Here is a 64,487-nt window from a genome sequence, read left to right on the forward strand (position 1 = left end):
AGCCTACTGTAATATTACACAGAATGCCATTTAGCCACATTTTCATCAGCCTGTCTTTAGGAGTGTTTGGGAATTCTTTCTTTGGGTTGAGTCCAAGATGAATCCGATAATCTAAAAGAGCTATTCAGTTCTCACCAGTTGCAAGATTTCTCCCTTAAGTTCAAAGGGCGATTTATGGAAAACAAATTGCAGTACAGTCTTTTATTGTGAAATCTTGACATTTTCTACGGAGAAAGAGATTCCATTTCTCAAACATGTACAGCCGTCAGCGTCGCAGTTACTCTTCAATGCCAAATTTTAATGAAGCTGTTCAGCGACTGGTCAAAACTAAGGAATTGAGGCATAGATGCTATGAAGTCTTAGGTCATCCACAAATGAACAACAAGCAGGTACATTGCCTTATATTCAAATATTATCAAACCTACTGTCAAGAGATGTGCCGGCAGGCCGACGTCTACCATGCTGAGACCAGGTGCCAGCTCTCAGACACCTCCTCATATCTACCACTTGACCATGACCCCACAGACGAACATCAGGCCACCATCTCCCAGACGGTTACTAATCTATTCATCTCTACCCATCGCTCCTTCACAGCCTCCAAACTTATACGGTAGTTTCCCAGCTCTGTCCTGCCCGCTTTAATCTCCTTCCCAAAATCCACAAATGAGGCTGTTCTGGCAGACCCAATGTTTCTGTAGGCACCTGCGTCACTGAACTCATCTCCAAATACCTTAACTCTACCTTATCTCCCATTATCCAGCCACTTCTGACCTACATCCGAGCCACCTCACATGCCCTTCAACCGTTCAATAATTTTCAATTTCTAGGCCCCCATTGCCTCATCTTTACCATGGACATCCAGTCAAGTCACATCAACTTTATTTGTCACATACACATACAAGATGTGCAGTGAAATGAAAGTGGCAATGCCTGCGGATTGTGCAAAAACAACAGAACAGAATAGAACAGAACCAGTATTTACATTTTAGAAAAAAAAATTAAATGACAGAACACAACAGTAAATTAGTCCCTGGTGAAATAAGAGTTTACAGTCCTGATGGCCTGTGGGAAGAAACTCCGTCTCATCCTCTCTGTTTTCACAGCATGACAGCGGAGGCGTTTGCCTGACCATAGCAGCTGGAACAGTCCGTTGCTGGGGTGGTAGGGGTCCTTCATTATGTTGCTGGCTCTGGATCTGCACCTCCTGGTGTATAGGTCCTGCAGGGGGGTGAGTGTAGTTCCCATAGTGCGTTCGGCCGAACGCACTATTCTCTGCAGAGCCTTCCAGTTCTGGGCAGAGCTGTTCCCAAACCAGATTGAGATGTTGCCGGACAAGATGCTTTCTACAGCCCCAGAGTAGAAGCACTGAAGGATCCTCAGAGAGACTCCGAATTTCCTCAACTGTCTGTGTTGTGTTGTCCATATCTGATCCTCTGGGATGTGGACTCCCAGGTATTTAAAGCTGCTCACCCTATCCACAGTAGTCCCATTTATCCCCAGTGGCGTGTACGTCCTCAGATATTGAGCCCTTCTAAAGTCCACAATCAGCTCCTTAGTTTTTGTGACATTCAAGAGGAGGCTGTTGTCCTGACACCAGAGTGCCAGATCAGCCACCTCCTCCCGGTAGGCCTTCTCATCGTTATCGGAGATCCAGCCCACCACCACAGTGTCATCAGCAAACTTGATGATGGAGTTGGAGCTGAACCTGACCACACAGTCATGTGTGTACAGGGAGTGCAGTAGGGGGCTGAGGACGCAACCCTGGGGGGATCCTGTGTTCATGGTGAGGGGGTTGTAGGTATGTCTCCCCATCTTGACCACCTGGGACCTGGCGGTGAGAAAGTCCAGGACCCAGGCACACAGGGGGGTGTTCAGTCCCAGTTCCAGCAGCGATATTTAAGAGGGAGTTGGATGTGGCCCTTGTGGCTAAAGGTATCAGGGGGTATCTGGAGGCAGGAACGGTCCCAGTGGATTGGAAAATGGCCAATGTAACACCTATATTTAAAAAAGGAAGTAAACAGAAAGCGGGTAACTATAGACCGGTTAGTCTAACATCGGTGGTGGGTAAAATGTTAGAGACAATTATTAAAGAAACACTAACGGGGCACTTGGATAAACATGACTTCATCGGACAGAACCAGCATGGTTTTGTGAAGGGGAAGTCCTGTTTAACGAATTTGCTCGAATTCTTTGAGGAAGTAACAACCCGGGTGGATAAAGGGGAACCGGTGGATGTGGTATACTTGGACTTCCAAAAGGCTTTTGACAAGGTGCCACATAAGAGACTATTGCTAAAAATAAAAAATTATGGAATTGGGGGTAATATATTAGCATGGGTAGAGGATTGGCTAACAAATAGGAAGCAGAGAGTGGGGATAAATGGTTCATACTCGGGATGGCAACCGGTAACTAGCGGGGTTCCGCAAGGGTCGGTGCTGGGACCCCAGTTGTTCACAATTTATATAAATGATTTGGAGGAGGGAACCAAGTGTAATATATCAAAATTTGCGGACGATACAAAAATGGGAGGAAAAGTAGGGGATGAGGAGGATAGGAAGAGTCTGCAAAAGGATATAGATAAGCTAGGTGAGTGGGCAACAACTTGGCAGATGAAGTTTAATACTAATAAATGTGAAGTCATTCACTTTGGGAAAAAAAATGATAGGGCAAGTTATTTTCTAAATGAGGAGGAGCTGCGTTGTAATGCAACGCAAAGGGATCTAGGGGTATTAGTACATGAATCACTAAAAGTTAGTATGCAGGTGCAGCAAGCAATCAGGAAGGCCAATGGAGTTTTGGCCTTTATTGCTAGGGGGATTGAGTATAAAAACACGGAGGTCTTGCTGCAGCTGTACACAGTATTAGTGAGACCACATTTGGAATACTGTGTACAGTTCTGGGGTCCATACTTAAGAAAGGATGTACTAGCCCTGGAGGCAGTGCAGCGAAGGTTTACAAGATTAATTCCTGCAATGAGGGGATTGACATATGAGGAAAGGTTAAGTAGGCTGGAACTCTACTCTTTGGAGTTTAGAAGAATGAGAGGCGATCTCATTGAAACATATAAGATCGTGAGGGGCCTTGATCGGGTGGATGCACCGAGGATGTTCCCAATGATCGGGGAAACTAGAACTAGGGGACATAGTTGCAGAATAAGGGGGGGCTCTTTTAAAACTGAGATGAGGAAGAACTTCTTCACCCAGAGGGTGGTTAATTTATGGAATTCACTGCCCCAGGGAGCAGTGGAAGCAGAAACTTTAAATATATTTAAGACTAAAATAGATGGTTTTTTAGCTGCCAAGGGGATAAGGGGCTACGGGGAGAGGGCAGGGATATGGACCTAGGTATGGTTAGTATAGTAAGACCTGAGTGATCTCCTGGACAAGTGTCGATCGCCTAGATTGGGGTCGGAGAGGAATTTCCCGGATTTGTTTCCCGAATTGGACCTGGGTTTTTATCCGTTTTTTTGCCTCCCCCAGGAGATCACGAGGTTTTTGGGGTGGAGAGGGGTGATAGCGGTATAAAGGGGAGGGTAGTGTCTTGTGTTCTGTGTCTTGTGTCTACTGTTTGTGGGTAAGTGTGTCTGTTTAGTGTTCAGCCATGAGCGAATGGCGGTGCGGGCTCGACGGACCTGGTGGTCTACTCTCGCACCTACTTTCTATGTTTCTATGTTTCTATGAGAAGGCAGGTACAGGATACTGAGTTGGATGGTCAGCCATGATCATATTGAATGGCGGTGCAGGCTCGAAGGGCCGAATGGCCTACTCCTGCACCTATTTTCTATGTTTCTATGTCTATGTTTCTCAGCAAGTCTGGTGGGAACTATGGTATTGAAAGCTAAACTGAAATCAATGAACAGCATCCTCACATAGCCCCCTTCTGGCTGTCAAGGTGAGAGAGAGTGGTGCGCAGAACGTGGGAGACCGCATCATCCGTGGATCAGTTCGGACAGTATGCAAACTGCAGCAGGTCCATGGTACGAGGGAGAAAGGCGCAGATGTGGTTTTGATCAGCCTCTCGAAGCATTTCATGACCACCGAGGTGAGGGCCACCAGTCGGTAGTCATGCAAGCAAGCTGGAGAGGCATTCTTTGGCACTGGTACTCTTTACACCTCCATTCCCCACCAGGAAGGTCTTAAGGCTCTCCAGATCTTCCTTGAACAGAAACCCAATCGGTTTCCTTTTATTTACGCTCCCTTGCGGAATTTCTCCGATCACTCAACAATTTCTCTTTTGAATCCTCCCACTTCAAGTTAAAGGTGTATCCATGGGCACTCACATGGGCCCTAGCTATGCCTGCCTTTTTTTCATTACACCAAACAGTCCTTGTTCCAAACGTACACGGGTATTATCCCGCAAATCTTTCTCTGCTACATCGATAACTGCTTTGGAGCTGTCTCCTGCACCCATGCAGAAACTCGTTGATTTTATTAACTTTACCATTAACTTCTACTCTCACCTCAATTTCACTTGGATATTCTCTGACACCTCTCTCCCCTTGATCTCTTTCTTTCCATCACATGGGATAGACTATCAACTGTCGACTACTTCCCACAGTCTGGACTCCCACAGTCTGGACTAAACCCCCTCTCATCCTGCCTCTTGCAAAGATGCCATCCCTTCTCTTAATTTCTCTGTCTCTGCCTCATCTGCTCCCAAGATGAAACGTTCTATTTCAGGACATCTGAGATATCCTCTTTTTTTAATTAAATGTAATTTGCCCCCTTCTTTTAGATAGATCCCTCACCCACATCTGCTCTGTGTCCTGTAGATCTGCTCTCGCTCTCCCTCCCCCCAGACATAACAAGGATTATCCCCCCAATACTTAACTTTCACCCCACCAGCCTCGCATCAAAACATAATTCTCTGACATTTCTTCCACATTCAACATAATCTCACCACCAATCCCATCCTCCCATCCTCACCCCTTTCTAGTTACTGCAGAGATGGTTTCCTCTGCAACTCTTTGGTTCACTCATCCCTTCCCACCCAAACCCTTATCTCTCCCTACATACTTGACTTTGCAACAGCAGGAGATGTAACACCAGATGTAATATCGCCTCCTTCATATCAATCTGTTCTAGATGAAACAAAGGTTCAAGTACACCTCATCTAATGTATTTGGTGCTCCTGATCTGGCTTCCTTTACATCAGCAAGACCAAGTATGGACTAGGCGACCAATTTGTTGAACATTTGCACTCGATCTGCCAAGGCCTTCAGAATCTCCAAATTGCTGACCATTTTAACCCCTTTTCATTCCTATATTGATCTTTCTGCCCTCGGCCAGCTCCATTGCCAGTGAGGTTACATGCAAAATATAGGAACAGCATCTCATATTCTGCATGGGTAGCTTAAAACTAATGGTATGAAGATTGAATTCTCCAATATTGGGTAACAAACCTACAAACACCCACACTTTTGCACCCCACACCCCATTTTCCCCCTTCACCATGTTGATATGAAACACTCCAATACCTTGAGTCCCACCTTGCATAAAGGAAAATGTTTTTGGGGGGTTAATCATTCCTGTGGCATTGTGCTGGACCCACTCATGTGGAGATGTTTGCTGCTGACTCCACTGTGTTCAATTCCATTTGGAATTCAAAGCAAGACCTGAGAGCCATGGAACTTTGTGAGTTGACATGGTAAAAGTGTAAGGCAACTACAACCTCCAAAACGGCCCAACCAGCTACCTCTGACATTCAACGGGATTACTATTGTAGAATCCCCCCACCATCAATATCCATCAACACTAACCAACATTCAACTTGACATGAATATTTTGGCAACAAAATCCTGCTGGATATCTTGCAGTGAGCAATTCACCTTCTGAACCCAAAACATTTCCACTATCTACCAGTCAGGAAAGTGATTGAATACTTGCCATGTAACTGATTAGGTGGAGCTCTAGCAATGCCTAATAAGCAGGTACTATCCAAGGCATAGCATCCACTTTAATGGTATTGCTAAACAATTATTCCCCATTTGTAAAAGCAGAATAGAATAATATAGAGAAAATGTCTGACTGATTTTCAGTCTGAAGAAGGGACTCGACCCGAAACGTCCCCCACCCCTTCTATCCAGAGATGCTGCCTGTCCCGCTGAGTTACCCCAGAAATGTTGTATCTATCTTCGGAGTAAACCAGCATTGCAGTTCCTTCCTACACAAATTAAAACATGTCAGGAAATGCGAATTAAAAGAAAGATAATAAATAATTGCAGAATCCTGTAATCTGAAATACAGATAGAAAAAGCCATGCAAAGAAAAACGTTAGTTTCATGTCAAAGGGTCTGATTCTGATGAAAGGTTTTCAAACTGAAACGTTAACTCGTTCCACAGAGATTTTGCTGAGTTGTTCCAGCATTAAAAAAAAGATGTAATCTCAAGTATCTGGGTTTTATTAATGCCTAAGATCCCAATTCTAAAATGTAATGAGTTCGCGTTACTTCCAGTGGAATCAGTTGTTCTGGGAATGCGGAAAGAAGCCAAACAGCATACTATGCTATTTCATACAAATTGCTTAGAATATTTCATTCCATGGATATAAATATATTTACTCAAGAAACCGCACATTTCCGTGCCCTGCGCGTTTTAAACCAAAACGACATTCTGAATTTTATTTTTGTATTGGCTGAATATAGATAATTAAATACAAAATGGACAGACATTAATTCAATACAAACTGATGCCTGTTAACTTGAAAAGCTTTGAAAACATTTCCCTCCCACCACCTTGCGGTCACTAGTAATATACATGACAAGATTCAATTCACCACAAACGCTTCGGGCGGGTTAGTTCTCACAATTGTCGAATGCTCCGGGATGGAGTTTTGCGCCTAAAGAAGGGGGCTCCAACTTCTCTCCCGATTTCAGACTGAGTAAGATTCGGACTGAACTTTGTTTCATTTACATTATTAGTATATCCTTTCGTGTAAACTTTGTTGGTTCATTTTCTTGAGAGAAGACGTATATTTTAACTTTAAACGTCCTTATTTAATTTGTTATTCAGGGAAGAAAACAGCGAATTAATTGCTATTTTAAGTTTCATATGTTCTTTTTCTTTAGTAGACACAGAATTGTGCATAACTTGTTTACAAGACCGTCTTTTAAAGCCTAGTAATATTTGGAGAATGGCAATGCCAATCGATCAATGGAACATATTAATTGTGCTTGTAGATACGAGGGTCTGCAATTGCTGGTTTAAAAAAAAAAGGGCTCAACGTGTCGGAATAACTCATCAGGTCAGGTAGCGAAACGTCACCCATCCATGTTCTCCAGAGATGCTGCCTGACCCACTGATTCACTCCAGCACTTTGTGTCTTTTTTTTGTAATCCAGCATCTGCAGTTCCTATTGGGGAAGGGTCCCGAACCCGAAACGTCACCTATCCATGTAATTGTGTCTAATCCATTTTATTACTTTTTTTTCATGGGCATAGGTGCCGAGGCTGAGAATATGGCAACTAAATTGACGAGAATGATTGCTTTTCTTCTTGTGTTTGTGTCTTTGGCACCAACTGAAATTGGCAGCCGTAACGTCGGGAGAAAGAAGGGGAGAAAACTACCCGCGTCAATTGTCCAACAACTCGACCAAGCACCAGGTACTGTAACATTGCCCACATTTACACATCTATTCGCTTGACTATTATTATCTTTCTTTTCTAAAGCGAAGATGTGATTGGAGATAGTCTCACTGGGCAGCGGTGTAGCATAGATTTATTTTAGAACAGTGATGAAACCGCATTTCACAACTCACTTCATCAGTAGTGATGAATATTGTGAACTTCTGGGTACCCGAGAGGCGTCCAGGTACAAATGATTCCTTGCATGCAAATAAAGTTTCGTAATTCAACGAAATGTACCAGTTTAAAATGAAAAATCTAATTGAATGTGTGGATAGTTTGCACATATGTTAAACTAATCATACATTTAAAAAAAAGTTATCACATGAATCGACATGGACTGTGTCCGCCATAGAAGCAAAAACGTTTGAAAAGGCTACACAAAATACGAGACTTTGTGAACATGGAATGGAAAATTCACCTCCAGTTTCCGTTCAAAGATATTCCCTAAAATATAATAATAATAATAATAATTTAACAATGCATAAAATGAGGCAAGAGTAAAACTAAGAACTGCACATGTTGGTTTAACCAAAGATACACACAAAGCGCTGGAGTAACTCAGTGGGTGAGGTATTATCTCTGGAGCCAAACGAGAGGTGGTCGGGACCCTTCACGTCACCTATCCGTTCTCTCCAGGGATGTTGCCTGACTCGCTGAGGTACTCCAGCACGTTGTGTCTATCAAGGGTCAAGAGTGTTTAATTGTCATATGAATTGCAACAGAACAACGAAATTCTTAATTGCAGCAGCATAGCAGGGATGTAAACACAATACTCTTTGATAACATATTAAACAAAAAAAAAATCAATAATTTAATAACCCCAATACTAATGCAAAAAACCCAAAGCCCTTTGTGCATGGTTTATAGTTCAGTTTGTGTTTTGTAGTGTTCAGAATCACAGTTTGTTAGGAAGAAGCTGTTTTTCATCCTGGGGTCATGGTTTCCAGACTCCCATACCTTCTTCACATGGTAGGAGTGAAATGAGAGGGTGGCCAGGCTAACGTGGCTCTTTGATGACACTTGCTGCCTTTTTGAAGCAGCACCTCCTAAAGATCCCTTTAGTGTTTACTGTTTTTTGTAATCTCCTTTGTTCCTGGGCATTCGATTTGCCAAACCTGGCCATGATGCAACCAGTCAATATGCTCTCTGCTGTACACATGTATACGTTCACGAGGATATTCATCGATACACCAAATCACCTAAATCTGTGAGGAGGATGCTAGGAGGCTGCAAGGTGACTTGGATAGGCGGGGTGAGTGGGCAAATGCATGGCAGATGCAGTATAATTTGGATAAATGTGAGGTTATCCACTTTGGTGGCAAAAACAGGAAAGTAGACTATTATCTAAATGGTGGCCGATTAGGAAAAGGGGAGATGCAACGAGACCTGGGTGTCATGGTACACCAGTCATTGAAAGTAGGCATGCAGGTGCAGCAGGCAGTGAAGAAAGCAAATGGTATGTTAGCGTTCAAAGCATAAGGATTTGAGTATAGGAGCAGGGAGGTTCTACTGCAATTGTACAGGGTATTGGTGAGACCACACCTGGAGTATTGTGTACAGTTTTGGTCTCCAAATCTGAGGAAAGACAATCTTGCCATAGAGAAGGTTCAGAGAAGGTACAGAGAAGGTTCACCAGACTGATTCCTGGGATGTCAGGACTTTCATATGAAGAAAGACTGGATAGACTCGGCTTGTACTCGCTAGAATTTAGAAGATTGAGGGGGATCTTATAGACACTTACAAAATTCTTAAGGGGTTGGACAGGCTAGATGCAGGAAGATTGTTCCCAATGTTGGGGAAGTCCAGGACAAGGGATCACAGTTTAAGGATAAATGGGAAATCCTTTAGGACCGAGATGAGAAAAACAATTTTCACACAGAGAGTGGTAAATCTCTGGAGCTCTCTGCCACAGAAGGTAGGTGAGGCCAGTTCATTGGCTACAGTATATTTAAGAGGGAGTTAGATGTGGCCCTTGTGGCTAAAGGGATCAGGGGGTATGGAGAGAAGGCAGGTACAGGATACTGTAGGATGATCAGCCATGATCATATTGAATGGCGGTGCAGGCTCGAAGGGCCGAATGGCCTACTCCTGCACCTATTTTCTATGTTTCTATGTTTCTATGTTTCATACAAAGAAGTAGAAGCATTGATGAGCTTACTTGATGATTGCATTAATGTGCTGGGCCCAGGACAGATGGTCAGAAATATACATGTCCAAAGAACTTAAAGTTGTTGGCTCTCTCCACTGCCAACCTGTTAATGAAGACAGGATCATGGATCCTTGACTTTCCTCTTGAAAATACATTGATAAACCTATTTTTGATCCTTGATATAGATTGTGATTTTTATGTGGTACTCAATTGACTTCCTCAGTTAAAATTGTGTTACCATTGAGGTTAATACAGAAAGAACTGCTTAAATATTGATGTATCAAAACACGTCAAAATGTTCCACGGAAACAACAGAAAATGTAGAATGAAATTAAGTCACATTCATTGGTATTAGGATAGATTGAGTGGAAGATATTAAGAAGCATCTGCAATAAACAGAGAGTAGAGGTGAGGATTAGTTATGTGAAATCATCATATCTATATTACTAAAAGTCTGATCTTAACCACTTCCTGTTGTTCTGTATATTGGTTTTAGAAAAAACGCTGCCACTTATGGCTGTGATTTTTGGCCATCTTACTCAGAGTCCCCCACCGCTGCGCAGGACAAGACGATTTTTCCCATCTATTTAGAGTTATTAGTGTTTAAAAAATGTTGAGATTCTCTCCCCTGAAGCCCTACGCCCCTTCCAGAGGGACTATAAAACCCGGAAGTGATGAGTGCCCCAGTCTGCAAGATGGGGGAGGCGAGGAGGTCAAGTCTCTCAGTCTGAGCTGTGAATAACACTGAACACATGTCTACTAAACTGTGAGTGCGGTTTTACTGACCTTGAGTGCCCTTAATGTGGTTTGAAAATGAAAATGTGGTTGGTTTGAAATAAAGCACAGCAAATGGTTGGTGGTGGTTGGTTTGAAATAAAGCACAGCAAGTGGTTGGTGGTGGTTGGTTTGAAATAAAGCACAGCAAATGGTTGGTGGTATTGGTTTGAAATAAAGCACTGCAAATGGTTGGTGGTGGTTGGTTTGAAATAAAGCACAGCAAATGGTCGGTGGTGGTTGGTTTGAAATGGCAAATGATTAAAAGTCTAAACTTGACAACTTCCTGACTATATTGATTTTAGATAAAACACTACCACTTATGGCTGTGATTTTTGGCAATCTTACTCAGTCCCCCTCCGCTCATCAGGTGCAGAGGATTCTTCCCATCAATGAAAAATAAAAGTGTTATTAGTGTTTACAAAATGTTGAGAATCTCTCTCCTGTCAATCACACCATCAAGGCCACGCCATTTCCGGTTGGAGGGGGGAGGGATTATAAAACCCAGAAGTGTGGGTGTGGCTCAGTCTCCTCAAGATGGGGGAGGGAGAGGTTACAACTGTGTCTGAGCTGTGAATCAACTGAACACACTGAATGTCTAACGGAACTGTGTGTGGTGTTTATGTGGTATTTTATGTGGTTTTATGGTGGTTTTATGGTGGTTTCACCTTGCTTGAAATGGTATGAAACTACATTTGAATGTGGTGGCCTTGCACCCTGCATGAAATGGTATGAAACTGCATTTGAATTTGGTAGCCTTGCACCCTGCATGAAATGGTATGAAACTGCATTTGAATTTGGTGGACTTGCACCCTGCTTGAAGTGGTATGAAACTGCGCTTGAAATGGTATGAAACATAGAAACATAGAAAATAGGTGCAGGAGTAGGCCATTCGGCCCTTCGAGCCTGCACTGCCATTCAATATGATCATGGCTGATCATCCAACTCAGTATCCTGTACCTGCCTTCTCTCCATACAAAAATGTTTTTCTCATCTCGGTCCTAAGAGACTTCCTCCTTATCCTTAAACTGTAACTCCTTGTTCTGGACTTCCCCAACATCGGGAACAATCTTCCTGCATCTAGCCTGTCCAACCCCTTAAGAATGTTGTAAGTTTCTATAAGATCCCCCCTCAATCTTCTAAATTCCAGCGAATACAAGCTGAGTCTATCCAGTCTTTCTTCATATGAAAGTCCTGACATCCCAGGAATCAGTCTGGTGAACCTTCTCTGTACTCCCTCTATGGCAAGAATGTCTTTCCTCAGATTAGCAGACCAAAACTGTACGCAATACTCCAGGTGTGGTCTCACCAAGGCCCTGTACAACTGCAGTAGAACCTCCCTGCTCCTATACTCAATCCTTTTGCTATGAATGCTAACATACCATTCGCTTTCTTCACTACCTGCTGCACCTGCATGCCTTCTTTCAATGACTGGTGTACCATGACACCCAGGTCTCGTTGCATCTCCCCTTTTCCTAATCTGCCACCATTCAGATAATAATCTACTTTCCTGTTCTTGCACCTAAGTGGATAACCTCACATTTATCCACATTATACTGCATCTGACATGCATTTGCCCACTCACCCAACCTATCCAAGTAACCTTGCAGCCTCCTAGCATCCTCCACACAGCTAACACTGCCCCCCAGCTTTGTGTCATCCGCACTGCACTTGAATTTGGTTGTCTTGCACCCTGCTTGAAGTGGTATGAAACTGCACTTGAATTTGGTGGCCCTGCACCCTGCTTGAAATGGCATGAAACTGCATTTGAGTTTGGTGGCCCTGCACCCTGCCTGACGTGGTCGGAAACTGTACTTGAGTTTGGTGGCCTTGCACCCTGCTTGAAGTGGTATGAAACTGCACTTGAATTCGGTGGCCTTGCACCCTGCTTGAAGTGGTATGAAACTGCACTTGAATTTGGTGGCCTTGCACCCTGCTTGAAATGGAATTTCAAGGAATAGCCGTGAGTCAACTACCAGCCCACCAGTCGTGAATGAGCTGTCAGCACATCAGGCTTGAGTGACTGAGCTGCCAACCCAAGAATCCATTTGGCCAACAATGTCCATACCAGCCCTCTGGAAATGAGTCCCTTCAGCCCACAACACCCATACTAGTGCTCCAGAAAGGCCCCCCCCCCCCTCCCAATGGCCACCAATATTGTAATTGGTGTAGAGGTGGAATATTGCGTTGGGGAACCAGCCCTTCCCTGAGAAAATGGGACCCAACGGGTCCCACTTAGTCCAGTAACTTATAAATCTCTGATCTTGGGTGTGTGTGTGTGTGTGTCTTTTCACTCATGTGATTCACATCTCCTCGAAAACCCGACGCAGTAACGGTGACATTTTTACATATTCCGGTTGAAATTTACCTCATGATTTCAAAAATCCCTTCATCTGAACTTCATTATTTCCTGAGTTTCTTACTAAAATCGTTCACCGATTTGACATATTTTTGAAATCTAACTGCTGAAGCGAGCTGATGATGTCACAATGCCTTTGCTCCTCGCGGCAAGCTGCGCAGAGTTTTGAACGCGTAGCCACGAACTGCAAGTTATGTGGCCCAGCTGCCCCCCCCCCCCCCCGGGCTCTGGATCGAAGCCAATCACGGATTACATTACCCCCCCTCTCCCCTCCCCCCTCACAGTCATTTTGTCGCCACCCAACTCACAGTCCACTCGCACAGGGAGCGGGGAGGGGGAGGGGATGGACTGGAGGGAAGGGGATAGGGGAGGGAGGGTGGGGGAGGGCAGGGGGGTGAGGGAGAGGAAGGGGGGAGAGTGAGGGGGGAGAGAGAGAGAGGGGAGAGAGAGAGGGGGGGAAGAGAGAGGGGAGAGAGAGAGGGGAGAGAGAGAGGGATGAGGAGAGAGACATGGGGAGAGAGAGAGATGGGGAGAGACAGAGAGAGTGAAATGCAACTGTCCGTCACGCGTTCAGAAGGTTCTGTAAATAAAACATCCGCGTCTCATGCAAGTTTCAAATAATTAAATTCATTTCAATGAAAACCAATGGAATCTACAACCTGGGATGGAGAGGGGTGGGGGAAAGGGGGAGAGAAGCGGAAGAGTGGTGAGGGAGGTGGAGAGGGGTAGGGGGAGTGGTGGAAGAGGGACAGAGGGGTAGGGGGAAGGGGTGGGGGAGAGAGGGGAGGGAGGGGGAAGAGAGGGGGAGAGAGAGGGGTCGGGGAGGGGGAGTGGTGGGGAGGGAGAGGGGTGGGGGAAGGGGCGGGGGGAGAGAGGGAAGGGGGTGGGGGAGAGAGTGAAGGGGAGTGGGGGTGGGAGGGGTGGGGGTGGGAGGAGGAGGGGGAGGAGAGGGAGTGGGAGAGGGGTGAGGAGAGGGGGGAGGAGAGAGGGGTGGGGAAGGGAGGTGAGAGGGGAGGAGGAGAGGTGTGGGGGAGGGGGGAGGGAGGGGAGGAGGGAGAGAGGGGGAAGAGTGTGGAGGGAGGGGGAAGAGTGGGGAGGGGGAAGGGGGTGGGGGAGAGAGGGAAGATGGGTGGGAAAGAGGGAAGGGGGTGGGGAGAGTGGGATGGGGGTGGGAGGAGGAGGGGGAGGAGGAGGGGAGGAGAGGGAGAGGGGTGAGGAGAGGGAGATGGAGAGGGGGAGGAGAGAGGGGTGGGGGAGGGGGACGAGAGAGGGATTGGGGAGGGGGCGAGGGGTGTGGGGGGTGGATGGGGAGGGAGGGGAGGAGGGAGAAGAGTGTGGAGGGAGGGGGAGAGGGGTGGGGGAGAGGGGAAAGAGTGGGGAGGGAGAGAGGGAGAGTGGGAGGGGGAGGGGTAGGGGCAGTCCATCCATTCCCCATTCCCTATCACCGCCAATCCTCTTTCTCTATTCCCACACACGTGATCACGCGCTTCGACACAGGCTGGGGGGCTGGGACTGGGGCTGGGGCTGAAGCATATGTAAATGAGGTCCATTTCGATTGGACATCTGCGAGGGATGGCATTGTGACATTGCACAATGGAACGTGCTGCAACATCAGGTGGAGGGGGGGGCTGGGGCTGGAGCAAAGGCATATGTAAATGAATCCATTCCGATTGGTCATATGTGAGCATTGGGCATTGTGACATCACACGATGGAACGTCCACCAACATTCTATGGGTGAGAGCTGGTTGATTTTTTTTTAACATTTTGAAATTGGGGGGGGGGGGGGGGGGAAGGATTTTATTAAAAATGTGTACATAACAACGACAAAATTTAATGAGGAGTGGATTTGCGAATGTAAAAGTGAAATCTCTGTCGAAATGGAAAAAATCTCTGAGTTTCTGTGTGTGATTTTGGCGGACCAAGGAATCAAAGGCCAAAAATCTAATCAGAAAATCTAATCTGAAAATGGAATCTGACATACACCCACAAACACACACACACACAGAATTTTAATATATAGATAGATAGATATATGATATGATAAGATAAGATGTTAGAGTATTCTATAGCTGCGGTCTTTATACCTATGATGTCACATTTGTTAAATAATTGGGTCAGAAAAATCTCCAGATTCAGTGATTGAGTTCCATAGGATGAAAATACAGTTTTAATTTTTTGAGAAAATGGGACAACAGGAGTGCTTTGACAATTGCATATTCTGATTAAAAAATATATATTTTTCTCATTCATTCTTAACTATAATACATAGCAACAATAAAATGCACTCATGAGATAACATTTTTGTTTTCAGATGCCGCCTGCATTGTAGAAGTTGCTTTCATTTTGGATAGCTCTGAAAGTACCAAAGATATTTTATTTGACAAAGAGAAGCAATTTGTAATTGAATTCACTGAAAGGGCTTTGCTGTCTGAGCAGTCAAAAAAATTGAACCTGTTCTGGAGAATGGCTGTTTTACAGTACAGTAGTTCAGTCAAGATGGAGCACACCTTCCGAGACTGGCAAGGATTCGATCAATTCAAGAATCGTGTACAATCCATGGATCACATTGGCCATGGCACCTACACTTCATATGCTATAGGCAATGCCACTCAGCTCTTCCAGGCTGAGGCAAGACAGAACAGTGTAAAAATAGTCATATTAATGACAGATGGAGTAGATCATCCCCGCAATCCAAACCTTCAAAATGTGGCAACTCATGCAAAAGAATATGGAATATTCTTGTTTTGCCTTGGGCCTCCACATATATCTTCTGACCTGTCAGCTGTGGCAAGTCTTCCGTCATCACAATTTGTTCATAGCTTAAGAGATACCAACCTTACCAGGAATTTACTCCATGAACTGGTAAGTTGAATGCTACTCAGAATTATTTATCCTTCAGTTTGGAATTGAATTGTAAGAATTAATTTGCTTGCATCTTCATATCAGTATCCATCAACACTTAAAAGTTTAAATATTATGGGGAAAATGTAGTAAATATGTAAGCTTGTAAAACAAAAGGCAGATTAACATTGCAGGTGAGTAACTAGCAACCAAGGATGAATATTTATACCTTTACCTGTCTCAATGTGAAGATGTTTTGAAGGGTGTGTATATGTACCCCATGTTCTTTTTTCAGTGTGATAGCAAATTTGTGAATTATGGTGCTAACTTTCATTTACTTTTTTTAAGTATTGTTTGCCTTGCTGGATGTTTACACTTTTATTTGTATTGCTGCAATTAACTTTTCATCCATTGCTCATTTAAGTTGATTATCAATTTTATGTCCCATATTTGTACCAATAATGCTGTTTGCAATAATGCTTTGCATGTAGGGCATGACTTCTTAATTCCTTTTATTTTAACACAGTTCATCAGACACTCAGAAGACTAGATGCCCCCACTAATAAGTTAGTTATCCTTCTTTTCATGCAGTTGATACGGAGCTGGTTTTCTATGCAAATATTATTTTAAATAACTGTTTTGTCGCTTGCTTGGATTATTTGTCATCTTTTAATGTAACCTATTGGTTTTATTCATGGCATAATTTAAAGACACTTTCCTACCATTTGCAGAACATTAGACAAATTTGATTTCAAATATAAAACTGGCATGTGTTATCTATATTACTAAAAGTCTGTTCTTGACCAGTTTTGGCCATCTGTGCTGCGATTTCCGAGAGAACGCCGCCACCTACGGCCGTCATTTTTGGCCACCTTGCTCAGAGCCCCCCTCCGCCGCATGTGTACCGAGGATTTTTCCCGTCGATTAAAAATGACAGAGATATTAATGTTTTTACAAAATTCCCCATTCTCTCTGCTGCCCCCGCTGGCGGCAGGGGGGAGGGACTATAAAACCAGGTAGTGGTGTGCCACACAGTCTCTTCAAGATGGAGGAAGGCAGATGGTCACGTTTCTCTGAGCTGTGAATAACACTGAACACATGTCTACTCAAATGTAAGTGCCCTTAGTGGTTCTAAAATGCTTGCAGAATGTGTCTATTGGTTCTAAAGTTTGCCAAAAAGTGTCTATTGGTTCTAAAGCTTGCAAAAAATGTATATTGGTTCTAATGCTTGCAAAAAGTGTCTCTATTGGTTCTAAAGCTTGCAAAAAAATGTCTATTGGTTCGAAAGCTTGCAAAAAGTGTCTCTATTGGTTCTAAAGCTTGCAAAAAGTGTCTCTATTGGTTCTAAAGCTTGCAAAAAGTGTCTCTATTGGTTCTAAAGCTTGCAAAAAGTGTCTCTATTGCTTCGAAAGCTTGCAAAAAGTGTCTATTACTTCTAAAGCTTGCAAAAAATATCTATTGGTTCTAAAGCTTGCAAAAAATGTCTATTGGTTCTAAAGCTTGCAAAAAAAATGTCTATTGGTTGTAAAGCTTGCAAAAAATGTCTATTGGTTCGAAAGCTTGCAAAAAAGCGTCTCTATTGGTTCTAACGCTTGCAAAAAGTGTCTATTGGTTCTAAAGCTTGCAAAAAATGTCTACTGGTTCTAAAGCTTTCAAAAAGTGTCTCTATTGCATCGAAAGCTTGCAAAAAGTGTCTATTGCTTCTAAAGCTTGCAAAAAATGTCTATTGCTTCTAAAGCTTGCAAAAAATGTCTATTGGTTCTAAAGCTTGCAAAAAAATGTCTACTGGTTCTAAAGCTTGCAAAAAGTGTCTCTATTGCATCGAAAGCTTGCAAAAAGTGTCTATTGCTTCTAAAGCTTGCAAAAAATGTCTATTGCTTCTAAAGCTTGCAAAAAATGTCTATTGGTTCTAAAGCTTGCAAAAAATGTCTATTGGTTCTAAAGCTTGCAAAAAATGTCTATTGGTTCTAAAGCTTGCAAAAAAATGACTATTGGTTCTAGCTTGCAAAAAAATGTCTATTGGTTCTAGCTTGCAAAAAATGTCTACTGGTTCTAAAGCTTGCAAAAAGTGTCTCTATTGGTTCTAAAGCTTGCAAAGAAATGTCTATTGGTTCTAAAATGGTTCATACTAGCGCTCCAGAAAGTGCCCCCCCCCCCCCTCCCCCCCCCTCCCCCCCCCTCCCCCCCCCCTCCCCTGGTTGGCTTGGCTTGGGTGTGTCTTGAAATTGAAAGGCACTACTTACTGCAAATGTTGGCATGGTTGAAAGGCACTACTTACCCAGGTGGAAGAGTGGGGAGAGAAATGGGGTTTTAAATTCTCTATAGAGAAGACAAAGACAATGGTTTTCACAAGGAAGAAAATTAAAGAGGATGTCCAGTTAAAACTATACGGCAACAATTTGGAAAGAGTAAAAGATTTCCGTTTCCTGGGGGTTCATTTTGACTCCAAATTAACATGGAGGGTCCACATTACAAAAATAATTGAAAAATGCAAAAAAGCCATCAATGTAATGAGATGCTTGGCAGGTTTAGAGTGGGGAGCAGATGTATTATCTCTTAAACGTATTTATGTATCACTGATCAGATCCAGACTAGAGTATGGCAGTATAGCTTATGGGTCAGCATCTAAGTCAGTGTTGTCCGAGTTGGACAAAGTCCAAGCGGACGCTCTAAGAGTCTGTATAGGAGTTGTGCGGACGTCACCTGTATGTGCACTACAGGTGGAAACTGGGGAGATGCCGTTGAGACTGCGCCGCAGACAACTAATGGCTAATTACTGGCTAAGCCTTAAGGGTCATGGAGAGAACCACCCAACAAAACAGGTAGTACAGGAGTGCTGGGAGAGAGGGGTGGCTCAGTCTGGAAGCTTCGGCTGGGTTGGAGGAGTTGTGGCAAGGGACATGGGAGTAGAGGACAAAGAGTTCTGCCCTGCAGTATTGTGGCCATCTGTGCCAATATGGTTACTGAACATCTCAAAAGTTGATCTGGAGATATGGGAGGCAAAAAGGAGGAACAAAAATTCAGACCTAAAGACAGAATATCATAGCCATATAGATAATAGATACAGGGAACACCTCTTAATTTTCACAGATGGATCAAAGGATCCAGTAGCTGAAACAACAGGGGCGGCTGTGGTAGTCCAGGGGATGAATGTTGAGCTTTACAAAAGAACAAACAACTATTTGACAGTATATACAGTGGAACTGTACGCTATTTTGATGACAGTTCGGTGGATGGAACAGGTGCAACCATGTAAAGTAGTAATATGTAGCGACTCATTATCTGCAATCCAGAGTATTGGGTCTGGTGCATCCCATAGGCGGCCTGACTTAGTTTATGAAATCCTGCTACTATTAAGCCAAGTGACATGGAGGGGCAGTGACGTGACTTTGTTGTGGGTCCCAGCACACATTGGTGTTCTAGGGAATGAAAAGGTGGATAAATTGGCAAAGGAGGCTGTAAAAAAAAGAAACATAGAGGTAAACTTACAACTATCCAAATCTGAAGGAAAACACATTGTGTGGAAGAAAATAAATCAGGAATGGCAACAATACTGGGAACAGGAGACAAAGGGGAGACACCTCTATTCACTACAAAACAGAGTGGGCATTACAGCAAGAAGAGGGGGGAACAGGAGGGAACAGGTAGTATTAACAAGATTGAGGATAGGACACACTCACCTGAACAGCACATTAAAAATATTGGGAAAACACCCTACTGGGCTGTGTGAGGAATGCCATCAACCAGAAACAGTTCAGCATGCCCTAGTTGCATGTAGGAGATTTGAGACAGAAAGAGGAATTATGATCATTGAAATGAGGAAAATTGGATTGACAGAAATATCAGTAAAGAACATTCTAGAGTGTGGAGGGAAAGGAAAAGGAATAAAGTTGTTGTTTGATTTCTTGAGGGCCTCTGGGCTTATAAAAAGGATCTAATATAAAGACATGAGTACTGTGGAATGAAGCCAGAAGGTGGCAGCAATGGTGGCAGCAAATGGTGGCTTGGGAGCTTTGGCTTGAAGTTGAAAGGCACTATTACTGCAAATGGTGGCTTGGTTGCTTTGGCTTGAAGTTGAAAGGCACTACTTACTGCAAACGGTGGCTTGGTTGCTTTGGCTTGAAGTTGAAAGGCACTGCAAATTGTGGCTTGAAGTTGAAAGGCACTACTTACTGCAAATGGTGGCTTGGGTGCTTTGGCATTAAGTTGAAAGGCACTACTTACTGCAAATTGTAGCTTGGGTGCTTTGGCATTAAGTTGAAAGGCACTGCAAATGGTGGCATGAAGTTGAAAGGCACTACTTACTGCAAATGGTGGCTTGGGAGCTTTGACTTGAAGTTGAAAGGCACCTCTTACTGCTAATGGTGGCTTGGGTGTGGTTTGAAGTTGAAAGGCACTACTTACTGCAAATGGTGGCTTGGATGCAATGGCTTGAAGTTAAAAGGCATTACTTACTGCAAATGGTGGCTTGGATGCATTGGCTTGAAGTTAAAAGGCATTATTTACTGCAAATGGTGACGTGGGTGCATTGGCTTGAAGTTGAAAGGCACCACTTACTGCAAATGGTGGCATGAAGTTGAAATGCACTATTTACTGCAAATGGTGGTGTGGGTATGGCTTGAAGTTGAAAGACACCACTTACTGCAAATGATGGCTTGGGTGTGGCTTGAAGTTGAAAGACACCACTTTCTGCAAATGGTGGCATGAAGTTGAAAGGCACTATTACTGCAAATGGTGGCTTGGGAGCTTTGGCTTGAAGTTGAAAGGCACTGCAAATTGTGGCTTGAAGTTGAAAGGCACTACTTACTGCAAATGGTGGCTTGGGTGCTTTGGCATTAAGTTGAAAGGCACTACTTACTGCAAATTGTAGCTTGGGTGCTTTGGCATTAAGTTGAAAGGCACTGCAAATGGTGGCATGAAGTTGAAAGGCACTACTTACTGTAAATGGTGGCTTGGGAGCTTTGACTTGAAGTTGAAAGGCACCTCGTACTGCTAATGGTAGCTTGGGTGTGGTTTGAAGTTGAAAGGTAGTACTTACTGCAAATGGTGGCTTGGATGCAATGGCTTGAAGTTAAAAGGCATTACTTACTGCAAATGGTGGCTTGGATGCATTGGCTTGAAGTTTAAAGGCATTACTTACTGCAAATGGTGGCGTGGGTGCATTGGCTTGAAGTTGAAAGGCACCACTTACTACAAATGGTGGCATGAAGTTGAAATGCACTACTTACTGCAAATGGTGGCGTGGGTGCATTGGCTTGAAGTTGAAAGGCACTACTGTAAATGCACTTACTTCCTGTTTGCACTGTATATTGATTTTAGATAAAACGCTACCACTTACGGCTGTGATTTTTGGCCATCTTACTCAGTCCCCCCTCCGCTGAGCAGGTGCAGAGAATTCTTCCCATCAATGAAAAATAAAAGTGTTATTAGTTTTTTAAAAAATGTTGAGAATCTCTCTCCTGTCAATCACTCCATGAAAGCCACACCTTTTCCGGTGGGGGGGGGAGGGGTTATAAAACCCGAAAATGTGGGTGTGGCTCAGTCTCTGCAAGATGGAGGAGGGAGAGGTCACGACTCGCTGTCTTTAGTGGCTTTGCACCCTACTTCAAATGGTATGAAACTGCACTTGAATTTGGTGGCCTTGCACCCTGCTAGAAGTGGTAAGAAACTGCACTTGAATTTGGTGGCCTTATACCCTGCTTGAAATAGAATTTCAAGGATTAGCCGTTAGTCAACTACCAGCCCACCAGCCGTGAGTGAGTGAGTTGCCAGCACAACAGGCTTGATTGACTGAGACGCCAGCCCAAGAATCCATTTGGCGCACAATTTGCATACTAGCCCTATGGAAACCAGTCCCTTCTGCCCACAACACCCATACTAACGCTCCAGAAAGCCCCCCACCCCCCCCCCCCCTCAACTGGCCACCAATGTTAGAATTGGTGGAGAGGTGGAATATTGCGTTGGGTGACCAGCCCTCCTGTGTGATGCTGGGACCCAACGGGTCCCACTTAGTCTAGTGTAATTTAAAGCTATGAAAAGATCTGAATCTTTAGCAATTAAAACTTAAGTAAAATACTGTGCATACAGCAAACAATGAAATATTTTGTTTTCTTTTTTACTTTAGCTGAAAGTTACCAAAGAGTCGGTAAGTTTTTTAAATCGATTTTACCATTGTGCTATATACAGTATAGGTGCATGAATATACTCATTAATTGGTTTTTCAAATGCTAATGCTTTAAAACATGAATTAAGATACCAAAGATACATGTAATATTTTTATGTATACAGTGTCCAAAACCTAAGCCATGCACCTGTGAAAAGGGGGAAAGAGGAAAAGATGGAGCTCCTGTAAGTATTAACAAGACATATGTATTAAATTTACTATTTTCTGATGCAGAGTGCTAGAACAGGTGCTGATTGATGTTGGAATTAAATCTTTTTTTCTGACCGACAGATAATGAGGAATATGGGTGGATATTCTGCCTGAACAAAATAACATAAGAAAACGTAAAATATCAAAATAACATGAGCCCCAAGTGTTGGTGTTCGATCATTTAGCTGTATCTGGACTTTGTGATTAAATAGAGGAAGCAGGTCTACTGTGCATACTCTGGAGAAAAGAGTTTTAAGAAATTGATGGGCTTGTGCAAAATAAAAGGGCATTTATACTTCCATTCTTAGGTCAATGCAAATTGGATTTAGTTGCATTTAGAAGCAAAAGTATCTGTGGTCTCAGCTCCATTGGATTCAAACATACTGTAAGACTAAACAGTATAAAACACAAAGTCTGGTGCTCCCAAGCATCTTGAGTTTAATGTGGACAACTCCCTGTGAGTGTGATATTGAATTGATAAAGCATAAGGTATTTTAAGACTCGGTATCTGACTATGTCAGTACCCTGTGTGATGCAGAGAAATGCTTGTTGGCATTATTGTTTGGTTTCTTTTTCACAACATTTATTTACAAATCATTCTTCATCCAGTGTAGTGCAATGTAAGTGGAGTAAGTTATCTGGCAATGGGAATGCAGTTTTCTGTGAGAACCCAGAGAGCAGTCCTGCTTCTCTCAGCCTCACATTTATCTAAGGGTGATAGTCAGAATCCCAATAACGTAATAAGATCATGAACTGCATAAATCCATGAGTCTCTTTTCTGATTTTAGTGGGTGCCTCATTTACCTGGAGATCCTACAGATCGATTGTAATATTTAAATAATTTTCTCGATAAAACCATTAAGCAGTGGGGTGGATGTGTTTAGTTAATTAAAACCAAATAGAACTTCCATAGTGTACATATAATCAAAAATCATACAAAATGTTTTTTTATTGGGTCTAGATTTTCTGTCTGTTGTATTTGAACCTACTGTAAATCTGAATTTCCACATGAATTATATTCTAGAATCACCAAATCAGAAGATCATAAGGTTGGCTTGGATGAGGAAGGTCTTTCATGATTATATAATCTTAAATTTCAAAATGTTAATGAATCCAGGGGCCAATGAGCTTTCTGCTTTCATTCAAGAGGCAAAAATACTGGAAAATTTTAAAACAAGAAGAAATTCTGCAGCTAGTTTTCCAATAAAGGTTTAGGACTTTGACATTTCACAACAAATTGCCAGCAAGATCGGAATAAATTGCTTTTAAAGAATGTAAAAGGAAACTTATTTTTTTGCCACTGAAAGTAAATGTAATTTTTCTATGTAGAGTATTATAGATGTTGTAATACTTTTGCTTGGTAAATATTATACTAATATTGGGATATTAATAGGGAAGAAGAGGAGATCGAGGTCAAGATGGCAGTCCTGGTGAAAAAGGGGTACAGGTACTGAAAAATATTTTATTACATAATATGTAGCACATTTAATTATCTCATTAATTTTAAAATAATGGCTAGTAAGAGTTGTTTCTGTCTAAATTCTAGTATTTTTGGATTATCACCAAGGCAAAAGTACACTTTTCAAAACGTGAAAACGTTTAATGAGAGATAAATTAATTATTTCTTATAGAGATATATAGGTTAAGATCTTAATAATATGTTTCCCGTTCTTTCAATGTCTTCAAAAGATGAATTATGGTAATTTCAATCAACTGAAAGGAAAATTCAAGAGGAATGTTATATTTCAGAGATGTGCTCATGCTAATTCTGCTTACTACTCACATTGAAATTCCCCAAATTTGTGTGTTGATGGAATAGGAAATCCAGATAAATCCATTAAGCAATCAGTGCAAACAGAACTGATAGCGGTCACAGGCTTAACTACTACTCACGAGAATTAGGAAAATAATAAATACATCAGTTCTGTTAAATTTTATGAGAAATTGGATCTGATATTCTGTGTTTGAAATTATGTCATTGTATGGCAGTTCACTGTGGACCTTACTAAGGAACCATCCATGGAACCTTTCTTGGCAAGATGATTTCAATTGGAACCACACAGAAATTTCCTTTCTAGATCCGACGATCAAATAAATATTCAAAAAGTGCATCATGGTACCTGTTTTCAAAGCAACTTGTTTGATTTTTGTGATATTCAAGCCTGGAATAGAAGGGTTATAACTGGTGGGGCAAGAGCTGGCAAGTAATAGATGGATCCGTGTTTGGAGGGAGTGATCGGCAGATGTCAATTGGGAGAGAGTAGGGTGAAGATAGTAACCAAGGTGATAAGTGGAGAATTGAAAGGGCTGAAAATGGTGGAATCAGATTTTTAAAAAAAGGAAAAGGAGGAGTGAAATGTAGAACCAGAGGGTGGGATTGAGGGTAGATGAGAAGGGGGTTGCTGAACGGGGGATCCACTGGGGGCAGGGATGGGTGATGAGCAGAAGCAAGATGTGCAGAAGGAGAGGAGAACAAGGTGATGGGGCACAACGGGAGGGAATGGAAAGAAAGGTATGGGTGAGAGGACCTGGGTAGACCAGAAGGAGAGAGAAGGTGGGAGAGTATGGTGGGGTTTACCTAAAATTGGAGAATTCAATATTCATGTATTTGTGCTGTGGGCTGACTCGGTGGAATGTGAGGTGGTATTCTGCCACTTTTAGAGTGGCTCCACTCTGGCAATGGAGGAGGCTGCGAACACAGATTATGGGAATGGGAAAAGGGAGTTAAAGTGGCATGAAAGTTGAATTCACCAGTTTCAGGTCAACCACCCATCTTCATCCTTCTGATCTACTCAGGTCCTATCATGGACACCTTTCTTTTCCCTAGCTTTGCTCCCCCATCACCCAGTTCTTGGCCTCCTCTTCATTTTCGTCTTCTGCTCATCACTTGCCTCTGCCTCTATCATTTAAAAATAAATTGGATAGTTATATGGATGGGAAAGGAATGGAGGGTTATGGTCTGAGCGCAGGTATATGGGACTAGGGGAGACTATGTGTTCGGCACGGACTAGAGGGGTCGAGATGGCCTGTTTCCGTGCTGTAATTGTTATATGGTTATATGCTCCTCCCAGTCCTCTACCCTTTTCTCTCACCCCCCCCCCCCCACCTCCCCGATTTCCATCAACCAGCATCTCTCCCTTTGTTCTGCATTTCACTCACATCTTCCTTTCTTGTCAGATTCCACCATCCATAGCCCTTTGGCTTTACTTGTTACCTCCAACTTTGGTTACTATCTCTGCCCTTCTCTCTCCCATATGACTCATTTGTAAATGAATCCCTCCTTACCTGGATCCGCATATTACTTCCCAGCTCTCTCCTCATCCATTCCTCTCACCTCTTTGTGAGAGCTGTCAGCTGTATCTCCATTATTCTTTGAAGAAAGGTCCCAACCCAAAACATAATTTGTCCATTTCCCTTCACAGCCCGACCCGCTGAATTTCTCCAGCAATTTTTTTTCTGCTGTATTTAATGTTACTAGATTTGTCCATATGTTAATTTTCGGTGATTAGAATATGTGGCTCCGTATTTAAAATTCAAAACCTGATAAAAAGCTATAAAAATATATAAAACTATAATTTATTTATTCTTTGGTTCAGGGATCACGAGGCTTAAAAGGAGAGACTGGAATTTTTGGAGAAAAGGTGAGTGCACTTCTAATTTTTAGTGTCATGAGGTAAATTATTGGACGTCACTTTAAATCAAAATTTGTGTCTGCATCAATATGAAAGAAAGATTATATAACTCAGATGCAAAGTTGTTTGAATTAGGTTTCGATGGAATGAGACAAATACTGAAGCATTTAGTTTAGTTTAGCATTTCTGAGCTGCTTTAGTCTCATATTAAAATTATCTAGAAACTCTTTGCATATTGCTAATTTCTAAAATATTAGAACATAAACAATTTTCCTAATAACATATTTCTGTAATTATTGAATATAGAGCAATATGATGTTGTTACAACAGATCACCAAGCTATCCGATCAGTTTGAAGATTGGTGACATCAGTTTCCAATTAATTTTACTTATGTCATTTTCTTCTGAATAAGTGTTTTCTTGTTTGGATAGAATCCAACAATAAATATATCATTAGCTTTTTTAAAAAAAACCTCATTGAATCGATTTAAGAAAATGAGACTACCTTCTTTTTCCTTAGATTGGTTGAACTATCTGCATCCCTCTGTCTTAATTCACATTAATGTATTTATAAATTAAGAAATTGGACCAGAAGTAAGTCTTACTGCTTGTAAAGCCTCTACCAAATTCAATAAAATTATGCCTTATTTGCTATATCTATTTTGTTTTTCTGCATTTTTCCTTGATTCCTTTGTCCCCCATTTATTAATCTTAGTCTTGAATATGTCCATCACCTGTACAAGTCCAGTTTTCATGAGGTGCATCATTCTAAAGATTCACAGTCTTCAATTGGCGAATTTGATCCTCATCTCAATCTGAATTAACTGAACCTTATCTTAAATGGCCATCACATTAGCCTCACTCCTAAAATCAATAATTTCATATTTCCACATCCAACACATATAATGAATATATTTTTGTCAAAACAGATCTGTTAAGTTTTGTAGGTGGGAAATGGAACGGAAGGTAATGGCATTGTAGCCATTGCAGGATAAAGTGGATTATTCACTCATCCCGTCCCACTCAAAACTCCTTGGTTCATGCATTCCTTCTCACTCAAACTACCCCCTCTCCAGGTAAGTTTCCCTGCAACCATAGGAGATGCAACACCTCACCTCACCTCCATCCACAGACTGTAGCAGTCCTTCCAGGTGAGACAGAAGGACTGCATCCACTGTTCTCGATGTGGGCTCATGTACATAGAAATATAGAAAATAGGTGTAGTAGTAGGCCATTCGGCCCTTCGAGCCTGCACTGCCATTCAATATGATCATGGCTGATCATCCAACTCAGTATCCTGTACCTGCCTTCTCTCCATACCCCCTGATCCCTTTGGCCACAAGGGCCACATCTAGCACCTTCTTAAATATAGCCAATGAACTGGCCTCAACCACCCTCTGTGGCAGAGAATTCCACAGATTCACCACTCTCTGTGTGAATTTTTCTTTTCTCATCTCGGTCCTAAAAGACTTCCCCCTTATCTTCAAACGGTGACCCCTTGTTCTGGACTTACCCAACATCGGGAACAATTTTCCTGCATCTAGCCTGTCCAACCCCTTAAGAATTTTGTAAGTTTCTATAAGGTCCCCCCTCAAATTCTAGCGAGTACAAGCCGAGTTCCATAAATGCCATTCACCTGACATCCCAGGAATCAGTCTGGTGAACCTTCTCTGTACTCCCTCTATGGCAAGAATGTATTTCCTCAGATTAGGAGACCAAAACTGTAGGCAATACTCCAGGTGTGGTCTCACCAAGGCCCTGTACAACTGCAGTAGAATCTCCCTGCTACTATACTCAAATCCTTTTGCTATGAATTCTGACGTACCATTCGCTTTCTTCACTGCCTGCTGCATCTGCATGCCTACTTTCAATGACTGGTGTACCATGACACCCAGGTCTCGTTGCATCTCCCCTTTTCCTAATCGGCCGCCATTCAGATAATGGTCTACTTTCCTGTTCTTGCCACAAATGTGGATAACCTCACATTTATCCACATTATACTGCATTTGCCATGCATTTTCCCACTCACCCAACCTATGCAAGTCACCTTGTAGCCTCCTCACAGCTAACACTGCCCCCTAGCTTCATGTCATCCGCAAACCTGGAGATGTTGCATTCAATTTCCTCGTCCAAATCATTAATATATATTGTAAATAGCTGGGGTCCCAGCACTGAGCCTTGCGGTACCCCACTAGTCACTGCCTGCCATTCTGAAAAGACCCGTTTACTCCTACTCTTTGCTCCTGTCTGCCAGCCAGTTCTCTATCCACATCAATACTGAACCCCAATACCGTGTGTTTTAAGTTTGCATACTAATCTCTTATGTGGGACCTTGTCGAAAGCCTTCTGAAAGACCAGATATAACACATCCATTGGTTCTCCCTTATCCACTCTACTAGTTACATCCTCGAAAAATTCTACAAGATTCGCCAGACTTGATTTACCTTTCATAAATCCATACTGACTTTGTCCAATGATTTTACCGCATTCCAAATATGTTGCTATCCCATCTTTAATAACTGACTGTGGCATTGTCCCCACGACCGATGTTAGACTAACTGGCATATAATTCCCCATTTTCTTTCTCCCTCTCTTTTTAAAAAATGGGGTTACATTAGCTACCCTCCAATCCTCAGGAACTACTCCAGAATCTAAAGTGTTTTGAAAAATTATCAAGAATGCATCCACTATTTCTGGGGCTACTTCCTTAAGTACTCTGGGATGCAGCCTATCTGGCCCTGGGGATTTATCGGCCTTTAATCCATTCAATTTACCTAACACCACTTCCCGGCTAACCTGGATGTCACTCAGCTCCTCCATCTCATTTGACCCCCGGTCCCCTGCTATTTCCGGCAAATTATTTATGTCTTCCTTAGTGAAGACAGAACCAAAGTAGTTATTCCATTGGCCTGCCATGTCCTTGTTCCCCATGATCAATTCACCTGTTTCTGACTGCAAGGGACCCACATTTGTTTTAACTAATCTTATTCTCTTCACATATCTATAAAAGCTTTTACAGTCAGTTTTTATGTTCCCTGACAGTTTTCTTTCATAATCTATTTTCCCTTTTGTAATTAAGCCGTTTGTCCTCCTCTGCTGTACTGAATTTCTCCCAGTCCTCTGGCAGGCTGCTTTTTTGGGCTAATTTGTATGCCTCATCTTTTGTTTTGATACTATCCCTGATTTCCCTTGTTATCCACGGATGCACTACCTCCCCTGATTTATTCTTTTGCCAAACTGGAATGAACAATTGTTGTAGTTCATCCATGCGGTCTTTAAATGCCTTCCATTGCATATCCCCCGTCAACCCTTTAAGAATCAATTGCCAGTCTATCTTGGCCAATTCACGTCTCATACCCTCAAAGTTACCTTTTTTTAAGTTCAGAACCCATGTTTCTGAATTAACTATGTCACTCTCCATCCTAATGAAGAACTCAACCATATTATGGTCACTATTGCCCAAGAGGCCACACACAACTAGACTGCTAACTAACCCTTCCTCATTACTCAATACCCAGTCTAGAATAGCCTTGTCTCTCGTTGGTTCCTCTACATGTTGGTTCAGAAAACTATCCCACATACATTCCAAGAAATCCTCTTCATCAGCACCCCTGCCAATTTGATTCACCCAATCTACATGTAGATTGAAGTCACCCATTATAGCTGTTTTACCTTTGTTGCACGCATTTCTAATTTCCTGTTTGATGCCATCCCCAACTCCACTACTACTGTTAGGTGGCCTGTACATAACTCCCACTAGCGTTTTCTGCCCCTTAGTGTTTCGCAGCTCTACACATATTGATTCCACATCCTCCAAGCTAAAGTCCTTCCTTTCTATTGCATTAATCTCCTCTCTAACCAGCAACGCTGCCCCACCTCCTTTTCCTTTCTGTCTATCCCTGAGTATTGAATATCCCTGGAGGTTCAGCTCCCAGCCTTGGTCACCCTGGAGCCATGTCTCCGTGATCCCAACTATATCATATTCATAATAACTATCTGCACATTCAACTCATTCACCTTATTACGAATGCTCCTTGCATTGAGACACAAAGCCTTCTGGCTTGTTTTTACAACACTCTTACCCCTTGTACAATTATGTTGAAAAATTGCCCTTTTTAATTTTTGCCCTGGATTTGTCTGCCTGCCACTTTTACTTTTCACATTGCTTCTATCCTCATTTTACACCCCTCTGTCTCTCTGCTCATGCTCCCAGTCCCCTGCCACATTAGTTTAAATCCTCCCCGCCAGCACTAGCAAATCTCCCCCAAGGACATTGGTTCCATTCCAGCCCAGGTGCAGACCGTCCTGTTTGTACTGGTCCCACCTCCCCCAGAACTGGTTCCAATGCCCTAGAAAGTTGAATCCCTCCCCCTTGCACAATTTTTCAAGCCACGTATTCATCTGCAATATCCTCCTATTTCTACTCTGACTAGCACGTGGCACTGGTAGTAATCCAGAGATTATTACCTTTGACGTCCTACTTTTAAGTTTATCTTCTAGCTCCCTAAATTCACCTTGTTGCCACTCTCCTTACTACAATCAGTCTGAAGAAGGTTTCCAACCAGAAATGTCACCTATCCATTTTTTCCAAAGTTGCTGCTGAACCAACTGAGTTACTCCAGCATTTTGTGTCTATCTTTGGTATAAATCAGCATCAGCATTATTACAAATTTGATTATGTTTTACCTAAAGACACTGAGGATATCCTGATCCAGTATCATTGAATAATTCCATTCTTTACTCCAACCCTGCAATCTCTCCCAGAACCTCCTTCTCCCCCAAGGCTCTTGAATTATTTATGCAATTTCTCCACCGTCCTCCTATCCAGCCCAAACCGATTTTCCACTCATGATTCATTTCACAAGCTGCCATTTCTACTTCCCCCGTACTCTTCTTTCCAATGCCTGAATGTGACTTTCAAGCTTGGGCTTCTCAATCACGCTCATTGCTAATATTTCTACCTGGTTGGCTGCCAGGAATAGAAAAAAAAGAGATAAATTGTGTCAGTCTTCTATTAAATTTGGAGGAATCCCTGTGTTATTACAGTTCTGGTATTTGTGGTGCTCTGATCACCAATCCAGCATCCCTCTATCCCTTCCCCATCAATCCCATTGGTTACTGCAACTGAATGTTTTTGTTTAGTGTAGTGTAATGTAGTGTGTAGGGTGTAGTTTAGTTTAGAGATACAGTGTGGAAACACGGCATTCACCCACTGAGTCTGCGCCAACCAACAATCATCCATACACTAGTTCTATCCCACATTTTACAGAGGCCAATTAACCAACAAACCTGCATGTCCTTGGAATGTGGAAGAAACCAGAACACCCGGAAAAAACCCATGCGGTCACAGGGAGAAACGCCGTACCGACAGCACCCAGAGTCAGAATCGAACCTGGGTCTCTGGTGCTGTAAGACAGCAACTCTACCATTGTCCTACTATGCCATTCAAATTTGTTAAATAGTAATTACCATAATCTAATAATTGGCAGTGAGTGAATATTAGACCTGATCTTGTATCTGTTGTGGTGTTCTCTCATGGATTATTGTATATCTTTTTGTATTTCCAACAGGGCAAACCTGGGTTCAAAGGACACAAGGTAAAAAATAAATTAATTATTTTCAAATTTTCTATACTTTCCCTTCAATGAAGATATTTCCCATTGCAATTAATTATATTTTCCGATGGCCTTTCCATTGGTCTGCTTTTATGGCTCTTGCAAACTCTGCAATAACTAGAGAATTAAGCTAATGTAGTATACAATCAGAAAGAGGCACATGGTATGCTTGGCTTCATTGGTCCAATGAAGAAATCATGATGCAGCTTTATAGGATTTTGGTTAGACCGCATTTGGAGTATTGCATGCAGTTCTGGTCACAGGAAGGTCACAGTTCTGGTACAGGAAGCAAGTGGAGGCTTCGAAAAAGGTGCAGAGGATGTTTACTATAACGATGCTTGGATCCAAAGAGGTTGTATAGACTTAGATTGTTTTCACTGGAATGCCAGAGATTGAGGGGATACCTAATAGAAATATATAAAATTATGAGAGGCATAGATAGGGTAGACAATCCTAATCAGTTTCACAAGATGGAATTATCAAATACTAGAGGGCATTGCATTGAAGTGAGAGGGGCAACATTTAAAGCAGATGTGCGGGGCAACTTTTTTTACATAGAGGGTGGTGAGTGCCTGGAATGCGCTGCCAGGGGTGGTGATGGAGGCAGATACGACAGTGGCATTCAAGATACTTTTAGACAGGGCACATGGATATGCAGTGAATGGAGGGATATGGATTATGTGCAGGCAGATAAGAGTTGCTCTTGGCATCGTGTTCAGCACAGGCATTGTTCTGAAAGGGCCAATGGACCTGTTCCTGTGTTGTACTTTTCTATGTTCTAAAAAGTTGTGCATCTTAACTGCTGTTCATTTTGAAGAGAATGATTTTAGGAATGAATAGAATGATAATGATGTGCTGATCGTTCTGGAGAATGATGGAGCAATGATTACCATGCACATAAGAATGTGCTGCATGCAGTACAAGGACTGGAGGTGACAGCTGTAAAGACATATTTTACTGGACTATTAAGTATTTAGTAACAACAAGAATTAAGCAGAGAAGGAGCCTGTCACTGGTTGATCATGAGAGGAATACGTTATTTAAGAAGGGATATTTTTTTCCCTTCAATAAAGTAGTGGAAGACAGAGCATTAGCACTGAAATGAATAGATACTTGGATGAAAATGACAAATTCTTGGAAATCATAGTTCAGGGACCTACTGAATGTCATTGGTTCTGAGAAAATTATAACAATGTATACCTTTGCAAAGTAGAATTTTTTATCATTATAAGAAAGCAGATGGTGAGGTGGAATGAGAGACATGGTTAAAATTCTGAAAAGATGTGATAAGGTATTTAGAAGCAGATTGTTGTTCATTGTTTAGGAGCGTAAATCCAGGAAATTTATGTTGGACTAAACATAAAATATTTAGATTGGAAAACAATATTTACATGGAGGAATATGAAATTGTGGTCGTGAATTCCAGGGTTTAATGGCTGAGGTAAGTAAAGGACATGGTGAATCAAGGGAATTTAATTTCAAATACAAAAGTGTTAGCTTAAGTGAAAGTATATGCCAATATATACGTTAGATTGATTGAGTGGCCATTTTCTAATTTACAATTGTAATTATTTTCAATGTTTAATCAAAAAGTAACCTTTGGCAACTTTTGAAATATTGATCGAGAACAAAAACTGAGGCTATTTGATTGTTCAAGGAGATAAATATTGGCTGGTTTAACATTATAGTTATTTTTCAGGACTCGTATTTTGTGTCAGAGAGTTCTTAATGGTATTTGGTGGTGGTAGATTAATTTAAGGTCTGTCAAAATTACATCTTGTTTGACATTTCTATAATTATACCCTGTGCAGGGCTCGAAAGGTGAATGTGGGATTTCAGGAACAAAAGGCGAAAGTGTAGGTATATTTTCTACATACTGTAGGTTTTAAAATGATTTGCTACTTCCTGTATTCAAGTAAAGAGCTTCAGTGCAGGAATAGGAATATTTACTTCCTGTGTTTGTAATTTTCAGGACTCAGAATTTTTAACTGCAACTAGATGTGTTAAATTTATTTAATTTTTATTCTTTACCTCATTGTTTTTGTGAGATATAAGTGTGAAAATTGGCTGACGTGCTTTGCACACAAAACTGTAACTGCACTGCAAAAAATGGTTATAGAACAATCTATATCAATTTGAATATTTGAAATTCAGAAGATGCTGTTAAATGTGTGTTTGGTGCATAATCAAATCGAAAAATTGTTTTTAAATGTTTTCATTTTTAAAAAAAAGCTAATGATCTTAAACCTCCTTAAATTATTTGAAAACAGCTTTTAGATCTACTATTTCTTTATGTATATTTTTGTTAATTTATCTAATACTTCTTTTGAAGAGATTTTGGGATCATTTACTAGAATGAGCGTTGTTTTTCTAACCGATTTATAACAAATTTTATAATAATACGGAAAAACTCTTCAAATGACCTTGGCTTTTACTCCTAGAATGTTTACTCCTAGAATGTTTAAGACTCTCCTGGTTTGATTTTTGTGAGAATTCTTCAGTGTGATTATCTACTTCATGATATAACTGTGTTAGACCTCAGTGGTCAACTGTAGCCACCATCTAAACTTAACCCATGTCAGGAACAGTAAAGTCCATGCCAAGAGATGATTAGACCTTTGTGAGAAACTTTATTTCAGGCCAACAGTAATTAATTTATAATTAATTAAAGCTCCGTAATTAATTTATAATTATTTATTTTGAAGCACAGTTACAGAACATTTGCTTGTCAGTTTACAGACAAAAAAAGGCATTGTTTCCAAAATCTTCATAATCTTTCACGGACTAGAAGGGTCGAGATGGCCTGTTTCCGTGCTGTAATTGTTATATGGTTAATGCTGGTTTGCTGCAGCAAATAGCGTAGAAAGATATGCAGCCTCTGCATGTAATTGCGAAATAAAAACATACTAAATGTGGTTATCAATCAATGCAAAATAACTCATGTTGCACTGCATTAGGATGTTGCATGCCATTATTTTCAAATGAACAAATAAGTGAGTTCGGTATTCCAACTGCGCATGCCCAGGTCATAGGTCACTATCTAGGAACAGAATCAGCAGTGGAGCTGTGTTGTGTGCAGGCTTGCGTTTCGTCTGGGGTCGGGGTTGGTGTCGGGGGCCGGCTCTCCGTCGCTGCGTCCATTGTTGAGTTGCTGCTGGGCCGTCCCCATCCCTGTCCGGAGGTGCCTGGGGTGGCACTGGGCTGGCGGGGCGGCCCTGCACTTGCAGCTGGCATTGCAGCTGCTGGCTCCAGCTCGGCTCTCATGTCCTGCTCTCCACCCCATTCACCTCAGTCCAACACCAAGATCCTGCTGAAGATGGGCAGCCGCCGGCCCTGCTCGAAGACGGGCAACTTGGAGCTGCTGCTGCTGGAGTCGTCCTGGTCGGAGAGAGAGTCTGCGGACGGGCTCCTGCCGCCCATAGGCAGGTTGGGTGCCCGCTGGAGCTGCTGGTACTGTTGGTGGTGCTGGCGGCAGCAGCAACCCCCTCCCCCTCCCCTGCCCAGACCCAAGACCAGATTCCGGGACAGCTCCAACTCCAGGTCGGGGCTGAAGGCCGCCCGCACCATGGCCCAGTCGAGTGCCGGGCTGGAGGAGACTGAGCCCAGGCTGGCGCTCTGGCGCAGGTTAGGCCGGGGCCCTCGCTCCTCCTCAGGGTGTGAATGAAGTGGCAGCGGGTACTGTAGGGGCAGAAGCCAGTGGTGTGCAAGCTACGTCTTGTACTTGGGGAGGCGGCTGAGGGAGCACAGCTCGGCATGGCCGTGGGCGAACTGGTAGTCGTAGCGGCCCATCGGGGAGCGGATTCCTCTGGAGTTGGAGCAGGGTTGGGCTGGAGATGGCGCTGGCTGTGGGTCTGTGTTCTTCATGCTGGTTGGTTCTCCATGCTGACAGTGGACCTGGAGCTGCTGGTGACATTGGACGGGGCTGTTGGTTGGCCCGGCGGGCGAGGCGGAGGTGAGCTGGGATTGGCGTTTCTCTGTGCTGGCGGTGGGCCTGCGGGCTGGTGTCCCGTCCGTCTGGATGGCTCCGGCCGCCCCCCAGGCGGGGATGGGACACTCAAGTGGGGGTGGGCCGGTGGACAGGGGACGGTCCAGTAACGGTTCAGCAGTGCTTGCGGCGCCGGGGACACGGGTTCGATCCTGGCTGCGGATGAGGCGCGGTTCTGCGGATGAGAGCCAATCCAGTCTCCCCCACCCCCCCCCCTCTGGTCTCCTCCCCCCCCGCCCCCCCCCACCCCACCGGTACCCCCTCCTCCCACCTACACCCCCGGTCTCCCACTGAAAAAAGACAAAAAATCGGACCCAAACTATACTCACTGAATCTATAGCGCTTCGTTCAATTTTTATTTATAGCGTTTGACATTTGATAAATCCCATGATTCCATGCATTTTTCAGAATACCGAACTCAATGCATTAACATACAGAGGAATTTGTTTTTAACTGACATATACAAATATTATTAAAAAGACTAACTGATTCCGTATTTCGTTTGTTCTCCCTGATCAAAAATAAGTATCAAATTCTGCCGATAGTTTTTCATTATTAAAACTTTAATAATTGAGTTTCAAACGATCCCTGTGGTAGAATATTTTCATTAAAACCATTGTATAAAAAATGGTGCCGACGGACGGGAAGCCGAAGCAATTATGTGGAAGCCAAATAACTGAATAGAAACAAAGCCGAAACGCCAAATAACCGAATGGAAACAAAGCAGAAATGCCAACTAACTGAAAGGCGGCGTCACCTAAAAGCGTGGGGGTCATTTACTCTCACAAGCCATAGGTGACTGGCCAATCTGAACCCAAGCACCAAGTTGTAAGCAGCCGAAGGTGCGCATCCCTCGGGACAGCCCCCACTCTCCCACGGCCACCCTCTGCGGGCCGAGGGTTGGGTGGAGCAGAGGTGTGGGACAATGTTCATCCCTCCACAGTGATGTGATGGACGCGGGGGTCTGGATCAATCGTTGACAAGTCCCGCCCCCTGGCAACGTCATGTCCATTATTTGACTTTTCTGTTGAGTGGTATTCGGTCCGTTGGCTTGTAGACAACGCCACCTTTCGGGTAAGTGGTGTTTCGGCAGAGCGGCCATTCGGTGAGTTTGCTTTTAAGCGACGCAGCCTCTCGGTTAGTTGGTGTTTCGGCTTTGTTTCCATTCGGTTATTTGGCGTTTCGGCTTTGTTTCCATTCACTTATTTGGTTTCCACTTCTTTGCTTCGGCTTCTCCTCCGTCGGCGCCACATCCGGGTACCATAAAAAACAGCAGATCATTTCAATCCTGTGGTTGACCTCTATCTTGTGACCATCCCCTGAATCTCACAAGAAAAGAACATCTTCTCTGTTTCTATCCAGTCAAAGACTCACAGAATCTGACATATTTCAGATTTTTCTGAACTCCACCTATACATGGTTGTTTTTGTTGACAATTTACACTTATACCAAGCAAATTAACCTACAAACCTGTATGTGTTTGGAGTCTGGGAGGAAACTGAAAATCTTGGAGAAAACTCTGAGGTTTGTAGGTTAATTAGCTTGGTATGTGTAAATTGTCACGAGTGTGTGTTGGTAAGATAGTGTTAATGTGTTGGGATAGCTGGTCGGTGCGGACTCGGTGGGCCAGAGGCCCTGTTTCCGCACTGTATCTCTCAACTAAATAAACTAAGCTAAAAAGAGACAACAATTGATGAAAAAAAACATCATTACCTGAAACAGGTGTGAACTGCTGGTAAGTAGCAGGTCACGGGGAAAACATACAAACTCTGTACAGACAGCACCCATAGTCAAGATCGAACCTGGGTCTCCAGTGCTGCATGTGCTGTAAGGCAGCAACTCTAACACTATGCTACCATGCCGCCCTTCAATTAATTAAAATCTTATATTCAAAATGAATGTTCTGGCTTGGTTAACTTCTCTCAAGAATATATGACATTTCCCTGCAAAAGCTAATTGATTCTGCATTGTTCTGCCAGGGTCCTAAAGGGTCACCAGGTCCAACAGGAAAAAGAGGACCACAGGTATGTGGACATTGATAATGCTATGTCAAGTGTTCAGTTTTCAACACAGCAATCAAGCTAATTGTAATATCTATTTATCAGTTGTAATTTGGTCAATATTTTGTACTCTTTCTTATATTCATTATTTGATCAAGAAATAATTTCATTCCACAATTCCATATAGGGTTGGAGTGCCTGAGAGAAGTATTTATATGACTTTTTAACCTGTCATTTCCTCGGGCACCCCATTAGTTTGTGATGGAGGATGCAGTATAGTTTAACTGTCTCATAATGGGACGGTTGATATAAACGTAAGAAATAGGATCAGGAGGACATCACATGTCTGCCTGAGCCTGAGCTGCTCATCAACAAGATAATGTTAATCTCATTTTGGCCTCAAATGCACTTTCCAGTCGATTGCTCATCGCCCTTGACACCCCAATTGTCCAAACACCTGTCATCTCACATTCAGTGACTCAGGCTCGATAGCTTTCCGGTTTAGAGAATTCAAAAGAGTACTGAGCTTCCTCCTCATCTCGGTTTTAGATCTCTTTATTCACAAACAAGCCTTCTTCTAGATCGCATCACAGGAGAAAAAAATCACTGCATATTAAATCCCTCAGAATTTTAAGCAAAAATTAAACTGCTGGAGGAATTCAATGGTTTGAGCTGCATTTGTGTGCGGAAGGGGGGGGGGGGGGGGGGGGGGGAGAGGGGGGGGGGGGGGAGAGGGGGAGAGAAGCACAAGCTGCATTTGTGCGAAAGTCTTGCTTATTTTGCGGTAGGAATCATCAACATTTTGGATCAAAACCCTGTGTCAGGACTGACCGTGGAGTGGAAAGATAATCAGTGCAGAGGGGAGGGGTGAAACAGAGGCCAGTAGGTGATAGGTGGATCAAAGAGGGGTGAAGGATGATGGTCAGATAAAACCAGGTGGGGGAAAGGGAGGGGGAGGGGTGGAGTTGGGAGACAGAGCCAGATTTCAGAGATGTTTGGAAGCAAAGAGAAAAAAGGGACCTGGTGAGGGGAGGGGAAGGTACCTGTAATGACAATTGCTAGAGATATAACTCTAACAGTACCCATTCCTCTTTATACTGGCTTCCCTCACCTCACACCTCACTACTCTTCCATCATATTCTCGTTCCCAATGCAGGGACTTGACCTGAAATGTGGATAGTTCCCATCATCTCATAGATGTTGTTTGACCTACTGAGCTCATCCAGTGGCTTGTTCCTTGCTTCAGAATTCAGCTCCTGCAATCTCATATGTTTCCTTCAGAATCTTGCATATTTCAACAAGATTAATGTCTTAATTGGAGATGGAGATTTTTCCTGAATCATTTGCTTTGAATCAGAGGCAGGAGGATCAAAATGACATCATTTGGAAAGTAAATTAATTTGATACACAAACATTTATTCTTCAATGCCCAAACCTGCAATAGTTTGAAAGTTCAGTGGCTTTGAAGTCTCCATTAAATAAATGTACAAACAGAATGCTGAATAGCCTGTTTTCATGTATGACACCACGACAAACCAATCCTGATGCCTCAAGGAAGGAAGCCGACCCCAATTTGTATTGAAGTCCTTGGGCTAATGAGGCAGTCAGTCAGAATTTGGATACTATTCCTCCTAACATTGTCAGCCTGACAGTTTGACCACATTGTAGCTAAACATTCTCCAGGTGTAGTTCAAGTGCATTGTGAGAAAGGGAAACGTTTCTTGTTTAAGGGGAGAGTGCGGCATTGTCACAACTGGTGCTGTGGTGGCATGGGTTTAGGTGGACGAAGCGATAGGAAGGAAAGTTGCTGATCATCCACCTCACTTTTTCACCTGATATCAAAGTTCAAAAAGGCAGAATATTATAAAGTTAATCATTGCACAGTCCCCCTGTCCCTGACTAACCTTCCTGCCTTCAGAACAGCTGAAGCTAGTGACTTCCGATTGATCTCATCTAATCCTTCCCTGGGGGTAAATAGTATGCACCAGGAATGTTGAAAGAGGCCCTCTCCTCATTGGGCAGTGAGAATCCACTATGAAGCACAGTCCAGCAAAGCATAGTAGCAACACCAGTGAAAGGAAAGATTAGCAAAATGATGTATGAAAGTTAAAGTAAGAATGTATTATAATGAACTGTAAATATAATGAATTTAAAATAAAATTATATTGATTCTGACAATAATGCAATTGGAAGATATTTGAGTGAAATATTGGAAAATATTCATGGTTTTGAGTTGACAATCACGAATTACAATGTTAAGTATAATCTTCAAATGTTTGGCTTGGAATAAAGATTTCAAGATATGTCAAGCTTGTTGTAATGAACTGTTAGCAATTTGTGCAATCTGCATTTATGGAATGTGAATTGGGTTTATTATTAATCCTTTAAGAATGCAAGGGAGACTTTGAATGAATAAATTAAAATCTGCACGTACATTTTTCTTGATCAGTACAGACTGTGTGCTGTGGGCTAAGTCTGGTGGCTGCAAGATTTGTTTTATCTTGATTGTCATAAGTAAAGAAACGCTGTGGTGAATCTTGATAAATGATTAGCTCATAGGCTGTCGTGATCAATCCCAATATTTAAAATAGAGTCACACAGCATGGAAACAGCAATTCTGCCTTCCACATTCACACCAACCAATGGGCACTAATCTATATTAACCCTATCTTCCTGCACGGCCATAGCCTTTGATGCAAGTTTGATTTAAGTGCCCATTTAGACACTTCTCAAGAACTGTCAGGGACTCTGCTTCCACCATTCACTCTGGCAGTGTATTCCAGGTACTCACCACCTTGGGTGTAAAAGGTCCTGCTCAGATTCTTTCTAAACCTCTTCCTCTTGTCCCAACTCTATGTCCTCTATTTCTATCACCTGATGGGAAAAATTCCTGCAGTCTGCATCATCTATACATCTCATAATTTTGTATACCTCAAAAATGTCCCTTCTTAATCTCCTCCGTTCCCGGGAAAACAGATCTAGTCCATAATGATAATTAATGAAAACATGATTTACGTTGTTTGACGAACACCATAATGGGACTTTCTTAGTTTCCAGATTTAGCTGGCTTAAAGCTCTGAAATGGATATTTGACCCTTTGTGCGGAACTTTAATACATTATTCCTGACAAATTCTGATAATAACATATTTTGTTGGTTCACATGCTTGATCAATGGTGTTTTATCATTAATGTTTAATGTTTTCTGAGTCATTTGTAACTGTCACTGTAAGTCATGTTGTTACTTGTGGGCGGAGCACCAAGGCAAATTCCTTGTATGTGAACACTTGGCCAATAAACCTACTTACTTAAACATAAGAATCTTAAACACATGATTAAAGCATACGACTGTCTAAAAGGTAATTAATTATATGCTAACATGCTCTATATATCAAGAGTAATAAATAAAATTATAATAACTTAGATTGACACAAAATGCTGGAGCAGCTCAGTGAGTCAGGCAGCGTCTCTGGAGAAAATGGATGTGACGTTTTGACCGAGACCCTTCTTCTTTGATATAATACCTTGCTGGCTTATGGAGGGGGATATGTGTGTTTTTAATGCAAATGTACCCAAATAATCTCACATTTTGTTAGTATTATTTGGGGTTGGAAGACTGGCTAGTATCATTGCTTGAAAAAATAATGAAAAAAATCTTAATTTTGTTGTCTTTATCATTGCAATAATTAAGAAAAATCAGAATATTTTTATTATTTTGAACAGGGACTAGCTGGCCCAGCTGGTGAGCAAGGTCCTGAAGGAATCCAAGGCCCAAAGGTAGGGGATGTTTGTTGCTTGCGGTGTTGAATCTCCATTAGGAATATATGAAATACAAATATATCAACATGTCTTTCTACTCTACATTTGATGAACTTCATCAATAAAGATCAATATTTGCAAAAATAAGAAATAGCAATGTGCATTTGTTTATATTTTTCACATTCCCCAGTTGTTAAATGTTTCTGCATCCTAAACACAACTCAAAAGTGACATGGTTATTGAATCCTCATCTTAGGTCTCACTGGAACAAAGCTGAATATGATGCAATGAAGTTTGAACTGATGATATATGTTCGCACGTTTAACAACTAGATGGATATTTGTGAAAACTGAGGCGGTTTATAAATTTGTTTTATGTGAATGAATCATATTTGGTGTTATATAGAAACATAGAAAATAGGTGCAGGAGGAGGCCATTTAGCCCTTCGAGCCAGCACCGCCATTCATTGTGATCATGGCTGATCGTCCCAAATCAATAACCCGTGCCTGCCTTCTCCCATATCCCTTGATTCCACCAGTCCCGAGAGCTCTATCTAACTCTGTTGGATGGTTAAACTAGAAATGATCTTTGTGTAACCAAACTTGCATATTTGATCCATGCTATAGTAGAGAGCAAAGTTGGAGAAGATCTACTGTGAAAATCTATCTGGTGGTTGGGTGGCGTAGGAAAGTGTGGGTTGATTAGAATAACGCAAGGGAGAACAAAGGCTTTGTTGTTGTGGGTGAAATACCAGAGCTGCCAAAGATAGCTGTTTTCAGAATATCATGTAGTGAGCCTTTCTCGCAGTAACCAGCAGCATGAAATGTTATACAGTATGTAGCAGATCAATATGCTGGAGAAAGAAATCCTGAAAGGTTTAGGGCTGGAAGTGACTTATGTGATGAGCTATCAGAGGCTGAAGAGGGTTTTGGGGCTGATTCAATTTCCACTAGGATTCTGACAATTCCTGGTTCGGTTGGAAAATGATTCAAAGATGGGCCTGAAATAATGCAGCACCAGAGGCAGCATATTGAATCGCACAGGTGAGGGGAATTAAATCCTCATTTCTGTTTAACATTTATAATATAACAGAAAAATAAATCAATGCCAATTTTAGATTTAGAATTAATTAATTTCCAATGGAAAGGGATCCAAATAACTATTTTTAGCAATGGAATTTCCAGATGACAAATAGTCTTTGTTGTCTCGCATGGAACCACAACCATTCTGGCCTGTTTAAGTAGTTCTACTGAGAAACAGTGGTCAAATGTTCTTAGTGTTTTAATCGATCCATAAAATTATTGATATTCCTGAAACCAAACAGCATCGTTTCAGGATATTTTCTGGAAAATTAACTCCTAACTATTTGGCGCAGCACACTTCTTATTTCCAATCTATTTATTTTTACTCATTTGACTATTTTTGGGACAAAAAGCGCAATCTGGGACAAAGAGAAGAAATGTTGTTAGCATTTATCATGTTAGGAAACATGGACACCAGAAACAAATGAAGCTTTAATCTTCAACAGAATTGTAGCCAATATTGGAAAAGGAACAGTATAAAGATAAGGGTGAAATGGCACAAAGCTGGGTGGCAGTGTGAACTGTGAGGAGGATGCTATGAGAATGCAGGGTGTCTTGGACAGGTTGGGGGAGTGGGCAGATGCATGGCAGATGAAATTTAATGTGGATAAATGTGATGTTATCCACTTTAGTATCAAAAACAGGAAGGCAGACATAATCTCACATTTCTGACATGAAGACATGTCTCAATTATTGAAGGGAAACATCAATGATTTATATCTTCAAAAGATGAGACAATCTGAACAAGATAAAACTTCTTGATATCGGTCACAGAGAAAGTCATTGCCATGGTCCCCCTCAGCAGCCTGTTCCTCGTGGCTGAAGAGCTGCTCTCTGGATCTGTCCTGGGGGCACAGCAGACATGATCTCACTATGTGCCAACACTGAGAAAAATGCAAAGAGCAGCATCAAGCACCATCCTTTTGAAACATTGCTGCTTGTAGATAACCATCTCCAAATTGGATTAAGAATGAAAACTGAATGAACTGCAGTTTGTATGGTGGCGAAAATTGGCATTAGTCGATTATCTAATGATTAAACAATCGTTAGAATTATGGTATTAACTATTGTCTGAGTGGCAGAATAGATCAGATATAACTGAGCAGGACATCTATACATAACTAAAACTCTGATCTTGTGCTCTTCGGTATACGTGGTCTTTCTATTTGCGCAAAAATGGTACGCGATAGCGCTACGATTTTTTGCCAGCTCACTCATCGTTATCCTGTGCTGCGATTGCACCGTTTTGTTCCTATCGGTGGTCTATTGTAAAAGTTAGCGATGTTTGAAAATCTTAAAAACCGCGCGTGCGCACATCGATCTCCTCTCCTGCCAGTCAGCACCGCGTGGATTGGTATTTTCTCCTGTCACTCAGCGGGACGGTCTGCCCCTTCCTGTGCCATCGCGTCCTTACTGGAGCTGAGAGAGGCTCTGGATGGCCGGTGGAGGTTTTCAACCGGACACAATTTTCGTAGGGACCGGAGACGGCCCGGCCCAGCCCGGTGCGGGAGATGTTGCCAAACGGAAAGCGGAGAATCTGATCCCGGTGGAGGAGAACGTCCAGCGCCGAGCGCCCGCTGTGAGTCCCCATTGCACCGCCAGCTCCAGACCCTTCCATTCTGGTCCCCCTCACTGGCTCCTGCCCCCTCCCCCGTGATACCCCCTCCCACACACCCCACCCCCCTGCTCACACACACTCTTTCTCCCATAATCTCCCTCGCCCACACACACACCTCCCCTCCACCCACACACACTCCTCCCCCTCCAAACCCCACCCGTCCCCCCTCCCTCCTCCCCCTCCCTCACCCATCCCACCCACGTACACACCTCCCCTCCCACCCCACAACCCACGCCACATATCCCCCTCCCCACACACCACCACAGCACACTCTCCCCACCTCCTACACCCCCCTGCCCACACATACCCCTCCTCCCGTTTTAACTAATCTTTTTCTCTTCACATATCTATAAACACTTTTGCAGTTTTTATGTTCCCTGCCAGTTTTCTTTCATAATCTATTTTCCCTTTCCTTAATAAGCCCTTTGTCCTTCTCTGCTGGACTCTGAATTTCTCTCAGTCCTCTGGTTTTTCTGGCTAATTTGTATGCTTCATCTTTTGTTTTGATACTATCCCTGATTTCCCTCGTTATCCACGGATGCACTACCTTCCCTGATTTTATATTTTGCCAAACTAGGATGAACAATTGTTGTAGTTCATCCATGCAGTCTTTAAATGCCTTCCATTTCATATCCACCATCAACCCTTTAAGAATCAATTGCCAGTCTATCTTGGCCAATTCACGTCTCATACCCCCAAAGTTACCTTTCTTTAAGTTCAGGACGCTTGTTTCTGAATTAACAATGTCACTCTCCATCCTAATGAAGAACTCAACCATATTATGGTCACTCTTGCCCAAGGGGCAACGCACAACAAGACTGCTAACTAACCCTTCCTTATTACTCAATACCCAGTCTAGAATAGCCTGGTCTCTCGTTGGTTCCTCCACATGTTGGTTTGGAAAACTATCCCGCATACATTTCAAGAAATCCTCTTCCTCAGCACCCCTGCCAATTTGATTCACCCAATCTATATGTAGATTAAAGTCACCCATTATAATTGTTTTACCTTTGTTGCTTGCGTTTCTAATTTCCTGTTTGATGCCATCCCCAACTCCACTACAACTCCCACTAGCGTTTTCTGCCCATTAGTGTTTCGCAGCTCTACCCATATCGATTCCACATCCTCCAAGCTAATGTCCTTCATTTCTATTGCGTTAATCTCCTCTCTAACGTGCAACGCTACCCCACCTCCTTTTCCTTTCTGTCTATCCCTCCTGAATATTGAATATCCCTGAATGTTCAGCTCCCTGCCTTGGTCACCCTGGAGCCATGTTTCCGTGATCCCAACTCATCCACCTTATTATGAATGCTCCTTGCATTGAGACACAAAGCCTTCTGGCTTGTTTTTACAACACTCTTACCCCTTATACAATGATGTTGAAAAGTGGCCCTTTTTGATTTTTGCCCTGGATTTGTCTGCCTGCCACTTTTACTTTTCACCTTGCCACCTATTGCTTCTACCCTCGTTTTACACCCCTCTGTCTCTCTGCTCATGCACCCATCCCCCTGCCACATTAGTTTAAATCCTCCCCGACAGCACTAGCAAACACTCCCCCAAGGACATTGGTTCCATTCCAGCCCAGGTGCAGACCGTCCTGTTTGTACTGGTCCCACCTCCCCCAGAACTGGTTCCAATGCCCTAGAAATTGGAATCCCTCCCCCTTGCACCATTTTTCAAGCCCCGTATTCATCTGCAATATCCTCCTATTTCTACTCTGACTAGCACATGGTACTGGTAGTAATCCAGAGATTATTACCTTTGAGGTCCTACTTTTAAGTTTATCTCCTAGCTCCCTAAATTCACCTTGTAGGACCGCATCCCGTTTTTTACCTATATCGTTGGTGCCAATGTGCAACACGACAACTGGCTGTTCACCCTCCCCCTCCAGAATGTTCTGCAGCTGCTCAGTGACATCCCTGACCCTTGCACCAGGGAGGCAACATACCATCCTGGAGTCTTGTTTGCGGCCGCAGAAACGCCTATCTATTCCCCTTACAATTGAATCCCCTATTACTATAGCCCTTCCACTCTTTTTCCTCCACTCCTGTGTCGCAGAGCCACCCACGGTGCCATGAACTTGGCTGCTGCTGCCTTCCCCTGATGAGCCATCTCCCCCAACAGTATCCAAAATGGTATATCTCTTTAGTAGGGAGATGACCGCAGGGGACTACTGCACTACCTGCCTACTGCTACGCTGGCTAATGGCCACCCGTTCCCTTTCTGTCCGCTTAACTTTTACCTGCGGTGTGGCCAACTCACTGTACGTGCTATTCACGACTTTCTCAGCATCGTGGATGCTCCAGTATGAATCCAACCGCAGTTCCAATCGTTTAATGTGGTCTGCCAAGAGCTGCAGCTGGACACACTTCCTGTACACGTAGTCACCAGGGACACCGCCCATATCCCTGATCTCCCACATGTTGCTGGATGAGCAAACCATGAGGCCGATCTCAACTGACATGGCTTACCCCCAAATTAAATCAACTCACTCGCACTATAAAAATCTTAATCCTTTAAACTGTACCTTTACTAAAAAGCACTGTACCCTTAACTCACTGAAGCCTTAACTCACTGAACCCTTAACTCACTGAACCCTTAACTCACTGAACCCTTAACTCACTGAACCCTTAACTCACTGAAGCCTTAACTCACTGAAGCCTTAACTCACTGAACCCTTAACTCACTGAACCCTTAACTCACTGAACCCTTAACTCACTGAACCCTTAACTCACTGAACCCTTAACTCACTGAACCCTTAACTCACTGAACCCTTAACTCACTGAACCCTTAATTCACTGAACCCTTAACTCACTGAACCCTTAACTCACTGTACCCTTAACTCACTGAACCCTTAACCAGAAAGCAGAAATGCAAACCTGGGGTTGATCCCAATCAGCTGCTTCCTCTAGTCCGCTTGCACCAATCAGCGGCTTCCACCAGACCACTTCCTTTGAAGCGTGATGGAACGTTACAGATTGGGTACTCCTCCTCTCGCTCTAACAGCTCCTGGGCTTCTGTGGAGTAAAGCCCCGCGCTCGATTTTTAAACTCACCGCCCGGAAACTCCTCCTCTCGCTCCAACGGCTCCTGGGTCTCTGTGGAGTAAAGCCCCGCGCTCGATTTTTAAACTCACCGCGCGGAAACTTCTCCTCTCGCTCCAACGGCTCCTGGGCCTCCTCTCGCTCCAACGGCTCCAAGACTAACCCAATTGAGAAATTCAGTAGGCATGTGATTGTATCTGCTACCATTATCCCATGCCCACACTCTCCTTTCCCACATTGCTGGAGAATTGAATTCACATCCTGTCTTACCAGGGTTTTCCCAGGAAAGCATCACTAACTTCAACTACAATGCAAGGGGCTGATCTGCTTTTCTGAAATGGTTTCACTGCTATTGGGCCTTGCGCTGGCTGGATCCCACTTGCAACTACCTGGATGCCAGAATATATCTGCAGTTTCAGCGTACTGAAGAAGTACATTGTAAACTTTTTGGTGGAAAGATGGTGCCCTAATATTGCTTTCTGACAACATTTATCTTATTAAAATAATATATTACAATGAAGATGCTTCCCTATATGAAGCATCAGTAATGATGACAAACCACAATGCCTGTTGTATCTGGTCATTGTATGTTGAGGGATTTGGTGAAAAGATATTATGGGCAAGAAGGTAATAGAATCACGAATAATTTTTGCTTCATATTACCGACCAGTGAATGACTGTTCAGCATCACCTATGACATTATCACATCATTTAGCCCTCCTCTTCTATTCCTTCTGTCTATTATGTTTTGAATTAATTCAAATAATTGTGTGTGAATTTAGCTCCCAGCATCTAAAACGCCATTCAAAGTAAGTGTGGCACCTGGAGAGAGGACAATTGCTGGAGATTTGAGCTGTCTTTGTGTTGACCATTAATAGTTAGAAATGTCTGCCTGTGTCCTATTTATCATGTTGTTAATGTGTGGGTCAAATTTAATTTCTTGTCATTATTTTTTCCTATAAGTATAAATATTGTTTGATTACCTTGTAATACTCTCTTATTTATTATTTGCCTTTTTTTCTAAAGGGTGATCGTGGTCTTACTGGTTTAGATGGTCCAATAGGAAACCCTGGAATTGGATACCCAGGACCACAGGTAATGAACAGCATCCTCGCTTTACCTGTAGTGGAAATATTTGTCAAATTCTTTTCCTCAGCTTTTGATAGAAACCATCTTCTTTTCCGCTGGGTATTTGCATGACAAATATTGATACATAATCAACAACATATTATGAGGCAAATGTAAAAATTCCTAGTTTGTCATCCACATGTCATCCTACATTTAGCCTATTTTTGAGAGCAATATCCAACCCACCAATCATCCAATCGGGTCCAGTCTGCTTTCATGTGACAACTTGTTTAATATAATAAAACTACAAAGTTCTGCAACATGAACAAGAAGTTTAAATTCTCCATGCTGGGAGTTTTAGTGGTAAGTAGGCCAGGATAAGTGAAATGGGATTTGAATACCAGATATGATGAATATTGAATGCTGTTTGCTAAAATAAAATACTGTTTAACATGCAAGTAGAATGCTGGCATATAATTCAGGGATTGAAGTTATTTGATTGCTGCACAGAACTCTAATTAGTGTAGTGCTTCAGGGCACCATAAGTCCAAGAGGACACATTGGCTTTGTCTTGTATTTTCTATGTTTTTTTTTTGTAGATTAAAATTCTGGTGGATTCTACAATAGGTGAACAGTTTAGCAATGTGAAAGAAAACAAAAAACTGATTTTACAATATACTAGACAGGAGGAACAGAACATTGGCAAGTAAAATAATAACTTAATTGAATTCAGTGGCCACAAAAAGATGGGTGACCACAACTGCAGGTGGACGACCATGCAGAGATTAATGTACAAAAATCAACAGTTTGTTGTAATTCTGCAGGGGTTTAGTGAAACCACATTCAGTTATGCTATTATTGTTTTAAAAGCGATACATTTGCTTTGGAAGCAGTTCTGAGATGATTCACTTGGTTGATTTTTGTGGTAATAGTTTACCTAATGTGGCAAGATGGAGTAGACTGAGCATATATCCTCGCCAGCTTACAAAAAGAAAAGTTATTTTATTACATATACAAGCATCCAAGAGAGAAAGGCAAAGTAGATTCCGAGAGTTGCTTTTCTTGTAGAGGGTCTCAGGATACTTTGGAGTTTGAATGAGGAGACGTTTCTTTACTCACAGGAGTGTAAGTAGGGGGAAGCCCACAGAGTCTCAGGAAGAACTTGCAAACGCCACATAGGAAGTCAGGATTCAACCTGGGTCACTGTAGCTATGAGGCAGCAAATCTACTATCTGTATCACTGTATTAAATGTACAGCTATCCCTTGACCTCAAAAACATTTAGCTTAGCAGTATTTGTTAAAGCGAATAGTCTGAGCAAAATGTATTATGTGTCTTTTGATAACAGGTATACAAAGAAAGAGAATAGCATGGTATTTGTTGCAAAGAAAGAATTCTTAAAATCAAAGACAAGGAGCCAAAGAGTTAAGTTTATAATGAAAATTCATGAATTGTACTTCTGTAAATCAAAGAAAACCTGCATAGTCTACTCCCATTTCTATTTTGAATGCTGTTTGATAAAATGAAATATTGTTTAACACGCTAATAGAATGGTGGCATATAATAGGCGAGTTTGGTATTACAACTGCCGATGCCCAGGTCGTAGGTCATTCAGGATAAACATTCTCGCCAGCTGAGCTACTGTGTGGGTACGAACCTGCGTTTCAGTCGTATTTTCCATTTTGGCTTCTTCGAGGTAAGAAAATACTGCTTTCAAATCTATTAACATGGTTCATTTGTACAAAACTACAATGATCTTGGTGGTTTTATTGCTTTATGCTTCGGTAAGTGAGCGAGATAGTGCTGATGAATAATTGACTTTGTTATTTGGTGCAGGTTTTTAAGTTGTTTCTCCTCAGTTGGTAAGAAAGCACGCAGTAAAGACTTCAAAAGTAATCCAAAAAGTATTAACACCTAAGATAAGAGAATGCTGGCAATTCAATGCCGTGCTGTTGCCATTTCCCCAAGTAATCTAGCCTGAACAACTTTATGCTTTGTCCATATTTTTAATGTGTTTTAAAACCTTTAGGAAAACATTAAAGAAGTTAATTTATCTCCTGTAAATTTATCAATGCGGTGTTTTTCAATGCCAGCAACACCAAGTAAATGAAATGTCTTTATGTCCTTAGGGTGTAAAAGGTTCACACGGTCAACCTGGTCCCCTTGGTCCCCCTGGGATTGGAGAATCTGGATTACCCGTAAGCACCATTAGCTCTTTTTAAAGCATTGTGATATTATCATGATATTGGTACATATCATTAACCATAAGCAACAAACCATTGAAAATCTGTTTTAATTGCTACAATAATTTAACCTGTTATGTTATTGTTCAGATTTTCACAGTTGCAACCTTGGTGAAAATAATGAGCCTGGTTTTATGGAGGTTGAAAGGGGACATGCACAGTGTATGAACATCTTACATTGAGGACTATGGAATTGAAAGTCTTAACTAGATTAGTTGATGGAATGGGGATATGCTGTAAAATATGTATGTTGATTCCTATAATCGGATAAAGGTTCCACTTGATGATTTTGGAAGCATACCAAACAGTTGAAGCACACCAAACATTCCCTAGGACATTAATCTCCAATTAATTTAGGTATGTTTTTCTTTGAAGATCCTTTATATACAAGTCCCAATGTTTTCAGAGACCTACAACTCCCTGTTCCACGAGCGCCCTTATATGCTGTGAATCTCCAAGTCACCCATCCTCAATAACACTGTCTAATCATCCTGTTTCTGGACCCTTGGTGGTTTCTGAAAACAAATGCATAATGCCACATGGTAAAACATTTCAATGAGCTTAACAATGTTAGCTGATTGCGACATAGCCCCATCTTTAAATGAATACCCCCTTCTTTAAATGAATACCCCCTGCTGAGGTGTTTAAGAAGGAACTGCAGATGCTGGAAAAATCGAATGTAGATAAAAATGCTGGAGAAACTCAGCGGGTGAGGCAGCATCTATGAAGCGAAGGAATGTGACGTTTCGGGTCAAAGGGTCTGAAGAAGGGTCTCGACACGAAACGTCACCTATTCCTTCACTCCATAGATGCTGCCTCACCCGCTGAGTTTCTCCAGCATTTTTATCTACCCCCTGCTGAAGTGTTCAGGCCAAAGTATCTTTTTAAAGTGCACTTTGTTTCCATTTATGATGGCACAACAGATTTCTTTAAATATCAGTTATGGTAATGAACATTTCCCTAAATTAACTGACCAAGAAAAATCTCCCCTAAATATCTCCTCTGACCATAACTTGGGATATGTTTTTATTGGAGCAGGTGCAGAGTAATAGCAGGGTGCTGCATTACATAGACACATAGTGATTTAACTATTGGCTGACTAACTTGGAATGGTTGGGAATTTCACATAGCTGAAGATGTTTTATCGTGCACTGGGATGGAAATCCTAAGGGCAAGTGGTGGAATTACAGCTAAGTGGGAGAGGGTGATAATTGTTTTCTTCAATAAATTGGACAATATTTCTATCCATACATGGCAAGATCAATTTTTGGTGGATGCCTGCCTAAAGCTGCCATTGTTAAATTTGCGATTTTAACTGTTAATTTAAAGGTGTGTTTTCGGTGAATGTTTAAATATTTTGATGCCACTATTGGAATGAAAGCTTTACAGCAGCATATCAGTCACCCCAGTGTGGAGCAGTTTGATACCATTGCCAAACAGTAGGAATGCAAACTGGGGTAGCAAGTGCACACATAAAGATTGTTGGGGATAGATTTTCATTGTCATTGTCTGTGGTAATTCAGCACAGTAACATTTCTCCTTGCTTTATTAAAGATAGTACATGATTTTACTTCAGGTAGGTTCTATAATGGGCAGCATTAGTGAAGATTGGAAGACCTAATTAAAATTGATGAATTGCCTACTTACAGAGATTATCTAACCTAATCTTGATCCTGAGTTCAGGGCTTCTTCAGGTTTTTAGGTCGAGTGTGCTTTAGACAATAGACAATAGGTGCAGGAGTAGGCCATTCGGCCCTTCGAGCCAGCACCGCCATTCACTGTGATCATGGCTGATCATCCACAATCAGCACCCCATTCCTGCCTTCTCCCCATATCCCTTGACTCCACTATCTTTAAGAGCTCTATCTAACTCTCTTGAAAGGATCCAGAGAATTGGCCTCCACTAACTTCTGAGGCAGAGAATTCTTCATCTCCGTTCTAAATGGCCTACCCCTCATTCTTAAACTGTGGCCCCCGGTTCTGGACCCTCCAACATCGGGAACATGTTTCTTGCCTCTAGCGTGTCCAATCCCTTAATAATCTTATAGGTTTCAATACGAATCCTTCTCATCCTTCTAATTTCCAGTGTATACAAGCCCAGTCGCTCGATTCTCTCAGCATATGACAGTCCCGCCATCCCAGGAATTAACCTCATGAACCCACGCTGCACACTCCCAATAGCAAGAATATCCTTCCCCAAATCTGGAGACCAAAACTGCACACAATACTCCAGGTGTGGTTTCACCAGGGCCCTGCTGTACCTGCATGCTTACTTTCAGTGACTGTTGAACAAGGACACCCAGATCTCGTGGTATTTCCCCTTTTCCTAACTTGACACCATTTAGATAATAATCTTCCTTCCTGTTCTTCACACCAAAGTGGATAACCTCACATTTATCAACATTAAACTTCATCTGCCATGCATCAGCCCACTCATCCAACCTGTCCAAGTCACCCTACATCCTCATAGCATCCTCCTCACAGTTCGCACTACCACCCAGCATTGTGTCATCTGCAAATTTGCAAATGTTACTTTGAATCCCTTCATCTAAATCATTAATGTATATTGTAAATAGCTGCGGTCCCAGCACCAAGCCTTGCGGTACCCCACTAGTCACTGCCTGCCATTCTGAAAGGGACCCATTAATCCCAACTCTTTGTTTTCTGTCTGCAAACCAATTTTCTATCCATGTGTGTACCCTACCCCCAATACCATGTGCTTTAATTTTGCCCACTAATCTCCTACGTGGGACCTTATCAAAGGCTTTCTGGAATTCCAGGTACACTACATCCACTGGCTCCCCCTTGTCCATTTTCCAAGTTACATCCTCAAAAACTTCCAGAAGATTAGTTAAGCATGATTTCTCCTTCATAAATCCATACTGATCCTGTTACTGCTATCCAAATGTGCCGCTATTTCAGCTTTTATAATTGACTCCAGCATCTTCCCCACCACCGATGTCAGGCTAACTGGTCTATAATTCCCTGTTTTCTCTCTCCCTCCTTTTTTAAAAAGTGGGATAACATTAGCTACTCTCCAATCCACAGGAACTGATCCTGAATCTATAGAATGGAAAATGATCACCAATGTGTCCACGATTTCTAGAGCCACTTCCTTAAGTGCCCTGGGATGCAGACCATCAGGCCCTGGGATTTATCAGCCTTCAGTCCCATCAGTTTATCCAACACCATTTCCTGCCTAATGTGAATTTCCTTCAGTTTTTCCGTCAACCTAGGTGTTCTGGCCACAAGTACACCTGCGAGATTGTTTGTGTCTTCCTTAGTAAAGACAGATCCAAAGTGCCTGTTCAACTCTTCTGCCATTTCCTTGTTCCCCATCATAAATTCACCTGTTCCTGTCTTCAAGGGACCCACATTTGTCTTAACTATTTTTTTCCTCTTCACATACCTAAAGATGCTTTTACTATCCTCCTTTATATTCTTGGCTGGCTTACCTTCATACCTCATCTTTTCTCCCCGTATTGGCTTTTTAGTTATCTTCTGTTGCTCTTTAAAAGTTTCCCGCTTATCTTTGCTATGATATACTTCTCTTTTATTTTTATACTGTTCTTGACTTCCCTTGTCAGCCACGATCGCCTTTTACTCCCCTTAGAATCTTTCTTCCTCTTTGGAATGAACTGATCCTGCACCTTCTGTATTATTCCCAGAAATACCTGCCATTGTTGTTCCACTATCATCTCTTTCCAGTCAACTTTGGCCAGCTCCTCCCTCATGCCTCCATTGTCCCTTTTGCTCAACTGTAATATTGACACTTCCGATTTTCCCTTATCAAATCCGGTTCATTACGCAACACTAAATCCAGAATTGCCTTCTCCCTGGTAGGCTCCAGTACAAGCTGCTCTAAGAATCCATCTCCGAGGCACTCCACAAACTCCTTTTCTGGGTGTTCAGTGCCAACTTGATTTTCCCAGTCTACCAGCATGTTGAAATCTCCCATAACCACCGTAGCATTACCTTTGCTACATGCCAATTTTAACTCTTGATTCAACTTTCACCCTATATCCAGGCTACTGTTTGGGGGCCTGTAGATAACTCCCATTAGGGTCTTTTCACCCTTACAATTCCTCAGTTCTATCCATACTGACTCTACATCTCCTGATTCTATGTCACCTCTCGCAAGGGACTGAATTTCATTCCTTAACAATAGAGCTACCCCACCCCCTTTGCCCACCTGTCTGTCTTTTCGATAGGACGTAGACCCCTGAATATTTAGTTCCCAGCCCTGGTCCTCATGCAGCCATGTCTCTGTAATTCCCACAACATCAAACTTGCCAATTTCTAACTGAGCCTCAAGTTCATCCACTTTATTTCTTATACTTCGCGCATTCATATAGAACACTTTAACTTTGGTATTCACCTCCCCTCTCACATCGGCCACTATTGCCCCTGAACTTACTCTTTTATCCCTTCTCAAACTTTCCTTCCCATTAATTCGGGAGTCATTTGTAACTTTTCCTGTACTCACTTCCCCTTTAACTCCATCTTTATACTCCCAATTTGTTAACCCCTCCCCCCGCTATTTAGTTTAAACCCACACGTGTAGCACTAGCAAACCTGCCTGCCAGAACGTTGGTCCCCTTCCAGTTAAGGTGTAACCCGTCACTTTTGTACAGGTCACCCCTACACCAGAAGAGATTCCAGTGGTCTATAAATCTAAATCCCTGTTCCCTGCACCAGCCCCCCAGCCACACATTCAGATCCCCTGATCCTGTTCCTGCCCTTACCAGCACAAAGTACAGGAAGCAATCCAGTGATAACCACCCCTTGCAGTTCCTTCATTGAAACCCGAAAGCCACAAGCTTCTAAACCTATTTCTACATTAAAGACATTTCATCTCCCACACTTTCCTGTTTTCTCTTGCAAGGTTTAGAAACATGGTTCTATCATCAGATTCTCGGAAGTACATTAACATTTTGCACAGCTGTAAAAGGGTTTTCCATCTCACTTGGCAACAAAGTACATCTTTCTGAATAAATCGTTAGATTCTAGTCCCTCCTTCTCAGAAGCTTTATGTTGTGAGAGCATAGACTGGAAATTTGCACTCCAATAGAGATAGCAGGATGAGTGTCCCTCTTACAAAAAGGAATTGTGGAGCCACCATAAATTGGAATGTGATAAGCAAAATTGTCCTGGCAAACCAAGTCGCATTTATGACCTAAAGGCAGAGACAAAAGAGTTGCCTGTCAAGACTCATGAGTGATTTATTGTCATATGTCCATAAAAGGAACAATGACATTCTTACTTATAGCAGCACAAGAGATATGTAAACATAATACAAAATAAGTCTATGCTGTTCTGAGCTGATTTGGAAGTTTCAGCTTTTATAGCCTGATGGTTGCAGGAAAGAGCTGCTCCTGAACCTGGACGTTACAGTTTTCAGGCTCCTTTACCTTCTTCCAGGAGTGAAATGGGAGTGTGGCCAGGGTCGTGTGGGTCACTGATGATGCTTTTCTGAGGCAGGAAATCCTGTTGATCCTTTCGATGGTGGTGAGGTCAGTACCTGTGATGGACTGGGCAGTGTTCACCACTTTTTGCAGTCTTTTCGGTTCCTGGCTGTTCGAGTTGCGAACCAGGCCGCGATGCAACCAGTCAACATGTTCTCTACAGTACACCCATAGAGGTCCAAGAGATTTGTTGACATTCCGAATCTCCTCAATCTTCTAAGGAAGTAGAGGCGATGATGAGCTTTCTTTATGATTGCATTAAGGCGTTGGGTCCAGAACAGATCTTCAGAAATATACACTCTCAGCAATATGAAGTTTTTGATTCTCTCTACCACTGTCCCATTGATGAACTCAAATTTGTGGATCCTCAACCTTCCTCTTCAAAAGTCAACAATCAGTTGACAATCAGATAAACAGAAAGATAAATCAGCCTGCAAATTTTGGAATCATGATTGAAGAATAAAACAAAAACATAAAGTGAATTAAATAGTCAAGGAGATACCCTTTGTACTGTTGTAAAGTAGTTTTTCAGCAAAACACAGAGAGTTTCAACTGATTCGAGCTATTCTCCTACAGTTTGAGCGAGGATCCTGAAACTCATAAAGTTGTGGCAATTCTGTCCAACTGGCAGAAAAAATATCATGTCCTGTGACCATGGTATCTCGAGAATTCTATTTCCTCCACAATAATGCACTTGCCTATGAAGTAACCAGTAAAGCCAACAACATGATCCCAGTTGGAAAGGCAGACTATTTCAACAGGAGTCACTCAGTTCCTGAAGATGTAGCCAATTTCCACCCACTGCTTTGCACCACCCCCCCCACTTCAGTCTGTGAGCTGCCAAGCACATGGAAATATATATACTTGAAGTCTGCCAGAAGCATTCATACTAGGTTGAACCCGACATATTTGCCTCACAATCCTGGCAGTTGTCCTCGTAGATGGAAATATTCTGGCTTGTTTTTCAAAAATTATAACAGGAGTTGAATGTGCCTGTGTTTATGGGAGATTCTAAACATCCCGCTGCTCTTACTCCCAGCACTAAAACAAAAGTACTGGGAAACCGTATTTAAATTCCATGCTAGGAATCAATTTTGTTTAAATTCATTGTGGTCAAAATTCATTTTCAGTATCCACATACAGTAAAACGTAAAAGATAACAAAGTGGTCTCCTTCCTTAATTTTTGTCCAAAACCTTTCACAGAAGCAGTTTGCGAATTTTTGAAAGATTATAATACCCATGGCAACATGCTTCTGTTGGGATATCAGCCACCTCCAGTGCAGCTGTGTTGAAGCCTTGATTTTACTTGACAGATTACTGGAAGCCTCAAATACTGGGGGCCCCATAGTTAATCCTAAATGCAGGATCCATCTTCTTGACATGCTGTCACTTTTAACCTGTTACCTCCACTCAAAACCATATGTTTTCCTCTTTCAAATTCAACTAAGCTTCTATAATAAGAACTATTCCACTGATGAACACCAGTTTAAAGTAACATCCAGGAATCATGTCTGTTGGACAACATGCAGCTCAGTGTCTACTAATACACATGTTATACCAACATAAACATAGTCTATACGGTGCCCGACAGATGCCCTAAACAACTTTTCTCTATTTCTGTAATATATGTTGAGTGCCAAACTAACATAATTTCTAGATTTGTAAAAAGGTATTGTAGATGCTGGTTGTGGTCTGAAGAAAGCTCATGACCCGAAACATCACCTATCCTTTTACTCCAAACCTGCTGAGTTACTCCAGCAGTTAACATATTTTCTAATAAGACTGGACTATGTGCTCATTTATTCTGCACCCAAATGCATATGTGAATTTATTTATTTATTTTAATAAGCAACCAGTTAGTGAAGGTGAATATCCAAATAATTTTCAAGAAACAACACTCTGCATTTAGCAAGATGGAATTACAGGCATGTTGTAAAATGCACTATACGATTCCAGCCAGTTATAGATTATATTTATATTTAATCTAGCAGATATTTGCATATTTGTAAAGTTTCACCGTGTTTTTAGACTCCGCTGATGGAGTGAAATGATGGATATGTCAATTCTGGAGTAAATTGAACTGCAGCTTTGGCATCATGTGGCGTTAAACAAGGAAGTTTGGTATTTGTTAACAATATTACATAGATTTTCCAATGATGCACTGTAAAAGTCCTCACTAAAAGTAATTGAGATTAATGTATATTTGTGAAGTTCAGTTCTTAATCACCAGCTTCTCACTCAATACACCAGGAAATATTGGTGTGTTTGGTTCTTTGATAGTGTTAGACATTATAATTACTGAAAATAGACACAAAAAGCTGGAGTAACTCACATCCACATTAATTGTCAAATTCAAGTTTCACTGTTCACCCATCTATTGGAGCTTGAGCAAGAAAGCACCCCACCTGTCCCTCATACGGAGCTGTCGAGTTCTTAAAAATCACAGCGCATATAGTGACTATTATATCCTTAGCATACTTACATGTGGTTTGTATCATCAAAATCTTAGGTTACATATGAGCATTTTCTTACCGAATGTACAGATTTCATTTTGGCCAGCGTGAAATTAGATCCTGCCCCTGGTCAATATCTGACTTTAACGAAACACGTCTTTCATTCAATCAAACAATAAATGCCACTTCCCTGCAAAGATTAATTTTACTGAATGTGCCTATTATTAGTTGCCACATTTCCTCTACTTGCCATCTGTGTTTACAATCTCCCTGTATTCTAGCTCACGTCACTTATTTTGGGAACAAGCCTGTGGCTTCTTCTATTCATTTTACATCCCAAAGCTATCCATTGCCTGCACATCTGGAGCAAACAGTCTTTTCAATTTATCTCCATCTGCATTTTTATGCTAGATAGTGGGGATGTTATCTTCAAGAAAACATATTAGCGGGATATTTGTTATTATTTGTATTCCCAGTGTGCTCTTATAATTAAACCAACCAAGTGCGACTTGTTTAATAAGACACAGATATTTGTTCTGCAGCAACATACTTTATACAAGCAGTACAATGTCCTCAATGTTGAAAGAATATTTTCCAACCCTCCCTCATTTGTTTTGAAGGGCCTGAACGTGCTTTAATCCTTTAACTCACTTTTTTACCATTCTTTGGTAAAATGTGCCCATCACTGCAAACAGAAAACATTTTGTACTTCTGGACAAGATCACTGGTTGAAGTTTCTTTTAAAAAGCTTACATCCTAAATTCCCATATCGGCCTGACTCAACACAACTCTCTGAAGCAGATGCAATTGTGTCATTTAAGAGGCTTATAGATAGGCACATGAACATGCAGGGAATGGAGGGATATGGATCACATGCAGGTGGAAGGAATGAGTTTGGCATCATGTTTTAGTTTTAGAGGTACAGCGCGGCCTAACATCGAGGAATTGGAGGCCTTTGCTGGGGACCGATTCTGAGAGCCCAACTGCGGACTTTAGCATCATGGAGCTCGTGATCCCTTTGCCAGGGATCGACCTCTGAGCTCCATCGCAGGAGTCTGCAGGACTTTAACATCACGGAGCTCGCGGTCTCAGGTCAGAGACCGACTTTGGGAACTCCAAGCTGCAGGAGCTTCGACCGGCCCGACGCGGGGGCTTCGATCGCCCGGACTGCGGATGGTTCGACTGCTCTGACCGCAGGAGAATAAAGAGGAAGAAGATTAGACTTTATTGCCTTCCATCACAGTGAGGAATGTGGGGGATCCACTGTGGTGGATGTTTATGTTGATTTTTATGTAGTTGTGTGTCTTGTTGCTTTATTTTAATATGGCTGTGTGGTAATTCGAATTTCACTGTACCTTAATTGGTACATGCGACAATAAACTGACCTTGAAACCTTGAATCTTGAAACAGGCCCTTTGGCTCACCAGGCCCGCGTCAACCAGCAATCCCCGCACATTAACAGCATCCAACACACACTAAGAACAACTTTTTAACATTTACCAAGCCAATTAATCTACAAACCTGTACGACTTTGGAGTGTGGGAGGAAAATGAAGATCACGGAGAAAACCCAAGTAGGTCATGGGAAGAACCAACAAACCTCATACAGCAGCACCCACAGTCGGGATCAAACCAGATCTCCGGCGCTGCAAGCGATGTAAGGCAACAACTCTGCTGCTGGGCCACTGTGCCGCCGTGTGGTTCACTGTGATAGCACTGGGGAAGATGGCTGGCGTATGGGCTTTGAAGCTCTGGTAAATCAGAAGGGAGAAATTGGAATGGCCAGTGTGGCAAGCATCCTTGACATGACTCTCACTCAACAATTCTGGACTAAAATTCATCAAGGGGTGTGACTTACTGTATATGCAAACCCGGGGATCTCCCTGAAGAATTGACTAATTTTTACATACAGGAGAATCAGCATCTACCTCGCCAATATTATAACTTGCACATGTTAACTACCTATTCGATAAAGTGTTTCAAACCACTGCTGGTGTTGGAGGGATAAAAATCAGCACCTCTCCCATCCCCTCACTGTAGGGATCATTTGGTCATCGGCAATTAATAATATAAACATTGTGCTGATCTGCAGATAAATAAGTAAATTGGGAAAGTGGCTTCTGTCATTCAAAGACCAATGTATGGTTCTAAGGATCTAATACTTAATTTATTTTATGTTCTGATTAGCTTATTACTAATTTCTCATAATAGCAACTGGCAACATTATACCACATTTACCTTCACAGGGGCAAAGAGGAGATCCTGGTTCAAAGGGTGAAAAAGGACAGACAGGACAAGGTGCTCCAGGAATAAAGGTAAAGAATCACTTTACAGTTCAAATGAACATTCCGCAAGAACACCTTCTAGTTGATGCCAAAACATAAGAATGATGTGCTGTGAAACCATGCTAACCTGGAAGTTAAGCATTAAAGCTTCAGTTAATCGATCCCAGCTGGTCTTTGTCTATATGATCAGAATGTTTCCAGGCTGTGGAAGGATGGAAATGGGTAGTGACAGACAATCGGGTGGCGGAGACGGAGAGGAGGTCGTCCCCCGTGATGGCCAGGTGTGAATGGGATCACCAGTGAGGAAAAGGTGTCACAATTCCCCGAGTCCCTGCGATCGATGGAGCAATCGCAGGTCTCCATAGATGACCTCTCCCAGAGGGCGTAATGGCCGCCATGGTCACCTTATCACGCTGTTCCTCATCCTCACCCACGCCCGCGCGGTGATAACGGCCGCCGCCGCAATGTTCTAGAACTTCAAGGAACCCAGTGGAGCGCGCAGCACGACCTGAGCAGCAGTTTAAAAACGCTAAGTGACAAATTTAAAGAAGTGAAAGTTAGGAACCCATGAAGTACAGAATACAGAACAGAGGTGACGTCACTCGCAGCGTGAGCAGCGGCAGGCAGGCAGAGCCATTGTGACGTCATCAGCGAGACCATCTAGTTTTTTTTACCAAGTTATTTGAATTTTTTGAACATTTTATAAATCTCGGGAAATAATGCATCAAATGTTCAGATGAGGCAATTTTTGACATCATGGCGTATGTAAAAATGTCACCGTTAGCACGTCGTGTTTTCAAGGAGATGTGAAACGCAGACGAACAAATACACACACACACAAATACATCCACATCCAAGACAGAGTTTTATAAATATAAAGATAAGATATATAAGAGCAAGATTCCCAATTGTTTTGCTTGTTTACATCATATCACCAAAATGAGTTCCGAAAACCCTACTGGAGCAGAGAGAAAGGGGCTGGTGATTTGAAGCAAAAAAGTTGAGGTCATAAGGAATGAAGATTTAAAGGTAATTACATAACAAACAGTGTGATAATTAAAGGTAAAAGGCTTGTGTTGGAATAAATTAGAGAACAAGAAAGGAGTGGAAGAGGGTTACGTGGCTACTTCATAATAGTAGCGTGGGGAGAAAGTATGGAAAATATAAACAGAGGAAGTCTTGCTCTTGGAAATGGGGAGTAGATGGGGGAAGGAGAGCAGATCCTAGAAGAGTAGATGTTATTAGAAAGGTCATTCATGACAGGTTATCACCCCAAACACCAGCCCACACCTCTTTCCCTCCTTTCTTAATCCTAAACATCTATATTACTAAACGTCTGTTCTTGACCGGTTATGGGCATCTGTGCTGCAATTTCCGAGAGAACGCCGCCACCTACGGCCGTCATTTTTGGCCACCTTGCTCAGAGCCCCCCTCCGCCATATGTGTGCCGAGAATTTTTCCCGTCGATGAAAAATGACAGAGATATTAATGATTTTACAAAATTCCCCATTCTCTCTGCTGCCCCTGCTGGCGGCGGGGGGAGGGACTATAAAACCAGGAAGTGGTGTGCCTCAATCAGTGTCTGCAAGCTGGAGGAAGGCAGAGGGTCACGTTTCTCCGAGCTGTGAATAACACTGAACACATGTCTACTCAAATGTCAGTGTCCTTAGTGGTTCTAATACGCTTGCAGAATGTGTCTATTGGTTCTAAAAATGTTTGCAAAAAGTGTTTATTGGTCCTAAAATGTTTGCAAAAAGTGTCTCTTTTGGTTCTACAATGCTTGCTGAATGTGTCTTTTTTGGTTCTAAAATGTTTTTTTTAGGTTCTCCCCCCCCTTTCCTCTCCCCCCCTCTCCTCTCCCCCCTCTCCTCCTCCCCCCTCTCCTCTCCCCCTCTCCTCTCCCCCCCCTCTCCTCTCCCCCCTCTCCTCTCCCCCCCTCTCCTCTCCCCCCCCTCTCCAATCCCCCCCTCTCCTCTCCCCCTCCTCTCCCCCTCCCTCTCCGCTCCCCCCTCTCCTCTCCCCCCTCTCCTCCCCCCCTCTCCCCCCCCTCTCCTCCCCCCCCTCTCCTCCCCCCCTGTCCTCCCCCCCTGTCCTCCCCCCCTCTCCTCCCCCCTCTCCTCCCCCCCTCCTCCCTCCCCCCTCTCCTCTCCCCCCCTCGCCTCCCCCCCTCCTCCACCCCCCCCTCTCCTCCCCCCCCTCCTCTGCTCCCCCCTCTCCTCCCCCCCTCTCCTCCCCCCCTCTCCTCCCCCCCTCTCCTCCCCCCCTCTCCTCCCCCCTCTCCCCCCCCTCCTCCTCCCCCTCTCCTCCCCCCCTCTCCTCCCCCCCTCTCCTGCCCCCCTCCTCCTCCCCCCCTCTCCTCCCCCCCTCATCCTCCCCCCCTCTCCTCCCGCCCCTCTCCTCCCCCCCTCTCCTCCCCCTCATCTCCCCCCCTCTCCATCCCCCCTCTCCTCCCCCCTCTCCTCCCCCCCTCTCCGCCACCCCCTTCCCCCCCCCTCCTTCCCCCCCTCTCCTCCCCCCTCTCCTCCCCCCCTCTCCTCCCCCCCCTCTCCTCCCCCCCCCCCTCTCCTCATCCACCCCCCCTCTCCCCCCCCCTCTCTCTCCGCCCCCCTCATCCTCTCACCCCCGCATCCTCTCCTCTCCTCTACCGCATCTCGCGTCTCCCCTCTTTTCTCCCCCCCATCCCCTCCCCCCCCATTCCTTCCCCTAACCCCCTCCCCTCCCATCAGCACCCCGTAACCCCCTTCCTCCAACCCCCCCGTCGGCCCCTCCCTGCTCCCCACCTCTCCCCCTCACCCTCTCAGCACACGCCGCCTCTCTCACCCCTCTCTCTCCCCCCTATCTCCCCCGCTCTGTGCCCCCGTCTCCCCCCTCCCCTTCTCTCTCCCCTGCCCCCCTTTCTCCCCCCTCAACCCCTTTCCTCCCCTCTCCCCCTCTCTCCCCGCCCCTCTTCCCCTCCTCCCTCCCTCTCTCTCCCTCCTCCCAACTCCATCCCCTCACCCAACACCCTCCCTCCCTCCCCTAAACCACCCCTCCCCTCCACACCCCCTAACCCTCTTCCCCTCCACCCTCCCCCCTCCCTCCCCCTCGCTGCTCCCCACCTCAACCCCCTCTCCACACCTCCTCTCTCTCCCCCTCACTCTCACCCTCTCTCTCTCCTCCCCCACCTTTCCCCCCTCACCCACCCTCCCTCTTATCCTCCTCTCCACCCCCCTATCCCTCTTGCCCCTCTCTCTGTGTCTCTGTCTCTCTCTCTCTCTCTCTGCCTCTGCCCCTTCTCTCTCTGCCCTCACTCTCTACCCCCGCCCGCCCCCCCCCTCTAGATGTGACTTCAAGTTGGGGGCTATGCGTCAGCAGATAGGGTGGTTATGGAGTAAAAGGAGCAAATTAATAATATTAATATAATATCAAGGGGGTAATTAGCGTGAGTGCGGGGTGGGGGGATAGTTAGTGTGTGTGACGCTGCGTGCCGCCTCCCCCCCCCCCCCCCACAACCGCACGTTGGGGAACAGACCCAACGGGTCTGCACTTGATCTAGTATCTGATAGAATTGACCAAAATGCCCTATTTGACTTGCCAGAATGTGAATGTTTATGTTTTCCTTGAAGATAATTTGTTTTAACACTTACATTCTGATTTTTTTGAATATAAATTAAGAATTGAGCAAAGCAGCACAAACAGAAATCTATTTGCCAATATGTTGAATCTGTGGTGCCCAATGCACGAAGGTAAAGCAAAAGTTTGGATAATGCTCTGCTGGAAGTCGGGGAAAGTGGAAGGAGAAGAATATCTTTGCTGAATGGATCACAAATGCATTTGAAATTTCCTTTCAGTTTTAGACTTTTTAGATTTCAGTGATTATTCTCTTGTGCATTTAATGGTTTGGTCCAAAGATACTAGAGCAGAGCAAGATAGTCCACTCGACGAAAAAGCCGTAGTAGGTCATGGGTAAACTTTAGCGCCATTTCTGTAACCGGCTTCCGTCTCCGTTCTAGTAACTTTGCTTTGGTCATGGCATGTTCATATCGCTATTATTTCACCAAATACCACAAAAATCATATTTTTTTGGTCCCTCCTCTCGGCCTCTAGTGTAAAACCCCACATCGTCCCCTCTCTCTCTCTCT

At 43.0% G+C, this 64,487-nt stretch overlaps 1 protein-coding gene across 1 annotated transcript; it reads left to right on the forward strand.

Moving 5' to 3' along the window:
* Positions 1–6,758: 6,758 nt before the first annotated feature.
* col28a1 (collagen type XXVIII alpha 1 chain) lies at positions 6,759–60,465 on the forward strand. The gene is made up of 14 exons (XM_033039337.1): positions 6,759–6,879; positions 7,439–7,600; positions 15,219–15,769; positions 21,873–21,893; positions 22,037–22,096; positions 23,515–23,568; positions 25,718–25,762; positions 31,324–31,350; positions 33,180–33,224; positions 37,333–37,377; positions 41,075–41,128; positions 47,880–47,948; positions 50,050–50,118; positions 60,328–60,465. Exons 2-14 carry the CDS (start codon positions 7,456–7,458, stop codon positions 60,463–60,465), a joined length of 1,323 nt encoding a protein of 440 aa, XP_032895228.1. The 5' UTR covers positions 6,759–6,879; positions 7,439–7,455.
* Positions 60,466–64,487: the final 4,022 nt, after the last annotated feature.

Source organism: Amblyraja radiata, chromosome 2, assembly GCF_010909765.2.
Source record: "Amblyraja radiata isolate CabotCenter1 chromosome 2, sAmbRad1.1.pri, whole genome shotgun sequence".
NCBI lineage: Eukaryota > Metazoa > Chordata > Chondrichthyes > Rajiformes > Rajidae > Amblyraja > Amblyraja radiata.

Coding starts and splice junctions, on each gene's coding strand:
- col28a1 (XM_033039337.1), top strand. CDS start 7,456: ATGGCAACTAAATTGACGAGAATGATTGCTTTTCTTCTTGTGTTTGTG. Junction 15,770..21,872: donor GGAATTTACTCCATGAACTG/GTAAGTTGAATG, acceptor TTTTTACTTTAG/CTGAAAGTTACCAAAGAGTC. Junction 47,949..50,049: donor TTGGATACCCAGGACCACAG/GTAATGAACAGC, acceptor TTATGTCCTTAG/GGTGTAAAAGGTTCACACGG.